The sequence below is a fragment of the Podarcis gaigeae genome, assembly GCF_964106915.1.
Source record: "Podarcis gaigeae genome assembly, chromosome: 13".
In the NCBI taxonomy this organism is placed as follows: Eukaryota; Metazoa; Chordata; class Lepidosauria; order Squamata; family Lacertidae; genus Podarcis; species Podarcis gaigeae.
In genome coordinates, this window is record NC_139689.1 from 11,095,892 (window position 1) to 11,156,847 (window position 60,956).

The 60,956-nt window shown below is 44.3% G+C and overlaps 5 protein-coding genes across 5 annotated transcripts; 4 read left to right on the forward strand and 1 right to left on the reverse strand.

Annotated features, from left to right (window-relative positions):
- Positions 1-11,145: 11,145 nt before the first annotated feature.
- Positions 11,146-28,660, forward strand: LOC310830759 (vomeronasal type-2 receptor 26-like; the record flags this gene model as incomplete). The annotated part of the gene is made up of 9 exons (XM_083710599.1): positions 11,146-11,381; positions 11,886-12,177; positions 15,379-15,588; positions 21,332-21,366; positions 21,853-22,144; positions 24,381-24,629; positions 25,228-25,455; positions 26,156-26,390; positions 27,759-28,660. 9 exons carry the CDS (start codon positions 11,146-11,148, stop codon positions 28,658-28,660), a joined length of 2,679 nt encoding a protein of 892 aa, XP_083566725.1.
- Positions 28,661-37,744: 9,084 nt separating this feature from the next.
- On the forward strand, positions 37,745-38,704 carry LOC310830760 (olfactory receptor 10G6-like; the record flags this gene model as incomplete). Its single annotated transcript, XM_083710600.1, has 1 exon — positions 37,745-38,704. The coding sequence occupies one exon, from the start codon at positions 37,745-37,747 to the stop codon at positions 38,702-38,704; it is 960 nt and encodes a 319-aa protein (XP_083566726.1).
- A 2,586-nt stretch (positions 38,705-41,290) lies between these two features.
- Positions 41,291-42,250, forward strand: LOC310830761 (olfactory receptor 10G6-like; the record flags this gene model as incomplete). The annotated part of the gene is made up of 1 exon (XM_083710601.1): positions 41,291-42,250. One exon carries the CDS (start codon positions 41,291-41,293, stop codon positions 42,248-42,250), a length of 960 nt encoding a protein of 319 aa, XP_083566727.1.
- Positions 42,251-52,802: 10,552 nt separating this feature from the next.
- Positions 52,803-53,747, forward strand: LOC310830762 (olfactory receptor 10G6-like; the record flags this gene model as incomplete). The annotated part of the gene is made up of 1 exon (XM_083710602.1): positions 52,803-53,747. The coding sequence occupies one exon, from the start codon at positions 52,803-52,805 to the stop codon at positions 53,745-53,747; it is 945 nt and encodes a 314-aa protein (XP_083566728.1).
- A 6,041-nt stretch (positions 53,748-59,788) lies between these two features.
- LOC310830892 (olfactory receptor 10G6-like) lies at positions 59,789-60,709 on the reverse strand (the record flags this gene model as incomplete). The annotated part of the gene is made up of 1 exon (XM_083710727.1): positions 59,789-60,709. One exon carries the CDS (start codon positions 60,707-60,709, stop codon positions 59,789-59,791), a length of 921 nt encoding a protein of 306 aa, XP_083566853.1.
- Positions 60,710-60,956: the final 247 nt, after the last annotated feature.

The following is a 60,956-nucleotide window of genomic DNA, read 5'->3' on the forward strand; positions in this document are numbered from 1 at the left end:
AAGCTTGCTGCTAAATGGTGGTGACTTTAAAGAGTTGCCAAGAAACATTCCGGGCTTTCCATCCAGCCCCCCCCAGCCCCCTTTCCTTCTGAATTTGGGGTGTTGGGAGATCTGTGGATGAGCTGCCACTCCCCAGCCTGGGGAATGTAGGGAGGCTGATTACTCCCATCTCAGCCTCTGATTCCAGAACGTACTGGAATTCAGCAATCCTCCATCTCAGCTTGCCGGAAGCTCCTCCCACAAATGCTCCCCTATTCTTGGATACAATCAATATGTACAAGAATGAAGCTGTGATGATGCCATAATAATAATAAATATCAACAGAAAACATTGAGCAAGCATATCTGTGTTTACCAATATAATCTGGGGTTGGTGCTGTCTCTAAACTGGGTAAACTTGGCATACAGATTCAATATATATTCAATATTTAACTGTGTGTGTGCGCATGTGTTTATATCTAAATAAATTGGAATATCAGGAGTTCTTGTTTCCACTTGAAAACATTTGGCTTTTGCTTTTTCCAGATTTCATATGGTTCATTTGAACCAGCCATAAATTATGGAACCAGGTTCCCTTCCTTTTACCGCATGGTCCCCAATGAAGACCTTCAGTATCAGGGAATTATCCAGTTACTTCTGCATTTCAGATGGAAATGGGTTGGGCTCATCACTCCAGCTAATGAAGCTGGAGAACGTTTCTTGCAGAATATTGAGCCAATGCTTTTCAAGAATGGAATCTGTTCAGCATTCACAGAAAGAGTTAAACCCAATATAAATTATAACAATAACTTACTAGAAATGGTGGACGTAAAGATTAAGTTACCAAGCTTCACAACAAGCAAAGCTAATGCAATTCTTCTACATGGAGGAAGTAGATTTAGTATATGGTTGGCAAATGCTTTTATCGTAATGGAGTTTACTCAGCTACTATTTCCTCAAAAGAAGTCACATGAAGGAAAAATATGGATTACAACTACCCAAATTGATTTCATATTATATAGCCTTCAAAAAAAATTTAATTTTAAAATGCGAATTCTCCATGGTGCTATATCCTTTGCAATTCACTCCAAGGAGATTCAAAACTTTAAAGACTTTCTTCGGCGTATATATCCTCATTGGACAGACACAGATGGTTTTATCCAAGATTTCTGGGAAGATGCATTCAGTTGTTCACTTCCGAATTCCACTCTCTCAGCAACTATGTGTACTGGAGAGGAGATGCTGGAGAGCCTCCCTGCACCATTTTTTGAAATGAGCATGACTGGCCACAGCTACAGCATTTATAATGCTGTCTATGCTTTGGCACATGCCTTAAATAGCATGCACTTGCCTGGAGCCATCCGCAACAGAAGAGGTGATAAGGGAAAACTCTCTCCTCGGTATGCAAATCCTTGGCAGGTAATCTTCTCCGTTACAAAGCATTCACTGCATTGGTCCATTTTGTGAGTTGGCATTTAATCATCAGTAAAGAAATAAAAGAATAAAACTTAAGAAATTAAAAATGAACCTTAAGTAAATTTATTGTATGAAAGATGGGAATTAGAATATTTCCTATAATGATACTAAACGGACTTTAGATGACACAGACTTTCAGAAGCAACAGACTACCAACAACTACAGGTAACTGTAGCTGTCCCAACCACCTCCTTCACACTGCAAACATCTCCGTTTTCTCCCCATATCCCTCCCCAAATCTCTCTGTCTCTCTTACCTGTCCAGTTACCCAGTGGTCTAAGGTTGGGGGCCCGGGGTCCATGCCCCCGGGCACATAATTCTGAGGGAACACAACCAGGACCCCAACACCAGGCACTGGTTATTGCAGGGATCCTCATATCCAAGAGAAAAGAGAAGAGCAGCCCATCAGGGAGCAGCCACTACCTGAGCACATCTTGGAAGGCCCCATCGCCAACTCCTCATCTTTCCCTGTCTGCCAATCACCAGGGGTTACTGGCCTCACTGGTAGGTCCCCAGAAGACACTGGCAACTGTTTGATCTCTAGACCCTGCATTTCTCCCTTCTCCTCTTCTGCCTCCGAGTCTGGATTTCAGTCTGCTGAAATTTTCCTGCTCCCTTAACCCTGTTGCCTCTTCTGTTTCTGACACCTCTTCCTCCCAGTCTGCTCCCTTTTCTCCCACTGACAACTCCTTGTCATCCCACCACAAACCCCTGGCTCTGAGCCTCCTTTCCTTGGGATGTCCCTTGGGGGTTCCTCAGCAGCTGCCTCCTGCCACTCCTCTGCATCCACCATCCAACCATGATCAAATCCACTCTATAAATTATGGAAAGGTCCAGTCCGATGTTCTCATGTTGCATTCCCATCCTTCCAGAACATAAGCTCCCATCTCTTCTCTTACACGACTTCTCAAATCCCTTCCCTTTCTTGGATCTTGACAAAGGCTGGTCTCAAGCAAGCAGGTCTATGGTCCCATCTCTCCATAATATCTTGATGCAAGTCTGTTGAAAGTTGAATTGGCACAGATTCATGATTTCCTACTCCTCCTGTATGTGCAACTAAAATATGGGTGTTCTCTATTGTGAACTGAAGTGTTTAACCTCGATTCTCTTTCCACTTAGCTCCACTCATTCCTGCAGAGACTCTCATTCAACAACAGTGCTGGGGATGAAATTGCATTAAATGAATATGGAGAGTTAGCTGCTGGCTTTGATATTACCAACTTGGTCACTTTCCCAAATAATTCCTATGTCAGAGTCAAAGTGGGCAGGTTGGATCCTCAGGCCCCTCCGGGCAAAGAGCTCACCATTAATGAAGACAGAATCAAATGGCACAGACGCTTCACTAAGGTATGGAAATACTGGCACAGTCCCTGGAAACCCAGAATTAGTGGCAAAATGTGGTGTAACAAAAGCACTTCACACATTATTCATTTTGAAATTCACTAGCACTTGAAACCACTTCAGACTAGTGATGAGTTAGAATAGAGGAGTGCTCCCAGACCTCTTGCTTCTAATGTAATGCAACTCCCAGAACAGGTCAGGCATAGGACCCGAAAGCATTTCTCTCTGAGACAGGATGTGGCCTAACAGGAAACCACAACCCAAAAATCATGGAATGATTTCCTATTGCTAGTTTCTTGTAATGACCCTGTAGGTAGGAGCAGAACCACTATAAAGGCTTACCTTTAATTCCTTGTGCCACACCATGTGGACTCCTTGAAGCAAATGCCGTTAGGTGGTGACTCCATCAAAAGGCCAAACCAGGGGTGAAATTACACCGAATGGTTGGATGGTCCAGGCATGAATACTGACATCTTCTTAAGCTTGTATGATGTTTAGAACAGCAGCTTTTTACCCTACTGTATGTGCCACTTGTGTTTTGTTGTTTTGTTTAGTCGTTTAGTCGTTTAGTCGTGTCCGACTTTCATGACCCCATGGACCAGAGCACACCAGGCACTTGTGTCTTCCACTGCCTCCCGCAGTTGAGTCAAACCCATGCTGGTAGCTTCGAGAACACTGTTCAACCATCTCGTCCTCTGTTGTCCCCTTCTCCTTGTGCCCTCCATCTTTCCCAACATCAGGGTCTTTTCCTTTTTTTAAAATATTTTTTATTAACAATTTTTTGTTTAAATCACAGTGCCAATAAAACAATACAATATCACATCTCTTAACATAGATCTTTTCACTTCTTTGGACTCCCTCACATCTCCCGCTCCTGCGTTCCTGGTTATAATTTTATTCAGCAAATTTATCCCCTTATTTTTAATCTTCATAACTAATTTTCCAATGTTATATCTCTAATTTTGACTATCATTTTATTCAAATCTTAAAAAGTTTAGACATAACCAACGTATTCCAAAATTTTTATCATTTCTTAAATTTATCTTATCTTCATAATTCACTTCCTTAAGCTCAATGGTGCCAAGTTGTTTATACTCTAGCATCCTTCTTAACATTCATACAATTTGCAATATTTTTGTAAATAAGTCTTAAATTTCTTCCAATCTTCTTCCACCGTCTCCTCTCCCAGGTCTCGGATTCTGCCGGTCATCTCAGCCAGTTCCATGTAGTCTATCAGTTGCATCTGCCACTCTTCCAGTGTGGATAGATCTTGTGTTTTCCAATGCCTGGCGACAAGTATCCGTGCTGCTGTTGTTGCATACATAAAAAATGTTCGATCCTTCTTTAACACATTCTGGCCGACAATACCCAAAAGAAAGGCCTCTGGTTTCTTAGGGAAGGTATACTTAAATACCTTTTTCAACTCATTATATATCATTTCCCAGAAAGCCTTCACTCTTCCAGGGTCTCTTCCAGGTCTTCTCTTTTCATGAGATGGCCAAAGTATTGGAGCCTCAGCTTCAGGACCGTCCTTCCAGTGAGCACTCAGGGCTGATTTCCTTAAGAATAAGGATAATTTCATGTTATCAGTTCTCCCATTTACTATTAAATCACCTGATAGTGGATATTTGGTCAATTCCCCAAAACAATATCATAATATTATACTCTTCCTATCTCTTTGCATAGGTGCCACCGCTTTCTGTATGTAATGCCAAGTGCTATCCCGGTTACGGGAAGAAAAAGAAGGAGGGGGAGAAGTTTTGCTGCTATGATTGTGATCCATGTCCAGAAGGAATGATTTCAAATGAGAAAGGTTAGAGATGACATCTTAAGATACTGCAGAACCTCTGGGCTCCTGGCAATTTTGTTGACATTAAACTGCTGCAGGAGAGAAGCCTTAAATTAACAGATTTGTTCTTCTCATTGTTTATACATAACATCAATATATTTTACCTTTAAAATCTTGAAGTTTTCTTTTTTAAGTGGAAGCTAATATATTCTGGAGACACGGGTGGCGCTGTGAGTTAAACCACAGCGCCTAGGACTTGCAGATCAGAAGGTCGACAGTTCAAATCCCTGCAACAGGGTGCTCCGCCACTGCTTGGTCCCTGCTCCTGCCAACCTAGCAGTTCGAAAGCACATCAAAGTGCAAGTAGATAAATAGGTACCACTCCTGCAGGAAGGTAAATGGTGTTTCTGTGCGCTGCTCCGGTTCGCCAGAAGTGGCTTAGTCATGCTGGCAGCATAACCCGGAAACTGTATGCCGGCTCCCTCGGCCAATAAAGTGAAAGGAGCGCCGCAACTCCTAATGGTCCCTTTACCTTTACCTTTAATATATTTTACCTCCATCTTCTACAAAATTAGGGTGGAATAGAAGTGGTGTTTTCTCCTCGAATAATTAGGTTTTTGACAATAGGGTGAAAGTCTTATCAAACTCGCTTTCCCGAGATCCAAAGATTTCAGATGTAATGTATTTATTTTGTTGTACTTTTTATGTGGCTCTAAGAAAAAGCAGGGGGACAGTAAAAAAAAGTTGCCACCCATGTAGAAAATTCCAGAATTGATACACAAGTTTTATTTTTGATAAACCTAGTACAAAAGCATTTGGGCTTATACATTCTGACATAGAAAACACTATGCAAAATGGACTAGTGATATGAAATTCTTAAGAATACTTTTGGTTACTTCAAATTGTCACACATTACTTGTGTATTTTCAGACATGGAAACATGTATCAGTTGCCCAGCAGATCAGTATCCAAACAGCGGCCAGGATCTATGCATTCCTAAGATTCCAAACTTCCTAGCCTTTGATGAAACCCTGACCATTGTTTCAACTTCCTCTGTGCTTCTATTCTCTCTGATCACAATTTTAGTGCTAGGCATCTTCATTAAGCATCGCGATACAGCCATAGTCAAAGCCAACAACCGAAGCCTCACCTATGGTCTCCTTATCTCCCTCCTCTTGTGTTTCCTCTCTTCTTTGTTGTTTATCGGAAAACCTAATATGGCGACTTGCCTTCTCCGACAAACTGCTTTTGGCATTATCTTCTCTGTGGCCCTCTCCAGCATCTTAGCCAAAACCATACTGGTGGTTTTGGCATTCATGGCTACCAAACCAGGATCCAATATGAGGAAATGGGTAGGCAAAGAACTGGCTTATTCCATTGTCTTTTCCTGCTCCATTGTCCAAGTAGGGATCTGTGTCCTCTGGCTGGCAACCTCTCCCCCATTCCCAGATGTGGACATGCACTCAATGCCTGAAGAAATCATATTTCTATGTAATGAAGGGTCAGTCTCCATGTTCTATTGTGCTTTGGGCTACATGGGCTTCCTGGCCACTTTCAGCTTCACGGTGGCCTTCTTAGCCAGGAAGTTGCCTGACACTTTCAACGAAGCCAAGTTCATCACCTTCAGCATGCTGGTCTTCTGCAGTGTTTGGCTCTCCTTCATTCCAACCTACCTGAGCACCAGAGGAAAATACATGGTGGCTGTGGAGATCTTCTCCATCTTTGCTTCTGGTGCTGGGTTACTGACTTGCATTTTTTCCCCTAAATGCTACATTATTGTGGTGAGGCCTGACCTGAACAACAAAGAGCAGCTAACACAAATAAAGTATAAATGACAGTAGAATTTGTGGGTCTGTTGAGTCTTATGGACTTGGTGGCGGGTATCACTGGCCGAGTTCCTGCTCTGGCTGGTATCACTTTCTGGGTCCTGTAGAGTTTTCCTCTTAACTGTTTTGTCTGCCAAAGATGTCCCAAAGGCAATGGGTTCAGATTTTTCCTCAGGTTCTACTCCCAAAGCCTTTTTCACAAATGAGTAATGCTGTAAAGCAGTGGAGGTTTAGGTTCAAAATTTCCATCTCCTAGGTGGGCTCCCTTCCTAGGTTTACGAGACCCACCTGCCCCTCATTTCCCTCTACAGCACCTGCAGTAGCCACCTTTTTGAGCACTGGGCCCACTTTTGCTCTCATCTTCTACATCCTGTCTTTGCATGCAGAGAAATTCCCTAACTCACTGAGGATTTGAGGCCCATTGGCTGCCCTCACCTGGTTTAGGCAGTCAGTTGAATCTGTTTCATGGGATGTGGCTGCTGTTGCATGCTGACAACTTCTAGGAGCCACAGGTGAGAACTGAGGGCAGGGTGGGGATCTGAGGTAGACAAACTACCCCAGAAGGAGCACGACTTGTTCCCCGGTAGAGTTACTACCCCTCCCTAACACTCCATACACCCCTGTCATGTATTACTGTATATTTAAAGCAAATGGAATCTTAATAGCAAAACTCTCAGCCTTTTCATTTAGAAATGGTTAAGTTCAGTTGTTCAATGTTGTACATGTACTGTATGAATGATTGTTAATAAAAAGTCTCTTATCAATTACTTCATGGAATCTGCAAATTCATCTTGAAGACAAAAAAAGGGTACCAGAAACAAAAAACATTTGTGAAATAGTTAAGGGCTCTACATTCTTTATCTCTCTCACACAAGGCAGCTGAGGAATAGAAGAAGTTTTAAACAGCCACTTCCCTTGTTTTTTAAATAGTTTTAAGAAAGAAAAGTAGCAGAGATATGCAACAATATCTGGAGGAAAACATTATTTCTGTTATAATTATTTTTATTAATTTACAATTACCATCCAATAATAGCGTCATTAAAACAATACCAAATTATAATACTAATACTAATCACTCAAATACCGAATCATATAATTTAGGTCCCGTCCCCCCCACATGCTAGATGATTTCCTTTATTTCTACATTCAAAAATCTTATTACTTTCTATTATATTCCGGTCAGAATAATAATCCTTTATGCAACAACTGCAATATTAATAACTTCAATTCGTGTTGACACATGAAATGATTCATAGAACTAAAAATGAGGCACTCAGACTATATCCTTGTTCTTCCTGTGTGTGGCAGTTATTCTGTCCATGGTGTTTCTTCCAGTCCCTGTAAAATGTTGTGTCTGTTGTGATGGAAACGTTGGTTCCACAAGTATTTCTTTTTACTTTTTTCTCCTGCCAGTAAATGGTTAAAGAACGGCAGCCTCTAATTGTCTGTGGTTCCAGGAGGGAGAGTTTAAAAGGAACACATTTCGAGGGAGATGGAGTAAGAGTGTGGTTAAGAGAGGAGTTGAGTTGAGGTGGTTGAGGAGGGAGGCTGGAGAGGTTGGGAGTTAGGGAGATAGGATAGGAGTGTGGAGGAGGGAGAGTTGGTTCTGCAATAAAACATCCACTCTGAGTGTACAGTGAAGGACTGAGTGTAATGTCTTGCAGGAGTAATAGGACCAGATCTTGCTGGGAGACTGAGGGTGAGACAGGAGAAGGAGGAGCTGATAGAGATGAGTCTACTTAGGTCTCCAACAAATCTGGAGGGGAGAGACTCTTCTGAGGAAAGAAGAGACTCCCAAATCCCAGTGAAGGCAGATGGGGGGGTGAGCCCTTAAGACTTTTACTGAAAGTACCTCAGAAGCTGCATTTGTTAAAGGGGTGGGTAACTGAAGGAAAGTACCACCTTAGAAAGGAAACAAACTATAAAGCCCAAACCTCTGAAAGCGAATTGAAGTAGTGTATTCTTATTGAAGTAACCTCAGTTTCTCCAGTTGTATTATACTACCTTGTTCTAAAAATAAATCTTTATTCTTTATTTAAAGAACAGCTGCTTGAGACTCTAACTTCTTGGTTATCCCCCTCACAGAAATCCCCCTGGGATAGTGAGGTTTTGTTTTTAAGCCTTCAGGTCAAAGGTTGTTCAGTGAGGTGGGGGCAATATATTTAAGTGAGAGCGGGCACATGGGCATGAGCGGTGACTGAGGTGCCAAATTTGTCGCATCTCTCTTTTCCAAGTTCTTGCTGTTCTCCATCATGCCTTGTGGGGATCTGATATCCCATTGGTGTATTGATGCTATAATCCAGTGCTCCCACTTCTTGATAAGGCAAGGATGCTATCCAGAACTGCTGCCACCATTCAGTTAATGTGATGGCAAACCATGTCTGATCAGTGTTACATAGGTGGGAGACTGAAGGATCCCACAATACTAACGAAATAGGAAGCAGGGAAAGGATGGGACCAGCTCAACTCTAGATATCCTGCTGACCTTGTAGGTTCATTCCTTGCCTATGATTTTGTGATGTTACAAAAATAATTACATTGGCAGGTCCAGCTTCCTGTCTACCAGCTATGGCAATAGATGCTTTTGGATTAACTATCAGGATCACATTCACCCGGAGCTATACCAGCTTCACTGGCTCCCGGTGGAGTACAGGATCACATTTAAGGTGCTGGTTTTAACATTTATAACCCTGTACAGCCTAGGACCCTCGTACCTACGGGACCGCCTCTCCTGGTATATCCCATGAATGACCTTACTCTCTTCAAACAGAAACATCTTGGAGGTCCAGGACTGCAGGGAAGTTAGGCTGGCCTCAAGCAGAGCCAGGGCTTTTTCGGCTTTGGCCTCGATGTGGTGGAAGGCTCTGTCACAAGAGACTAGGGCCATGTGGGACTTGACGTCTTTCCGCAGGGTCTGCAAGACAGAGCTATTCCACCAGGCCTTTGGCCAAGGCACAGTCTGACCCCCTCCTTTGGTAATCCTCATAGAACTCTAGTCCAATGGTTGCCATTAATTTGATTATGAATTGATTTTAGAACGTATTTCTTTTTTTTTAATTTCTTTTTATTGAGTTTCAATTAAATCATCAAAAAAACCCAAAAGAAACGACAAAAAGTGAAATAACAGTTTCAGAAAAAGAAAAAAAGGAACAGGAAAGAAAAATATCCATACATAATACCAAAAAGAAAAGGCATCAATTTCTGTTGCAGTTCTTTATCTTATTCTTTAAATCTTTATATCTTTAGGTATTTAGATCTTTCTTCTATGCACCTATTGACCTCCTTCCCTCCTGATTTTGGGCTTCTTGATAAAAAGAGATTTTCTCTTTTTTTTTTCCTGCAGCTAATAATTATTGATGGTTTACGCATCATAAGATTTATATCAGACCAGCTATAGTTTTTAAATTTCTGTAATTTCCTTCAATATATACCATAAATTTATTCCAATCACTAATAAACTTTGTATTTTTTTGGTTTCTAATTTTTGTGTCATTTTTGCTATTTCAACATATTCAAATAATTTTGTTTGCCAATCTCTGACCGTTGGGATATTCGAACTTTTCGAATTTTGTGCGATTAATATCCTGGCCGCTGCTGTCGAATATTGAAATTTTAGAACGTATTTCAATTAATAGCTTGTGATTTTATGTAAACTGTGTTACTTTTACTGTTATTAGCTCTGAGCCCAGCTTCGGCGGGATATAAATAAAATTTTATTATATTATTATTATTATTATCTGCAGTCTAGATTCAGACCGTTCCTCCTAGGCTGGAAAAAATGGTGAACACTGCTTCTTTACTGGAAGCCAAATCACAGGACAAAGAGATGCAGTGACTTTTGGAACCTGTGAATAACTGCTTCTCCCAGGGCATGATGAGAAATATCAATAGTTGCAGGAATGAAGGATACAGAACCATATATGGACGGGAAAACATCATGGGAGGAATTGTAGGACACAGGAAAGAATAAGGATTAGACTTAGAGTTCCTCACTTGGAACTTTATAAATTACCTAATATACCAACACAAATAGAAATCACAAGACTGTAGTTGTTATCTAAGAGATTATTATATGTGCATGGAATGCAATGGAAATTATTAACATAGTGGAACACAGAATTAATGAAGAAGAATGAAGCCATCAAATCTAGCTTGCAAGGGGAAACGTTTAATTAAATCATATAATTTGACATTTGAATAATTGGCATTCATAATTGTATTAATTAAATAAAATTGGTATGGTTATGATGAGGTCACTATTAGAACAATATTTTTAAATCAATAAAAATATATATTTAAAAAATAATAATAGTAATATTTTGACAGTTTCCCTACTGCTGATGCGCCATAGAATCCAAAAATACTGCACAAGTGATTTTCTCCCCTATCATTACTAAAATTACAGTAATCAATCCACCTGACTGAACCTTCAGTTGTCACAGTGTAAAAAATGAATCAACAAGCAAGGCTGAAATGATTATAAGCTCCTCTTTGCTCCATAGACAACTAGGCTGGGCTCTGTTACTTATCAGTTATCAGTTTTCCTTTTTCATATCAAACCACTGCATCTTATTTGCCATCCAAGGCATTCTGTTGTGACAGTGTTCAAGTTAAGAATAAGGTGGATACGTGTCCCTTACACTGCCAGATTGACAGAGTCAGCTGCCACCCAATTTGTCTTGTTCAGATCAGGTGGAGGAGAGGAATAATACTGTCGAGAGAAGCAGGGGAGTCCATGCAGACAAGGGAATTTGCCATCAGGATGTTGCTCCTGCTGCTTCTGCTGCTCCCCAATATAGTGTCTCAAGTACAAAGTGCTAAATGCACCACAAATAATCCTGTTCATGTTCCACACGAGTGGTATGAGCCAGGTGACCTGGTCATTGGTGCAATGGCATCTCATGTCTATTACATAGTCCGCAAGGTTTCCTTCAAGAAACACCCTTCCCATGACTTCATTGAGGCCCCAATGTAAATAACCATTAATTAATGTTATTTTAATTATTCCATATATGCTATATCTTAAAATAACTTTGATTGATTGGGGGGTTAGGTTTAGAACTTTATCTTTTAAACGTGTGGAGAGATTTTATTAGAAATCTCTGTGCATATAGGCTATGTGCATATTGTAAATGAACAATAAGCTTTTTAAAAACACCAAATCTATAAAGACAGACAGAAAAGAGAGTAGGAGAAAGAGAAAAGAGATGGCATTAAAAATAGGAAAAGTATGGTACTCAACTTTTTTTATGATACCCAAATTTTCAAGGTGGCGAAAACAAATATGGGTTGCTAAAGATAGGGAGAAATGTGCAACAGCTTTTAAAATTACACAGTATTCTTAGATTGCCCAAATAAGTAAATAAACTTTGCTGGCTTCATCTTCTCCTTATAGGGAGGCAGGTGAATCTCTCCTATCTAGATTCTGTGCACTGTTTAATTTTCCCATCAAACAATACCTCACTTTATTTGCAGGGTGTTGACAAAGTTCTACCAGCAAATCCTGGCCTTGGTGTTTGCTGTTGATGAGATCAACCAGAATCCCAGGATGTTGCCCAATGTCTCTCTCGGCTTCCACATCTATGATAGCTATTATGATTCAAAGATGACCTACCGAAACACTCTGGACCTGATCTTTAAATCACGTCACTTTGTTCCCAACTACAGGTGTGGCATCCAGAAAAATGTCATAGGAGTCATTGGGGGACTCAGCTCTGATACCTCCTGGTGCATGGCAAACATCTTAGGTCTTTTCAAGATTCCACAGGTAGAATATGGATTTTGAAAAATAGATATCATGCTTTCCTTGCAGTAGGAAGCTACTGATTCATAAATATGGAGTGGGGAAATAGACAAAGTAAAAGAGCCATAATAAGCATATCCAACAATGTTTATAAGAAAGGCTATTTGTGTTTAATAGATAAAACAGGAGATTTCTGTATAGCTGCCAGATATGTGCATGAGGCACCTAGACTGGTCAATATACATCAATCTTGAAGGCCCTGCACTGGCTTCCTTTGAGCTACTCAGTATAAGACATTGACATTTTTTCATAAGCAAAAATTGCTCAGAAGACATTAACTAAAAATGTTCCTCCCCTTAAGAATCAAGATATTCCTTTCCCAAAGTATGATGTTAATCAACATTGTTCACTTTCAGAGGCTAATTGGCAACACTGTTTTCTTGCTATTGTTCTGGCATTTGTCATCTGTCATTTCAGAGCGTCATTTATATAGTGGTGTCAGCACTGTGCTATTCTGCTACATTGTTGTATTTCACTTTAGTTGTTTTAAGTAGTGCTGGTACATTATTTTGCATTTTGCTGATATTTTTTATGATGTGGTTTATTGTGCTTAGAAAACAGGATTTCCCAGGAGATCTTCCTGAGAGGGTTCTTAGAGGATAGAGTATCAACCTCTCTCTTCAACCGCTATAAAGGTTACAAAGCAAAAATACATGAACCACCTCCATTTAGTATATTAACATGACCGATGATAAATGCTCCTCTCTACTTGGAGACAATCAGTGTATACAAGTATAAAGCTGTGATGATGCCATAATAATAACAATAAATATCTACAGAAACCATGAGCAAAATTATCTCTGTTTTTCTATGTAATTTGGTACATTTGGGATATATATTCAGTGTGTGTGTGTGTGTGTGTGTGTGTGTACAAATATTTTGGGATATCATGATCTCTTGCTTCCACTTGGAAACATTTGGCTTTTGCTTTTTCCAGATTTCATATGGTTCATTTGAACCAGCCATAAATCATGGAATCAAGTTCCCTTCCTTTTACCGCATGGTCCCCAATGAAGACCTTCAGTATCAGGGAATTATCCAGTTACTTCTGCATTTCAGATGGAAATGGGTTGGGCTCATCACTCCAGCTAATGAAGCTGGAGAACGTTTCTTACAGACAATTGAGCCAATGCTTTTCAAGAAAGGAATCTGTTCAGCATTCACAGAAAAACTTAAATTCAATATGAATTATAACAGTAACTTAATAGAAATGATGGACATAAAGATTTTGTTACCAAGTTTCACAACCAGCAGCGCCAATGTCGTTCTTGTATATGGAGAAAGTAGATTTATTATATGGTTGTCAGTTGCTTTAAGCGCAATGGAGTTTTCTCAGCTACTATTTCCTCAAAAGAAGTCACGTGAAGGAACAGTATGGATTATAACAACCCAAATTGAATTCATATTATATAGCCTTCAAAAATTTGTTAATATAAGAAATTTCCATGGTGCTATCTCCTTTGCAATTCACTTCAAGGAGATTCACAACTTTAAAGACTTTCTTCGGAGTATACATCCTCATTGGACAGACACAGATGGTTTTATCCAAGATTTCTGGGAAGATGCATTCAGTTGTTCACTTTCAAATTCCACTCTCTCACCAACCATGTGTACTGGAGAGGAGATGCTGGAGAGCCTCCCGGCACCATTTTTTGAAATGAGCATGACTGGCCACAGCTACAGTATCTATAATGCTGTTTATGCTTTGGCACATGCCTTAAATACCAAGCAGTTGGCTGGAACCATCCGCAAAAGGAGAGATGCTGGTGGACGACTTGCTCCTCAATATGCAGAACCTTGGCAGGTATATTTTCCTACTACCTCATTGTATTCACTGCATTGCTTTATTATGTGAGTTGGCATTTAATGATCAGTAAAGAAATAAAGCAAAAGTTTACCAACAATTATACGTCGATGAAGCTGTGACAACCACCTCCTCACACTGCAAACACCTCTGTTTTCTCTCCAAATCCCTCCGCAATTGTCCCTGTCTCTCTCTTACCTGTCCAGTTACCAGTGGTGTAAGGTTGGGGGCCAGGAATGCATGGCCCCAGGCACATAATTCTGAGGGATCACAACCAGGACCCCACCCCCAGGCATTGGCTTCTGTGGGGATCCTCATCCTGTCCAAGAGAAAACAGAAGAGCAGTCAATCAGGGAGCTGCTGCTGCTTGGACACATCCTGGAAGGCCCTTCCCCAACTCCTCATCCTTCCCTGTCTGCCCACCATCAGGGGTTTCTGGGCCCTCAAGCCAAACCAGGCCTCACCACTTGCTCCCCAGAACACGCTGGCAACTGTTTGATCACTGTCCCTAGACCCTCCTTCTCTCCATCCTCCTCTTCGGCCTTTGTTCCTGGATTGCTGTCTGCCTCTTCCTGCTCCCTTAACCCCATTGCCAGTTCAGTTTCTGACACCTCCTCCTCCTATTCTCGCCCTCTTCTGCCACTGACCACTCCTTGTCATCCCACCACCAATCCCCTGGCTCTAAGCCTTCTTTCCCTGGGGGTCCCTTGGGGGTCCCCAGCTGGTGCCTCTAACCAATCCTCTGCATCCAGCCAGTCCCTAACACCAATGCTCAAATCCACTCTATAAACTAAGGAAAGGTCCAGTTCTCATATTATGTTTCTATGTTTTGAGAACATGAGCTCCCATCTCATCTCTTGCTTGACTTCTCAAAGTCCTTCCATTTCTTGCGTCTTGACAAAGGCTGATCCCAAGCAAACAGGCTTAACTCTCCTTCATATATCTTTATGGAAGGCTCTTTACTGTTGAATTAAGAATGATTCATGGTTTCCCACTCCTCCTGTATGTGCAACTGAAATATTGCTCCCCATTGTGCAACTGAAATATTGCTTGTCAATGTAAGTTGAGTTGTCTATGTTTTTATGTATTACATGTTTCATTTTTCTTTTTTTCCCCCTTTTTTCTTGGCTGTGTAAGTATGTTTGTGATATGTATGATATGTATGTATGTTAAAAAGCAATAAAAAAATATTTTTTTAAAAAATGAAATATTGCTCTCCATTGTGAACTGAAGTGTTTAACTCCTAGAAGAAAAGGATTTGATTCCATCTAGGGATGCTATCCAACAATCTTAATCAAACTATTAGAATGCTTTATAGACTTTTTGATTTTCCTTCCTCTTAGCTCCATTTATTCCTGCAGAGAATCTCATTCAACAACAGTGCTGGCGATGAAATTACATTAAATGAATATGGAGAGTTAGCAGCTGGCTTTGATATTACAAACATGGTCACTTTCCCAAATAGATCATACATCAGAGTCAAAGTGGGAAGGTTGGATCCTCAGGCCCCTCCAGGCACAGAGCTCACCATTAATGAAGATGGAATCAAATGGCACAGACGCTTCACTAAGGTATGGAAAATAAATGCACAGTCCCTGAAATTCCATAATCTGTGGTTATCCAAAATATGGGATGTAACAAAAGAACTTAACATATTATAACTTTGATATTCACTATTGAAAATATTGGCTTAAAATGAATACGCATTTGATAGAGAAATACTCTGTTAGAAAGAGTGACTTTTCCTCTATGTTTGCACCTTCAGCTTCTGAGGCCCTGCCTGTTCGACTGTGTACATGGTAAGATACTGGATGTGAGACTGAAATTCCCTTTATTTTTATTTTATGCCTATAAACCATCTAGGAGAAAATGTTGTCCTATAAGAAATACTGTAAGATCTAACAGTAAATTAAAGAATGAGCCAAAATACAACAAAAAAAAATCAATAGGCACAAAAGACATCTCACACTAAGAAGGAAGAATGGCCATCAGAGAGTCCAGCATTGGCCAACATTCTTGTTTGTGGATTCCTTGATGCAAATCTCCAGTTAGTGGCATTAGACTGAAGACTAAACTAGCTATATCATTGTTTGGGCTGAGAAGGAATATTATAATCTGATTGAGTTTGTATGATGCTAATTTCAGGGTCCGTACATCTAGGAGCGGTTGTAGCTGGTGAACAGGTCTAAGGTGGGTGCAAGCCCTTATAGCCACAGAAGCAACTTAAGACTCTAGTAGTGAGTTAGAATCAAGGAGTACTCCCAGACTTAAGAACTTCTGGCTTCAGAGAGTGTGCAACCACTCCCAGAAGAGGTCAGGCATAGGAAATACCCACCCAAAGCATTTCTTTCTGATAAAGAGTCAGCCCCCATACAATCCATGACTTTCTCCAGACACCTGTCCAGCAACTTCACCACCTCCTCGCTATCCAATGGAATGGAGAGATGGAGCTACAATTCATCAGCATACAGATGACACCATGTGCCAGATCCTAGAATATTATTCTGAAGAGTTTCATACATATGATAAATTAGTAGTAGTAGTAGTACCCTGCCCATCAGGCTGGGTTTCCCAAGCCACTCTGGGCGGCTCCCAACAAAATGTTAATAATGATAATAATAAATTGATAAAACATCAAACATTAAAAACTTCCCTAAACAGGGCTGCCTTCAGATGTCTTCTAAAAGTCAAATAGTTGTTTAAATAGTATAAAAATAAATAAATAGTATAAAAGACAGAATGGGTCCTAATGGGACACCAAAGCCCAAAAGCCATGGAGTGGTTCCCTAGTACTAGTTTCTCAGAGTGACCCTGCAGGTAGGAACAGAACCACTGTAATGGGGTACGTTTAGTTGCTATCTCCTTGAGTCACAACAATAAAAGCCTTAACGAAAATGCAGTTAGGTTGTGAGGTGAGATTAGACTGAATTCTGGTGCAGCTGAAAGGGTGGATGGTCTAGGTATGAATACTGAAGTCTTGTTGAGTTTATATAATGCTTAGAGGAGCAGCTCTTTACCACACCGTATGTGACACCTGTGCACCTATGGATGATATATTTCACAATAGTCCTTCTATTTACTGTTAAATCACCTGATCTTGGATATTAGATAAATCCCCTAAAACATTTATCTCTTCCTACCTCTTTGGATAGGTGCCACCCCCTTCTATATGTAATGACATCTGCCATTCTGGATACGGGAAGAAAAAGAAGGAGGGGAAGAAGTTTTGCTGCTATGATTGTGATCCATGTCCAGAAGGAATGATCTCAAATGAGAAAGGTGGACAATGCCATCATAGACAATACCTAACAATGCAATTTATTTTAGTAAGGTCTGGGCTCACTGGCAATTCCGTGGTTATTAAACCACTGGAGAAGGACAGGTTTAAATCAAATTCATGTGTTGATCTCATTTTTTTATAGATAACGTCAATGTGACCTTATATTTCAAATGACTTGAAGACAAATATTTAAATTGTAGGCAATATATTTCACCTCCAACTTCTGTAAAGTTAGGGGGGAATAGAAGTGGTGTTTTCTCCTCTAAGATTTAGGTTGTTTCATGAGAGGGAGAAAAATAAATCAAACTCACCTTTCTGGGCTTCAAAGATTTCAGCTGTAATGTATTTCTCTTTAGCTGTACAGTATAAGTGGTTCTAAGAAAAAGTAAGGAAGGCAATAAAAACAGATGTCCTCCTTGTAAAAAGTTCAGATTTCATGCATGAGATTTATTGTTGATGCATCAAGAGGGAAGGCATTTGGGCTGGAAGTTTAGAAATATTTTCAGATAGAAAACACTATGCTAGATGGACTAATGATGAGAAAATTCTTAAGATTAGTTATGGTTACTTCAAATTGTCACACATTGTTTGTTTGTTTTCAGACATGGAAACATGTATCAGTTGCCCAGCAGATCAATATTCAAACAGTGGCCAGGATCTATGCATTGCCAAGACTCCAAATTTCCTAGCCTTTGATGAAACCTTGGCCATTGTTTCAACTTCCTCTGTGCTTCTATTCTCTCTGATCACAATTTTGGTGCTAGGCATCTTCATTAAGCATCATGATACAGCCATAGTCAAAGCCAACAACCGAAGCCTCACCTATGGTCTCCTTATCTCCCTCCTCTTGTGTTTCCTCTCTTCTTTGTTGTTTCTTGGAAAGCCTAATAAGGTGACTTGCCTTCTCCGACAAACTGCTTTTGGCATTGTCTTCTCTATAGCCCTCTCCAGCATCTTAGCCAAAACCATACTGGTGGTTTTGGCATTCATGGCTACCAAACCAGGATCCAATATGAGGAAATGGGTAGGCAAAGAACTGGCTTATTCCATTGTCTTTTCCTGCTCCATTGTCCAAGTAGGAATCTGTGTTCTCTGGCTGGCAACCTCTCCCCCATTCCCAGATGTGGACATGGACTCAATGACTGAAGAAATCATATTTCTTTGTAATGAAGGGTCAGTCTCCATGTTCTATTGTGTTTTGGGCTACATGGGATTCCTGGCCACTATCAGCTTCACAGTGGCCTTCTTGGCCAGGAAGTTGCCTGACAGCTTCAACGAAGCCAAGTTCATCACCTTCAGCATGCTGGTCTTCTGCAGTGTTTGGCTCTCCTTCATTCCAACCTACCTGAGCACCAGAGGAAAATACATGGTGGCTGTGGAGATCTTCTCCATCTTTGCTTCCGGTGCTGGGTTGCTGGCTTGCATTTTCCCCCCTAAATGCTACATTATTGTGGTGAGGCCTGACCTGAACAACAGAGAGCAGCTAACACAAAGGAAGTTATAAATGACAGAAAAAATTGTGGTTCTGTTGGATCTGAGGCTACATGGACTTGCTAGAAGGTATAAATTTCCGGGTCCCTACTCTGGATGTGGATAGAGTTTGATTCTTTAGTTTTTTGTCTGCCAAAGTTTCCCAAAGGCAATGGGTACAGATTTTTCTTCAGGGTCTACTCCCAAAGCCTTTTTCACGAATGAGTACAGCTGTAAAGCAGTGGTGGTTTAAGTTCAAAGTTTCCTTCTCCTAGATGAGCTCCCTTCCTATGTTTATGAGACCCATCTGCCCCTCATTTCCTTCTGCGGCCCTTTCAGTAGCCACCTTGTTGAGCATTGGACCTCTTTTGCTCTCATCCACTCAATCTGCTATATCCTGCCTTTGCATGCTGAGAAATTCCCTAACTCACTGAAGGTTTGAGATCCATTGGCTACACTCACCTGGTGTAGGCTGCCAGTGAATCTGTTTCCTGGGGTGTGGCTGCTGTTGCATGCTGACAGTTTTAGGAGCCACAGGGGAGAGCTGAGTGCAGGTGGTAGGGGATCAGAGGTAGACAAACTACACCAGAAGGAGCATGACTTGTTCCCCACTATAGTTACTACCCCTCCCCTAACACTCTATACACCCCTGTCATGTATTACTGTACCTTTGAATCAAATAGATTCTTAATAGCAAAACTGTCAGACTTTCAATTTAGAAAGGGTTACGTTCAGTTGATGGGTGTTGTACATGTATGAGTGCTTGATTATTAATAAAAAGTCTCAATAATTATTTCAAGTAATCTGCAAATTCATGTTGAAGACAACACAGGGTACCAGAAGGAACACACATTGTGAAATAGTTGAAGGCTCTACAATCTTTATCTCTCTCCGCACATTGGATACTACTATCTATAATAGGACAAGACTTTGAGTCTTCTGAACTACACTTCTAACCAGATTGAAAGAGTTGTGACAGAGAATATCTCAAGCATGCCAGATGACTTCAGAGAATACAAATGTGTTGTTTCTAAGGTCTATTGATGCTATTATCCAGGGTCCCCACATCTTGGTAAGGCTTGAATGCTCTCCGGAATTGCTGCCACAATTCAGTTAGGGTGATGGCAAACCATATCTCATCAGTGTTACATAAGTGGGAGAATGAAGGATCTCCCAATTTAGGGAGCAGGGAAAGGATGGAGCCAGCTCAACTCTAGATATTCTGCCATAGCAAAGAGTGAACTAGATGACCTTTTAGGTTCATTCCTTACTTATGATTTTGTGATGTGACAAATATAATTACATTGGCAGATCCGGCTTCCTGTCTACCAGCTGCAGCAATAGAGGCTTTTAGATTAACTATCTGCAGTCTGGGTTCAGATCATTCTTCCTAGGCTGAAAAAAATGGTGAACACTGCTTTTTTACTAGAAGCCGAATCACAGGACAAAACGTTGCATTGACTTTTGGAAACAGTGGGATAACTGCTTCTCCCAGTGCATGATGGGATCCATCAACAGCTGTAGGAATGAAGGATACAGAACCATATATGGATGGGAAAACATCATGGGGAAAACCTGTCACATGCAGGAAAGAATAAGGGATACAGTTAGAGTTCCTCACTTAAAACTTTATATACATTACCTAATATTCCAACACAAATAGAAACACAAGACTGTAACTGTTATATAAGGGATTATTTTATTTGCATGGAATGTAATGAAAATTATTAACACAGTGGAATGCAGAAATAATGTAAAAATATGAAGCCATCAGATCTAGCATGCAAGGGGGCCAGTTTAATTAAATCATATAATTTGGAATTTGAATAATTGGCATTCATAATTGCATTAATTAAATAAATTGGTATTGTTATAATGAAGCTGGTATTGGAACAATATTGGGAAATAAATGAAAAATATATATTTAAAAATAATAATGGTAATATCTTAGCAGTTCCCCTACTGCTGATGAGCCATAGAATCCAAAAATACTGCACAAGTGCTTCTCTCCCCTATCATTATTAAAATTACAATAATCAATCCACCTGGCTGGTCCTCCAGATATCACAGTGGAAAAAAAGAATCAACAACCAAGCCTGAAATGATTATAAGTTCCTCTGTGCTCCATAGACAACTAGGCAGGGCTCTGTTACTTATCAGTTATCAGTTTCCCTCTTTCATATCAAATCACTTCATCTTGTTTGCCATCCAAGGCATTCTGTTGTGACAATGTTCAAGCTAACAATAAGGTGGATACGTGTCCCTTAAAGTGCCAAATTGACAGAGTCAGCTGTCACCCAATTTGCCTTGTTCAGATCAGGTGGAGGAGAGGAATAATACTGTCGGGAGAAGCAGGGGAGTCCATGCAGACAAGGGTATTTGCCATCAGGATGTTCCTCCTGCTGCTTCTGCTGCTCCCCAATATAGTGTCCCAAGGACAAAGTGTTAAATGCGCAACAAATCATCCTGTTCATGTTCCACACGAGTGGTATGAGCCAGGTGACCTGGTCATTGGTGCAATGGCATCTCATATCTTTTACATAGTCCCCAAATTATCCTTCAAGATACACCCTTCCCAGGTCTTCACTGATACCCCACTGTAAGTAACCAGTAATTAAAATTATTTTATCTATTGCTTATAAGCTGTTTCTGACTGAAAATAACTTTTATTGATTGGGGGGGGATCTCTTCCACTTTATTTTTTGAATGTGGAGAGATTTTATTAGAAATCTCTGTGCACATAGGATATGAACATTAAGCTTTTTTAAAAATCCAATTCTGTAAAGAGAGACAGAAAAGAGAGCAGGAGAAAGAGAAAAGAGATGGCATAAAAACACAAGAGAAACATATAGCCAAAAGTCTACTCAACTTTGTTGATGATACCCAAATTTTCAATGTGGTGAAAACAAACATAGGTTGCTGAAGATATGAAGAAATGTGCAACAGCTTTCTTAACGACACATTATTATTCTATTGCCTAAATAAATAAATAAACTATTCTGGCTTTGTCCTCTCATTTTAGGTAGAAGATGAAACTCTCATATCTAGATTATGTTTAATTTTCCCACTCTCACTCCATTTGCAGGGTAGTGACTAAATTCTACCAGCAAATCCTGGCCTTGGTGTTTGCTGTTGATGAGATCAACCAGAATCCCAGGATGTTGCCCAATGTCTCTCTCGGCTTCCACATCTATGATAGCTATTATGATTCTAAGATGACCTACCGAAACACTCTGGACCTGCTCTTTAAATCACGTCACTTTGTTCCCAACTACAGGTGTGGCATCCAGAAAAATGTCATAGGAGTCATTGGGGGACTCAGTTCTGATACCTCCTGGTGCATGGCAAATATCTTAGGTCTTTTCAAGATTCCACAGGTAGAATATGGGTTTTGGAAAACAGAGATTTCATGCTTTCCTTGCAGTAGGAATCTACTGATTCATAAATATGGAGTGGGAAAATGGACAAAGTAAAAGAGCCATAATAACCATATCCAACAATGTTTGTAAGAAGGGCAATAGATAAAATAGGAGATTTCTGTATAGCTTCCAGGTATATATATGAGGCACTTAGACTGGTTCATATACATCAATCCTGAACGCACTGCACTGGCTTCCTGTGAGCTACTCAATATATGACATTGACGTTGGTTCATAAGCAAAAATTACTCAGAAGGCATTAACTAAAAATGTTCCTCCCCTTGAGAATCAATATATTCCTTTCCCAAAGTATGATGTTAATCAACATTGTTCACTTTCAGAGGCTAATTGAAAAGGCTGTTATTGTTCTGTCATCTCTCAGCCGTCACTTCAGAGCATTATATAGTGGTTTCAGTAGTGTGCTGTTTTACTTCATTGTTGGATTGCTATTTTTGTTCTTTTAATCTTTCTTGGAATGCTTAGCATGGTGTTTCTGTATCTTACTGATATTTTATATGATGTGATTTATTCTGCTCAGCGAATAATAACATATGCAGTCTAATAGAGATCTTCAGGATTTCCCAAGATATCTTCCTGAGAGAGTTCTTAGCAGATGCAGAAGCAACCTCTCTCTACAAGGTTACAAAGCAAAAGAGCATGATCAACAATTTCTATTGCTCCACCTCCATCTTGGACTTTTGTTCAATGATCCACTTAGCCTTGTTCCTCTCTAATTGGAGACAATCAATATGTACAAGAATGAAGCTGTGATGATGCCATAATAACAAGAATAAATATCTACAGGAATCATTGAGCAAAATTATCTCTGTTTTCTATGTAAGTTGGGTTTGGTGCTGTCCCTAAACCTGGTAAACTTGGAATATATATTGAATATATATTCTATATATGTGTGGGGCGTGTTTAAATAAATTGGAATATCATGAGTTCTCGTTTCCACTTGGAAACGTTTGGCTTTTGCTTTTTCCAGATTTCATATGGTTTATTTGAACCAGCCATAAATGATGGAACCAAGTTCCCTTCCTTTTACCGCATGGTCCCCAATGAAGACCTTCAATATCAGGGAATTATCCAGTTACTTCTGCATTTCAGATGGAAATGGGTTGGGCTCTTGACTCCAGCTAATGAAGCTGGGGAACAGTTCTTACAGACAATTGAGCAAATGTTTTTAAAGAATGGAATCTGTTCAGCATTTACAGAAAGAGTTAAACCCAGTATACATTATAATGCCAACTTACTGAAAATGCTGGATGACTCAAGGATTTTGTTACCAACTTTTACAACCAGCAAAGCCAATGCAGTTCTTGTATACGGAGAAAGTAGATTTATTATATGGTTGTCAGTTACTTTAAAGGTAATGAAGTTAACTCAGCTGCTATTTCTTAGTAAGAAGTCCCATGAAGGAAAAGTATGGATTACAACTGCCCAAATTGATTTCATATTACATAGCCTTCAAGAAAGTATTGATGTTAATATACAAATGCTCCATGGTGCCATCTCCTTTGCAATTCACTTCAAGGAGATTCACAACTTTAAATACTTTCTTCAAAGTATACATCCTCATTTGACAGAGGCAGATGGTTTTATCCAAGATTTCTGGGAAGATGCATTCGGCTGTTCACTTTCAAATTCCACTTTCTCAACATTCTTTGATAAAATGTGTACTGGAGAGGAAATACTGGAGAACCTGCCAGCACCACTTTTTGAAATGAACATGACTGGCCACAGCTACAGTATTTATAATGCTGTCTATGCTTTGGCACATGCCTTGAATAGCATGCACTTGGCTGGAATCATCCGCAAAATAAGAAATGCTAAAGGAAAACTCTCTCCTCAATATGTAGATCCTTGGCAGGTATTGTTCCCTGTTACAAACCATTCACTGCATTGGTCCATTTTGTGAGTAGGCATTTAATCATCAGTAAAGAAATAAAAGAATAAAAAATAAGAAATTAAAAATAAACCTTAAGTAAATTTATTGTATGAAAGATGGGAATTAGAGTATTTCCTATAACGATACTAAACGGACTTTAGATGACACAGACTTTCAGAAGCAACAGACTACCAACAACTACAGGTAACTGTAGCTGTGCCAACCACCTCCTTCACACTGCAAACCCCTCTGTTTTCTCCCCATACCCCTCCCCAATTGTCCCTGTCTCTCTTACCTGTCCAGTTCCCCAGTGGTGTAAGGTTGGGGGCCCGGGGCCCATGGCCCCGGGTACATAATTCTGAGGGAGAACAACCAGGACCCCAACCCCAGGCACTGGCTTTTGCAGGGATCCTCATATCCAAGAGAAAACAGAAGAGCAGCCCACCAGGGAGCAGCCACTACCTGGGCACCTCCTGGAAGGCCCCGTCCCCAACTCCTCATCTTTCCCTGTATGCCCACCACCAGGGGTTTCTGGGCCCTGAAGCCTCACTGGTAGGTCCCCAGAAGAGGCTAGCAACTGTGTGATCACTGTCTCCAGACCCTGCTTTTCTCCCTTCTCCTCTTCTGCCTCTGAGTCTGGATTTCAGTCTACCATAGCCTCTTCCTGCTCCCTTAACCCTGTTGCCTCTTTTGTTTCTGACACCTCCTCCTCCCAGTCTGCTCCCTCTTCTCCCACTGACCACTTGTTATCCCTAACACCAATGCTCAAGTCTACTCAATAAACTAAGGAAAGGTCCAGTCAGACGTTCTCATGTTGCCTTCCAATGTTTTGAGAGAATGAGCTCCCATCTCTTCTCTTGCTTGGCTTCTCAAATTTCTTCCCTTTCATGGGTTTTGACAAAGGTTGATCCCAAGCAAACAGATCTATAGGCTTAACTGTCCTTCACATATCTTTATGGAAGCCTCTTGACTGTTGAATTGAGACTGATTCATGATTTCCAACTCCTCCTGTATGTGCAACGGAAATATTGTCCCATTGTGAACTGAAGTGTTTAACTGCTAAAGGAAAAGAATTCGATTCCATCTAGGGATGCTATCCAACAATCTTAATCAGAATGCTTTATAGACATTTTTATTCTCTTCCTCTTAGCTCCATTCACTCCTGCAGAGAATCTCATTCAACAACAGTGCTGGGGATGACATTACATTAAATCAGTATGGAGAGTTAGCAGCTGGCTTGGATATTACCAACTTGGTCACTTTCCCAAATCATTCATATGTCAGGGTGAAAGTGGGCAGGTTGGATCCTCAGGCCCCTCCTGGCAAAGAGCTCACCATTAATGAAGACAGAATCAAATGGCACAGACGCTTCACTAAGGTATGGAAAATAAATGCCATAATTTGTGGTTATCCCCAATATGGGACGTAATAGGACATTATTAACTTTGATATTCACTATTGAAAATCTGGTTTAAAATAAGATTTCAATCTACATGAATACTACTTATGGAGAGATACTCTATTAGAAAGAGTGACTTTTCCTCTATGTTTGCACCTTCAGCTTCTGAGGCCCTGCCTGTTCGACTGTGTACATGATAAGATACTGCATGTGAGACTGAAATTCCCTTTATTTTTATTTTATGCCTATAAACCATCTAGCAGAAAATGTTGTCCTATAAGAAATACTGTAAGATCTAACAGTAAACTAAAGAATGAGCCAAAATACCAAAAAATTAAGAGGCACAAAAGACATCTCACACTAAGAAGGAAGAATGGCTATCAGAGAGCCCAGCGTTGGCCAACATTCTTGTTTGTGGATTCCTTGATGCAAATCTCCAGTTAGTGGCATTAGACTGAAGACTAAGCTAGCTATATCGTTGTTTGGGCTGAGAAGGAATATTATAATCTGATTGAGTTTGTATGATGCTAATTTCAGGGTTCGTACATCTAGGAGCAGTTGTAGCTGGTGAACAGGTCTCAGGTGGGTGCAAGCCCTTCTAGCCACAGAAGCAACTTAAGACTCTAGTAGTGAGTTAGAATCAAGGAGTACTCCCAGACTTAAGAACTTCTGGCTTCAGAGAGTGTGCAACCTCTCCCAGAACAGGTCAGGAGTAGGAACCACGTACCCAAAGCATTTCCCTCCTATCAGGATTCAGATCCCATCCAATCCTTCACTCTCTCCAGACACATGTCCAGTACCTTCACCACCTCCTCTCATTCCAATGGAATGGAGAGATAGAGCAGCACATCATCACCATACAGATGACACTGTGTTCCAGATCCTAGGATATGATTCTGAAGAGTTTCATACTGGTGAGAAATGGCAACAAAACACAGAATGGGTCTTAAAGGGACACCAAAGCCCAAAAGCCATGGAGCGGTTTCCTGGTACAGTGGTACCTCGGGTTAAGTACTTAATTCATTCCGGAGGTCCGTACTTAACCTGAAACTGTTCTTAACCTGAAGCACCACTTTAGGTAATGGGGCCTCCTGCTGCGGCTGCGCCGCTGGAGCACGATTTCTGTTCTCATCCTGAAGCAAAGTTCTTAACCTCAAGCACTATTTCTGGGTTAGCAGAGTCTGTAACCTGACGCGTATGTAACCTGAAGCGTATGTAAGCCGAGGTACCACTGTACTAGTTTCTCAGTGTGACCCTGCAGGTAGGAACAGAACCACTGTAATGGGGTACCTTTAATTCCCATCTCCTTGAGTCACAACAAAGAACATATGTGAAATCCTTGAAGAAAATGCAGTTAGGTTCTGAGGTGAAATTAGACTGAATTCTGGCACAGCTGTAAAGGTGGATGATCTAGGTATAAATATTGCAGTTTTATTGAGTTTGTACAATGCTTAGAGGAGCAGCTCTTTACCCCCACTGTATGTGACACCTGTGCACCTATGGATCATATATTTCACACTATTAGTCCTTCTATTTACTGTTAAATCACCTGATATTGGATACTAGATAAATACCCCCCCAAAAAAATTAACTTTTCCTACCTCTTTGGATAGGTGCCACCCCCTTCTGTATGTAATGACATCTGCCATTCTGGATACGGGAAGAAAAAGAAGGAGGGGAAGAAGTTTTGCTGCTATGATTGTGATCCATGTCCAGAAGGAATGATCTCAAATGAGAAAGGTGGACAATGTCATCTTAAGACAATACCAAACAATGCAATTCCATGGTTATTAAACTGCTGAAGGAGGGAAGGTTTAAATTAAATTGATGTGTTGATCTCATTGTTTATAGAAAACATCAACATATTTTTATCTTTAAAATATTTCAAAGAATTTTAAAAAATATATATTTTACCTCCACAAAATTAGGGTGGAATAGAATTGGTGATTTCTCCACTAAGAGTTAGGTTTTTGACAAGAGGGTGAATGTCTCATTAAACTTGCCTTTCTGGACTCCAAAGATTTCAGCTGTAATTTATTACTAAATTTGCTAAATAGTTTGTGTGGTTCTTAGACTGTAAGAGCAGATGTCCTCCATGTAGAAAATTCTGGGTTTGATTCATGAGATTTATTTTTGATGCCTAAAGGTTAAAATCATTTGGGCTTGAAGTTCTTAAACATTTTTAGGTGGAAACCATTGTGCTAGATGGATTATTGATGAGGAAATTCTTAAAAATAGTTTTGGATGCTTCAAACTGTCATGCATTGTTTCTTTGTTTTCAGACATGGAAACATGTGTCAGTTGCCCAGCAGATCAGTATCCAAACAGTGGCCAGTATCTATGCATTCCTAAGATTCCAAACTTCCTAGCCTTTGATGAAACCTTGGCCATTGTTTCAACTTCCTCTGCACTTTTATTCTCTCTCATCACAGTTCTGGTGCTCAGCATCTTCATTAAGCATCGCAATACAGCCATAGTCAAAGCCAACAACCGAAGCCTCACCTATGGTCTCCTTATCACCCTCCTCTTGTGTTTCCTCTCTTCTTTGTTGTTCATTGGAAAACCTAATATGGTGACTTGCCTTCTCCGACAAACTGCTTTTGGCATTGTCTTCTCTGTGGCCCTCTCCAGCATCTTAGCCAAAACCATATTGGTGGTTTTGGCATTCATGGCTACTAAACCAGGATCCAATATGAGGAAATGGGTAGGCAAAGAACTGGCTTATTCCATTGTCTTTTCCTGCTCCATTGTTCAAGTAGGAATCTGTGTCCTCTGGCTGGCAACCTCTCCCCCATTCCCAGATGTGGACATGCACTCAATGCCTGAAGAAATGATATTTCTTTGTAATGAAGGGTCAGTCTCCATGTTCTATTGTGTTTTGGGCTACATGGGCTTCCTGGCCACTATCAGCTTCACGGTGGCCTTCCTAGCCAGGAAGTTGCCTGACACTTTCAACGAAGCCAAGTTCATCACCTTCAGCATGCTGGTCTTCTGCAGTGTTTGGCTCTCCTTCATTCCAACCTACCTGAGCACCAGAGGAAAATACATGGTGGCTGTGGAGATCTTCTCCATCTTTGCTTCTGGTGCTGGGTTACTAGCTTGCATTTTTTCCCCTAAATGCTATATTATTGTGGTAAGGCCTGACCTGAACAACAGAGAGCAGCTAACAAAAAGAAAGGTATAAATTGTTATGTAGTGAAGTTTCACCCTGGGCCAGCAGGGGGATACGGTAGATAGTTTTCACTCAGGTCTGTAGATAGTTTTCACTCAGGTCCACGTCAGTTATTTTAGGCGGGAAACCCTGGGTTGTTGTTGCTGCAATGTTGACAGGCGGCTGCCTATAAAAGCAGGCCGGCTGAGCTGTTTGCTGTTCAGTTCTGTCCAGCTTGCAAGTAAAGAGCTGCTCTGGAGAAATCGCTGTGTCGTTTGCTATGTTCGCCCACAACTTAACACTGGCGATGAGGATGGGATTGATGGACATCAGAGCACAGCCAGATGCAGCCACCTCTGAGCAGAGCTGAATCACTGAGCTGAATCACTGAGCGAAATCACTGAACAGAACCAATTCAGAGCTGACTGTTCTGGCTAGTGCACGGTGTTCCATCCATCGCCCTTCACGCTGGCATCGGAATCATGGCTTCACTTGTGCCTCTACCGCCGTTTGTGCAAGCCTCTGAATCATGGGACTCCTACCTCGCTCGGTTCGACTGCTACCTCCAAGCCAACCAGCTGACGCAAGTATCACAGGAGCGTAAGCGGGGCCTATTCCTCATCCTCTGTGGGCCTGAGGTTTTCGAGACGGCCCAAGCATTGGTTGCGCCTGAAGCAGTCCAGGCAACACTGTGGGACACGATCCAAGAAAAGCTCTGCAACCACTACGCACCAAAGCTGTCCAAGATTGCTGCCCGCCATGCGTTCTACCACTGGAACCAGGCAGAGGGGGAGTCAATCAACAACTACACCACTGCCCTGCGACAGGCTGCAATGCACTGCGAGTTCCGAGACTTAGACGATGCCCTGATGGATCGAATCGTCTGCGGGGTCCGGGACATCCATCTGCAACGGCGTCTCCTCGCCAAGCCAGACCTCACGCTACAGAAAGCCATTGAGGAGGCTGTGGCCTCAGAAGCTGCTGAATGCTCCGCCCAGGAGATCCGCAAGTCCAGCAGCCCGCGTCTTGCTAGGAAGCCAGTTCTGGTGCATCATGAAGAGGCCAGCAGTGATGAGGCATCCTCCAGTGAAGACGATGACATGCACCAGACAAAGCGGGAGCGCAGAAAGTTCCAACAGAAGTCCAAGGGCCAACCGGAATGTGCCGGCTGTGGAGGCAACCATTCCCGTGCCAAGTGTCGATTCAGAGACGCCATCTGTAGGAAGTATTCCAGAAGGGGCCACATCGCTAAGGTCTGCCGATCGGCTCCGTCTGACACCCCCCCCCCCCTTCATTGACTCGCAAGTCCAAGTCTTCACTCCATTCTGCCAAGGAAAGTTGTTTCGCTCTCACCAACTGCCGCTGCCTGTCTGGAACCACGATTGGCCAAACCGACTCGCCTACGCGACGCAAGCTGAACGTCACGGTGCTCATTGAAGGAGCTCCATGTGACATGGAGATCGACACCGGGTCTGCCCTGTCCATCGTGTCTTGGAGCACCATCAAAAGACTGGTACCCAGAGTGTCCAAAAGGCAACTCGAATCTCACCGCGTACACCTGAGAGACTACCAGGGAAACGACATTCCCGTGGTAGGCGTTGGCCGGTTCCGGATCACCTTCAAGGATTTTTCGGGCCTGCTCCGGTTGGTGGTGGTCGAAGGTCAGCGGACAAGCCTCCTAGGGCTAGACTGGTTTGATGCCCTCGGCCTGGAAGTCACCGGCATCAACTGCATCTCTAACGCAGAGACTGAGGGTCTGGTCAAAGACTTTGCCGAGGTTTTTGACGGCACCTTGGGGCAATATACAGGTACGCCCATCTCCTTTAGCCTTGATCCACAAGTCGCCCCAATCAAGCTAAAGCCACGCCGGGTTCCCTTTGCTCTCAAGGCTAAGGTGGACGAACAACTAGACAAACTGATCGCCCAAGGAGTTTTGGAGCCGGTTGACCACGCCAAGTGGGAAACCCCCATCATCACGCCTGTCAAGCCAGATGGGTCGGTGAGAATCAGCACTGACTACAAGTGCACGATCAACAAGGCACTTCAGCAGCACGCTTATCCGGTTCCTGTTGTCCAACACCTGCTGCATTCCCTGGGTGAGGGTAAGGTCTTCGCTAAGCTGGATCTTGCCCAAGCCTATCAACAACTGCCCGTCGATGATGCCACTGCTGAAGCCCAGACGATCATCACCCACCGAGGGGCATTCCCATGCCACCGGTTGCAGTTCGGGGTGAGTGTGGCTCCTGGCATCTTCCAAAGCCTTATGGAGCGTCTCCTGCAAGGGCTTCCGGGCGTGGTACCATATTTTGATGACGTCTTGGTGTCCGCAGACTCACACCAGCAGCTGTTCGAGCGCCTCCGTGCCGTGCTGACCAAGTTCCAAGAGGCCGGGCTCAAGGTAAAGAGGGAGAAGTGCCAGATCGCCGTTCCACAGGTAGATTTCCTGGGCTATCTTATCGACGCCTCCGGCCTCCACCCGACCACATCCAAGATCCGCGCTATCCAGCAGGCCCCCATCCCAAAGAACAAGATGGAGTTGCAGGCATTCCTGGGGCTGCTGAACTTTTATAACATGTTCCTGCCCCACAAAGCCACAGTGGCTGAGCCTCTTCACCGACCCCTTAGCACAAAGACGCCTTGGGCCTGGGGTCATCGGGAGATGGCGGCCTTCAACGCGGTCAAGGCTCTCCTTTCATTGGACCGTGTGCTGGTACAGTACAGTGAATCCAGGCCGCTGGTCCTTGCCTGCGACGCCTCACCTTTTGGCATTGGCGCTGTCCTTAGTCACCATTTTCCAGATGGAAGAGAAGCACCGCTCGCCTACTTTTCCAGGATGCTATCTCCAACGGAACGGAATTACAGCCAGCTTGACAAGGAGGCACTGGCACTTGTGGCTGGAGTGAAGAGGTTCCATGAATACCTCTATGGGAGGACTTTTGACCTCATCACTGACCACAAGCCACTCCTGGGCCTCCTCGCCGGTGATCGTCCAACTCCACCGGTACTCTCGCCACGTATGCTGTGATGGACTGTTTTCCTGGCTGCCTACCACTACTGGCTCGTCCATCGCCCGGGGAAATCGATGGGCCATGCCAACGCCCTCAGCTGTTGCCCTCTTCCAGCATTTGTGGAAGACCCGGCTCCAGCTTCATTACTCCTTCTGATTGAGGATCTTCCGGCAGCACCTTGTATCGGCTGCCACTGTGGCCTCCCCGTCTGCCCAGGATCGCACCATCAGCCAGGTGCTCAACTGGGTGTGGAGGGCGTGGCCACAAGGGCCTTTTGCATCAGAGTTCCAGCCCTTCGCAACCAGACAACATGAACTCTCGGCTCATCGTGGCTGTCTGCTGTGGGGAGACCGCCTCATGATTCCCCAGGGACTTCGTCAGCACCTCCTGGAGGCTCTGCACGTTGGCCACCCGGGAATTGTCAAAATGAAGGCGTTGGCTCGGTGTTACGTCTGGTGGCCTAACATGGACGATGCCATCACTGCCTGGGTGTCCGCCTGTCAAGCGTGCCAAGAGTCGAGGCCTGCACCACCGGCAAGTAAGGGACACACCTGGGAGACGCCAAAGACACCCTGGTCGAGGGTGCACATCAATCTGGTTGGCCCCTTTCACGGCCGGACCTTTATGGTAGTGGTGGATGCCTATTCCAAATGGCTGGAGGTGGCCCTGATGCCCTCCACCACTACCGAGGCCGTTAACCGGGTGCTGTGAGGTCTGTTTGCAACGCATGGGTGTCCTGATGTCCTTGTCTCCGACAACGGACCGCAGTTCACGTCAGGCACATTTGAGCGGTATCTTTTGGGACTGGGCATCCGCCATGCCCTAATGGCACCCTTTCATCCATCCAGCAACGGGCAAGCAGGGAGAATGGTGCGCTCGGCAAAAGAGGCAGTGGCACGCCTGGACCGGGGAGACAGGCACGAGCGGGTCGCCAAATACTTGTTCGTGCAACACATCACCCCTCATACGGCCACAGGGCGGAGTCCTGCAGAACTGCTTATGGGCCGCCGCCTCAGGTCACCGCTCGACCGGCTGCACCCGGACTTTGCTGTGGCCAAACCCCCAGGCTGTGGCAACGCGCCACGGTCATTTGTCCCAGGAGACCAGGTCTTTGCCCGGAACTATGTGGGAGACATTCCTTGGGTGCCAGCCACAGTAGTGGGAGTCACTGGACCTCGCTCGTACCAGGTGGCACTCGAATATGGACGCTTGCGGCGCCGGCACATAGACCAGCTTAGGCGCAGGGTTGGGGACTTGGACACTACCGTGGTGCCCCCAACTGCGCTTGTGGCTCCAGAAGAGACACTTACAGATGGCGAGGCTCCACCTACACCTCCTTGGCAAACTGCCAGCGTGGAGCTGAACCAAGCCGCTTCAGAGGGTCTGCCAGACTTACCACAGACTCAGACCACTCCACTTGCGGAGGCTCCACCCACAGCAGCGGATCCAGGCGATTTGGTTTCAACGCCACCTAGGGTCGCACCACAGCCTCAGCAAGAACTGTGTGGCCCTCCAGACTTGGCTACCAGTCCCCGGCGGTCTGGCAGAGTTTCCAAGCGCCCAACTTATTTAAAGGACTATGTTGTTGGACATGTATCACTGTTGGTCTAAGTATGGGAAATGTAACCGATATGCTTTTGTGTCTAATTGAACCATTACGCGTAGTCCTGTATATAAGGAAACCATTACAATTGTAACTAACGCCTTATCTCGGTGGGAAGGGGTATTATGTAGTGAAGTTTCACCCTGGGCCAGCAGGGGGATACTGTAGATAGTTTTCACTCAGGTCTGTAGATAGTTTTCTTTTTTTTAATAATAATTTTTATTAAGGTTTTCCAAATTAAAACAAATTAAAACAAATTAACTCCAATTTATAAACTTTTTGCCAATAACCAGGACTTCCCCTCCCTACCCCCTCTTGTGTTCCAAATCTTCCAAATAAGCAATTAAATTCAACAAGTTCTTATCCCCAAATTACACTCATCATCAGTAACCCAATTTATCCACATTCCCATCCCCTAAGATCGATCTATTCCCTTCCACGAGTTCCCCCCTTTCAAATATAGTACAGATGGAAATAAAATAAATATGAGTAGTGATTTTACAACCTTTGGATTCCAACTTTCCCTCCCCTCTTTCCCCTTTGCGTTTCACCTATCCCTCTACTTCTAATATCTTCCTGGAGTTCCCACATTACACTATGTCCCTCAGGTTCTTTGCCAGTCTTTAATTACGAGTGTCCAATCATAGAAGGAGTCTATCAAAAAGAGGGGCCCATTTCTTCTATCCAGGTTTTTATATCCAGGAGTAAAAACTCCAATTTTGTTTCCATAAGCTTGTCAAACCTGGATGTCCCAAATGTTCCCTCTCCCAGTTCTGTCTAGTTCTTGTTGTTTCCTTGTTCTTGTCAATCATTCTCCTCCTTTTTGTTTCTCTGTTCTCCCACAGAAATGTTCTTTTTCCAAAAGTTTCTAGTGTCTCTGCAGAGGCTTGTTATTCAGGAGCAAAGCATTGCATCATGTTCCTTTCATTTTCCAACAAATAGTTCCATTGTTTCCTGTAGTGTATAGACCTCTGTAGACAAAATAATGTTCCATTCCTGGAGTTTCCCAGGAGATTAAAAGTTCCATTCAACTGTTCAAGTTTCCTGTCAAAAACACATGCAATATCCCTCAGCTCCTCTAGATGGATTACAGTAGCAAAGTTCCCTTCCAGAATCACATCCACCAGTCCAAGTAGCTTATTAGCCCATATTTGAAACAGTTTATGTTCAATTTATAACAAATGTAACCGGCAAAGTCCTCATAACAAAGTCTCTATTTTAATCTTCCTTTTTGACAGCTCTTTGACAGCTGTCAAAACCTCCATTGCTTTTCTCCAGGCAGTTTCACGAATCGCTCCAGGGATTCCGGGGGGGGGGGGGTTGCTTTTTTAAAAAAATTCCACTTTTCTCCTCCAGCTCAATCTTATAATTTTCCCTCGCGAAGTTGCTAATTCGGCGAAATAAGGTTACACTCGATCTTAGTTGTCCAGTCCTTTGTTTTGGCTCTTCTACAATTTAGGGGTGGGCTGACTTCCTTTTTTCCGCCTCCCCCGTTCGCTCCAAATTTTAAAAATTTATCCCTTTCTTTTTAGTCCATATTCCAATTACTCACGGGTTCTTCTTTAGATCCAAATTTTCAATAGAAGAAGTCAGCGCTCTCCGCCGGATGGCATGCGGCTGCGCTCGGCAGGGATAGCAGAGAACTCAAAGCACCACGCTTCTCCCCAGCACCCGATCCGTAGCCTTTAAAAAGGCTCCTTCACGAGTCGGGAGAGCGCTAATGGTGCCAGCCGAGTCTCCATGTCCACGGCCTCCTCTGGCCGTGGTTTTTAAGGGTCCCCGCATCGCCGGTGCGGTAGGACCCAGCCCCTGCCAAGCAGGCTCCCTCCGGAGCTCGGAGGGAGTCCGCCATTCGGCGATGGCGCTGACCCGGAAGTCCAAGGTCTGTAGATAGTTTTCACTCAGGTCCATGTCAGTTATTTTAGGCGGGAAACTCTGGGTTGTTGTTGCTACAATGTTGACAGCCGGCTGCCTATAAAAGCAGGCTGGCTGAGCTGTTTGTTGTTCAGTTCTGTCCAGCTTGCAAGTAAAGAGCTGCTCTGGAGAAATCGCTGTGTCGTCTGCTATGTTCGCCCACAACTTAACATAAATGACAATGGAATTTGTGGTTCTTTTGGGTCTGAGGCTGCATGGACTTGCTGGCTGGTATCACCTTCTGGGTCCATACTCCAGATATGTGTAGTGTTTGCTCCTTACCTTTTTCTTCTCCTGCATTCCCATGGGTGTCCCCCATTTCTGCACAAAGGGATCTGTTTCTTTGTGCTATGCTCCACTCCTCCTTTCTTCCCACCCAGTGCAGCCCTAACCTCTGCTTGCCCTTCAGAGCCAGTGTGTCACATGGTACTGGGCCTTGGCTGCAGCTGCCTCTCGTCCTTCTTGCCCACTGTCCAGCAGCTGCTACAATCTGCCCAAGGGAGGAGGATGGCAGTAGTGTCCATGAGGCAATGGAATGCTCCCTCACAGTAGCTACAGCAGCTCTTGTTCAGGACAAGCACCAGGTCATTTTCCTCCCAAAGCTTCACAGCAGCAGCCCTGGCAAAGGACATAGAGATATTCTGGGATCAAATCAGAAGCCAGGATGGTGGTTTTTTAAAAAAAAATTCTGGGACTGTCCCTGGAAAATTGGTACACTCAAAGGGTATGCATATGGATGGAACAATATTCCTTCTCCCAATAAGTGCTCAGAAGAACATCATTGCAAAGGGAATAATTGGACACAGGGTGGTTGCATCATGGAATTGATTATTTTGTATACTTCCAAATCACCCATGTTTTAATGAGGGCCTCTGAGTTTGCCATTAGCACCATTAACTCAAAACAACCCAGGTCTCACAGGCATAACTTCCCATCACTTGAGGAGTGCAATTTGACTAGAGAGCAGAGGGGAAAGGAGAAGTAGGAGATACACAGGGTATAAATATGGGGGGTGAGAATGAGAAAGTCAATTTCCTGGTATTTTCCTTGCAAACTAGAGTTGCCATTTCTTTCAGGTGGGTCCTTCCTTTGAACCTGACCAGCTATTTCAGAAGAATACGTTAGTTCTTGATAACATGGTAAAGCTTATTGTTGACAAAGTCGTACCTTCCTTAAAGCTGGGAAAGGGAATTTGGGGAGTGTCAGAGGGTAAAAGAAGAGTATTCAAATGCTAAAGTATATCAAGTAGAAATGTTATACTGATGATGGATAAAATCATGCAGATTGCATTTATAAAAAAACTTTCTAGATTTATTCCCATTGTTGTCTGCACCGAAATCTTCAGCTGATGGCTCTTGCAGCCTTGCTTTTACCCATACTGGGTGTGTACCATCACAGACTGGTTCATCTGTAGCCATAAGAGGAATCACAAATAACACCCATCCTGGGGAGCCACTCTTTCGTTCAATATTGCAGTCATCATTTGCTACTCCCCTGCTGGGGATAAAATTATGTAGTGAACAGTGATAGGATACGTACTGTCTGAGGAGTATTTCAACTAACGGTCACTTCATAGCGTAGTTTTCAAAATTAGGAAGTGTATGCTATTTTGATCTCCAGAATAGAATGAGACATTAGGTGGAAACTGCTATGCATCTTTTGCCTCCTTATGTATTATGGGTTGTATGCAGTGTTCATCATTGCATACAATGTTCATCATAATAATAAATTATTATTATTGGGAACCAGACAGGGGGCCTTCCCGGTAGTGGCACCCATCCTGTGGAATGCCCTCCCATCAGATGTCAAAGAGAAAAACAACTACCTGACATTTAGAAGACATCTGAAGTTCAGGGAAGTTTTTAATGTGTGACATTTTAATGTATTTTTAATCTTTGTTGGAAGCCACCCAGAGTGGCTGGGGAAACCCAGCCAGATGGGCGGGGTACAATTTATTATTATTATTATTATTATTATTATTATTATTATTATTATTAGCCCAGAATAGACCTGTTGTAAGTAATGGGTATGCTAATTTAGCAACATTCAGTGGTTCTATTCTGAGTAGAACTTAGTTGACTACGACCTTACAAATCCTAATTTTGCTGTGTTTTGAAGCATTAAGGCTTCTATGCAAGACCCACCATGGTAGAACAATGGGAGTATTGGAATGTATACAAGGAACTGTTTGTTTGTCTTTTTATCCCAAAGATTTGTGTGATGTATAAAGAACTACAGGTGAATAATTGGTTTCAAGACTTGTGAATTCCCATACCTTAGAGTAGTAGAGAACTGTATAGGTTAGGAAAATGCATTGATTTCAGTCCAGAAACACATTCTCTTCAGAGCAGCATGCAAATCAAGCGTATATAATTGCTGTATTAGAGGGGTTGTTAGACTACAAGTGTCCTAAAATGACATTTCTATATTTTTACCTCTAAACATTACCCAAAATAGTTCACTCTGGGGTAACGTCTCAGGATAAACTGGTCTGAGCTGACACATCCGGCCAAGAGATGCTGACTTGCTTGCCTTTCAATTTGTGACCATCGACGCCATGTATTTTGTTCTCCCATGACACGTACTGCCTGAATGGCGTGTGGAAACGTAACATCGGTCCTTGAACATTTTGAACTTCTAGGATTCCTGTACCCCAAAGACCTGAAGTCCATGTTGCTCATCTTCTTCTTCTTCATGTACATATTGTGTCTTTCCGGAAATGGCTTGATCCTCTTAGTGGTAGGACTGGAACCCCACTTGCACAAGCCTATGTACTGGTTCCTCTGCCACCTGTCCATCATAGACATATTGTTCTCCTCAGTGGTAGTGCCCAAGTTGATTGTTTGGCTGATGGGAGGGAATGGGGCCATCTCCTTTGCAGGGTGTGTAGCCCAGCTCTTTTTCTTCCACTTCCTGGGCTGCACAGAATGCTTCCTGTACACTGTGATGGCCTTTGATCGCTTCCTGGCCATCTGCAAACCACTACACTACAGCACCTTCATGAACCACCGTGTGTGCTTCTACTTTTCTGCTGGCATTGTGTTGGGAGGTGCTCTCCACTCTGCTCTAGAGACTTCTCTCACCTTCCATTTGCCATACGGACGGGGAAACCAGGTGAACTTCATTTTCTGCGACATCCCAGCTGTTCTGAAGCTGGCCTGCGTGGACACATCCCTCAATGAGATGGTGACTTTCATTGACGTGGGGTTGGTTGCCATGGCTTGCTTCCTCCTGATCCTGACATCTTACATTTATATCATTTGTGCCATCCTGAGAATTCCCACTGCCAAGGGGAGACACCGTGCCTTTTCCACTTGCACAGCCCATATCACCTTGGTGGTTATCTATTATGTGCCTACTGTTTACAACTACCTGAGGCCGGCGTCTCAGGAATCCTTTGACGGCATCATTGCCATGTTTTATGTAGCAGTGACCCCCTTTTTAAACCCTCTCATATACACACTGAGGAACAATGAGATGAAAGTGGGATTGAAGAAATTGTGCAGTACAAAATGGCAGGGTTCTAACAAGTTGGTTCGAGCGTGGTGCTGATAATGTCAAGGTTGCAGGTTCAATCCTCATAAGGGACAGTTGCATACTGCTGTGTTGCAGAGTATTGGACAAGATCAGGGTTTCCCAAGCTTGCATCTCCAGCTGTTTTTGAACTTGCTGATCCATGTCTGGGAAACCCTGAACAAGAATCATAGAATCATAGAATCATAGAGTTGGAAGAGACTACAAGGGCCATCGAGTCCAACCCCCTGACAAGCAGGAAACACCATCAGAGCACTCCTGACATATGGTTGTCAAGCCTCTGCTTAAAGACCTCCAAAGAAGGAGACTCCACCACACCTCTTGGCAGCAAATTCCACTGTCGAACATTCTTACTGTCGAACAATTCTTACTGTCAGGAAGTTCTTCCTAATGTTTAGGTGGAATCTTCTTTCTTGTAGTTTGGAACCATTGCTCCGTGTCCGCTTCTCTGGAGCAGCAGAAAACAACCTTTCTCCCTCCTCTATGTGACATCTTTTTATATATTTGAACATGGCTATCATATCACCCCTTAACCTCCTCTTCTCCAGGCTAAACATGCCCAGCTCCCTTAGCCGTTCCTCATAAGGCATCGTTTCCAGGCCTTTGACCATTTTGGTTGCCCTCCTCTGGACAATGAATTGGTTGTGGGAGCTGAAACAATGATGGAATAGGCTGGAACTTAGCCAACCAGTTCTGTGGGACCTGGGGTGACTGCCAGTGTTGTCTATGCTCAGTTTAAGGTGTGGGGTCATGTATTGGTTAGGGTGTTGGACTAACACTTGGGAAACCAGGTTCAAGTTCCCAGTCAGCTATGAAGCTCACTGGGTGACCTTGGCTCAGTCACCATCTCTCAGCCTAAGCAACCTCACAGGGTTGTTGAGAGGATAAAAGGGGGAGAAGAAGAGAATGTACTTCACCTTGAACTCCTTGGTTGAAAGGTAGGATTGAAAAGCAAAAATAATTAAATGATATATTTAAAAAACTATGTGGCTGTACTTTGAAGAATCCCCCTTGCATTCCCTTCTGAATTTCTCAGGATGTCTCCCATGTTCTAGGGTGTTTTGTAGTTGAAATAACTTTTGCTTTTCTGCACAATTCCTTACCTGCCCCTAAGAAAGAAGTTTGGTCCTCCTGAAATATGTTTTAGTTTAATATACATGTGTATAATTTTACTTACCTTTATTGTATAAGCATCTCCCTGATGACTATTCACATTCTTGGGTTGAAAAACTATTTTATTTTATTTTATTTTAAAAGATTTTGCTTTTCTGTTACATTAATACTAACAAATAAAAAATAAATTTATATTTTTAGTAAATATTTTGAGTCACACTTCTTCAGTAAAAAAATAAAGATTCATTCATCATAAATCATAGTTCTCAGGATTAGACATATTTGCATTGATGCCAATGTTATATTCATAGTGTATTGCTGAAGTGCACTATGTAATGTTTTCAGATACTAATTTTCTCTAATAAACTGTTTTGAAAAAATATAAAGGGTTAAAATAAAGCATGGACTGGAAATGGGGTAGATAAAACACGAACATAAGAACATGTGGCTAACACCTCAAAATCCAACTTTCTCCAATTTACTCCAAAATTGGGCCAAAGTTTTACAGCATTTTGCAGCTATTCAGTTTTGGGGGCTCTGCAAAACATGAAGTTTGCACTGCTAATTCTGCAAAACAGTTGCAAAACTTTGGCCCAGATTAGGAGTAAATTGAACAAGGTTGGATTTCAAGCACTGTTAATAAGGTACCCGAGTTTGATGTATCATTTACTCTGTTCTTTGGGAGGTTTGGAGGAAATTCCAAATTTGGGGGGTTCATAATTAACACAGCTTGTTCTCAGGCTTCTGGTGAAATATATTTGAGTAATGTACTGGCTGGATTGGCCACATCTAGCATAAATATCAAAATCCTGGCCATGTGCATTTGCCTGATCAATGGGACAGTTCTTCTGCTTGCTGAACATCAGGTGCTAGGTCAAGTCATTGAACTCAGGAATTTAGGATTAGGGGACATAGTGGGAAGTGGGGTAAAGAGTGGTTTCACACACACACAAACACACACATGCCCCATCACACCTTACATATACCAACCACATAATGTATCCACCATCACCACTTATGCTGCCTAGTAAGTCACATAACTAAACACAAGGTTCCATTATGGAATGATTCCCATGGTTCCCACAAATGAATCAACATTTTAATGAGGCCCTCTGGAGTTTCAGCTTTTATTAACTCAAGAGCACTCCAATGGCCAGGGCTTGGTAACCTAAGAGACACAAAATAAGAAGAGAGCAGAGAGGGAACAAAAAGAAGATTATAAAGATGGGTAATCAGAACAAGAGGGGTAGATGCATAATACAAGAACATATTAGGACTCTCTTGCCATTTATATCATGTGGCAATAAAAGACTGGCACATTAAAGGAGTTGTTAGACATAACTGAAATTTGCATCCACCCACTGATGGAAGATCTAGGTGAAAACTAGCCTGAGCTGACACATCCCACCAAGAGATGCTGACTTTGGTTTTCCTTCAATTTGTGACCATTATCACCATCCGTTCTGTTCTGCTAAGATGAGTGCTGCCTAAATGGAGTGTGGAAATGTAACATCAGTGTTTGAACATTTTGAACTTGTGGGATTCATATATCCCAAAGAGCTAAAGTTCCCGTTGCTCACCTTCTTTTCCCTCATGTATATATTATCTCTTTCTGGAAATGGCTTGATCCTTCTAGTGGTAGCCCTGGAACCTCATTTGCACAAGCCTATGTACTGGTTCCTCTGCCATCTGTCTGTGTTGGATATGATGATCTGCTCAGTGGTGGTGCCCAAGATGATTTTTTGGCTGATAGAGGGCAATGGGGTCATCTCCATCACAGGTTGTGTGTCCCAGCTCTTCCTCTTTCACTTCCTGGGCTGCACAGAATGCTTCTTGTACACCGTGATGGCCTTTGATCGCTTCCTAGCCATCTGCAAACCACTCCACTATGGCACCATCATGAACCATCAGGTTTGCTTCAACTTATCTCTTGGCATCTGGTTTGGAGGCTGCCTGCACTCTATGGTACATACCTACCTCACCTTCCATTTGCCATATGGACGGGGGAACCAGGTGAACTACGTCTTCTGTGACATCCCAGCTGTGCTGAAGCTGGCCTGTGGAGACACATCCTTCCATGAGCTGGTGACTTTTGTTGACATTGGGATTGTGTCTTTGGTTTCCTTCCTCCTGATCCTCACATCCTACATGTATATCATTTCTGCCATCCTGAGGATTCCCACTGCTACAGGGAGACACCGTGCCTTCTCCACCTGCACAGCCCATATCACTTTGGTGGTGATATTCTATGTCCCTGTGGTTTACAACTACCTGCGTCCACCATCTCAGGAATCCCTTGATGGGACCATTGCTGTGTTCTACACAGCGGTGACACCATTCTTAAACCCTCTCATATACACTCTGAGGAACAATGAGATGAAAGTTGGTGTGAAGAAATTGTGCAGTAGGAAACCACAGCACTCCCTTAACCATGTGAGATCATCTTCTTGAAAACATTATATATTGAGAAATCCTTGCAGTCCAATTGTTAAGTAGATATGGGTATTTTAGGAATAACTAGAGACAACAAATAATCTGAACATGGAACATTTCCCTGATCTCTACTCTCTCCTTTTACCTGTTGTAAATAGAAATCTCAAACCTAAAAATATTCTTTGTCTAAACTATTCATCTGTTGGCTTTTTGTATTGTGAGAAGATGGAACTGGGGGAAATCTAATATGAGCTAAGCAACTTCTGGTTCAGGATGAATCATTCCTAAGTGATTAGGAGGAAAATATTTCTGACTGGTCCAAAGGTGGCTGGATAGAACTAAGCAATCAAAGTGCAATAGCACATAATAGCCCTGAGATCTATGGATGATGGGCAGTATATAAATTTAATTTTGTTGTGGTGGTGGTTGTTAACAACAACAACAACAACAGCTATTGAAAGAGACCAATGAAATTTGAAGGGGAAACATACATGCCAGAGCCATTAAGAGAGAGAGAGAATCTGTTGGTCTTTATAAGTTAATGTTAAAAGCTTTTGAGCCAAAATGGGTCAGCTGGAGTGCCTGGTTGTCATTGAGAGCATAGATGCAGTGGAACTAATGGAAACCTGCTACAGTGGAGTAAACCACTGGGACCTGGTTATTTTCAAATACTAACTGTGAAGCAGGGGTAACCAATGGGGCATTCTCCATAAGTTGTTGGACTACAATTCCCACTCCATTGTCTTTTGAGACAACAACTCAAAACCACCACAACAGAAAATGTAGTGATAGACACCATCATAGAGTTTAAGGTTGTTCGTGGCTACTAGTCATGATGGTTTCATTTCCTCCAGTATCACAGGCAGAATGCCTTTGCAAGCAACTCAGTAGGGAATCTCAGCTGGAGAGGCTGATGTTGTTTCTCAGCTGGTAACTGGAGGATTCAATTGTACAAGATGCAGGGTGCTCGTTCCTAAGTATCTTCTGCCCTTGAAGTGAAAGGAATCACAGCATCTATTTCTTCCCCAGCATATTTCATGATTGAATGTTTCATTTTAATGGCACTTGTCTTCATTTTAGTCTCCTCAAATGAATTGCCCTGGAGTGTTGTCATGTTGAAATGTTTGTGTCAATCATTCCAATATAACACTCCTGGATCCAACCACAGTGGCATCCATGTCCCAAAGATTTCAGTGGAATATGTTTAACTCTCTTATGTTGAAACTAATTGGGTTGAAATGTTTGATTGACCGGGCCCAGTCTGGAGAGTCGCTTTAACAGATGTATGTAAATGTATATTTATATTTACTTATTTGGGGAATATCTAACTTGCTCTCTATTCAAGAGACTCATAAAGAGATGAGAGAAAATAGAAAGCAAGTGCAATTTCAGTCCAAAGTCTGGCCAAATATCATACAATAGAATATCAAAACCTTGTACAAAATGCATATCAAACACAATACAAATAAAACCTCAAATTAATATACAATATTAAAATCAAATACAGCATAAAGGAATCTTAAATAAATATACAAAGTGTATAGAAAATAAATAAAAACGGGGCACCAAACAGAACTCAAAGATGACGACAACCACCTCAAAACAGTATACAGAATAAAAATCAAATACAATACAAAATATTACTAACCAAATTTTTTAAAAAGTGGTAAATCAGTGTGTGTGTGTGAGAGAGAGAGAGAGAGAGAGAGAGAGAGAGAGAGATTTGTTCCTATATAGAGAAAAATGCAAAGCTATCATCACATTTTAGTTTATGTGGCTGCATATAGGTACCTGTGGTGGGATAATGAGCTGCTTGTGCTTAAAAGGCTTGGTCCCTCAGAGTTTGCTCAGCGTAGCAAAGCTCTGCCTTGAGCGGAGCCCTTTGGCATGGCTCCGTCAGTCGCTGGTAGAATCCGACAGTGGGCGTCTGCGGAAACGTTTCCAACATAAAAGCTGTTTAACGGAAACGCGTTTCCTGGATTCTCTGCGTGACAGTTTCCGGCGCGGGGTGGGGGTTCCTAAAGGGGGTCTTGATACCTCCTCACTGTTCTCACTGGAAGTATCCCAGAGCCTCCCCTCCGACTCCCTTTCCTTTGGAGCTCCTGCTCCCCCCCCCCTACTGGTTCCCTCTTCTGCTGCAGAGTCTCTCCTATTCTCCTGGAGCCTTTCCGCCACCTGCTCTTCCGATGGCAGTTCCCTGACATCCACCTCCCCCCCAGGACCCCCTTCACCCCCTCCCGCCTCCTCTCCTACTGGCGGTGAGGATGGAAAGCCCCGGAAGGAACTCTCCTCGTCATCAGAGGATTCAAACACTTCTAGCCACAGCCTTCCGTCTCTTTCCCCGTCTTCCTCTTCTTCGTCGGAGTCTGCTTCCTCCTCCACCCCTGACTCTGGGAACCCTTCAAACTCCCCTTCCTCATCGGTGGTCCCGAAGTGTTCCCTCCTAAATCGTGCCACGGGCTGCGGTTTTCTCGGGAAACGCCGATGAAACGTTTCTATTAAAACCTCGTCATTGACTTCCTCTGCCGGTACCCACGTGTTTTCTGACTCTTCCTCCCACTCCCATTCTACCAAGTATTCCACCTGATTCCCCTTCCACCTGGAATCAATGATTCCTGCCACTTCCATGTTGCGCTCTCTCTCTTCTATGACGGGTGTTTGGGTGACCTCCCTCTCACGTCCCCCCCACTCACGTCTCTCTCGGTACGGCGACAGTAATGACCTGTGAAATACTGGGTGCAATTTCATGTGACTGGGCAATCTGAGTTTGAATGCTACTGGGTTGACCTGTTGTATGACCTCAAAGGGTCCCAACCGTTTGGGTCTCAATTTCTTACACCCTCCCTTGAACGGCAGTCCTTGGGTGGATAGCCACACCCGGTTTCCCACCCTTATGGTTTCACCTTCCCTCCTATTTCTGTCTGCTTGCTTCTTATATTCTTCTTTGGCTTTCTCCAAGTTGAGTTGGAGCTGACGGTGGATCGCTTCCATCTCTTCAACAAAATGTTCCGCCGCCGGTACACTCCACCTCTCCCCTACTTCTCCTGGAAATGCCCTGGGATGACACCCATAATTTGCCAGAAAGGGACTCATCCCTGTGGACACGTTCTCCGCGTTGTTGTAGGCAAATTCTGCCAGAGGTAACTTATCTACCCAATCATTTTCTCTGTCCTTTACATAACACCTCAGGTATTGTTGCAAAACCCCGTTTGCCCTTTCTGCCTGCCCATTTGTTTCTGGGTGTCTGGTGGTGGAAAAATTTACCTCCACGTGCAGCAAGCTCATTAGCTTGCTCCAGAACCTGGAAGTAAATTGTTTCCCTCTGTCGCTGACCACCCTCAAGGGGGCGCCATGCAACCTGAAAATATGCTTTACAAACAACTTTGCGGTTTCTTCCGCTGTGACTGCATGTGAACAGGCTATAAAATGGCACATCTTAGTTAATAGATCTACCACCACCATGACAGCTGTTTTTCCTTTGGATTTTGGTAGATCTGTCATAAAATCTATGGATACCATCTCCCATGGTCTTTCTGGTGTGGGTAAGGGTTCTAATAGCCCCGCTGGTGCCAGCCTCTCTCCGTTTGCTCTGTGGCACCTGTCGCATCCCCGGACATACTCCCGCACGTCTTCCCTCACCTTGGGCCACCAAAACTCCCTGGTAACCAACCACATGGTTTTGTGCTGCCCGAAGTGCCCCGCCATGGGGCTGTCGTGTAACTGTTTGAGCACTCGCCCTCTTAGTTCCCCATCTGGTATGTAGAGTGCCCCTTTGTAATACAGCTTTCCGTTCTTTTCCTCAAAACCTGTGTTCTCCCCTGTTCCCCTGAGTTCCCTGAGCTTTTCTTGGGCGTATTCATCGTTCTCGGTACCCTCCACCAGTTCTCTTTGCCCCACCAATGCCGCCCCACAAACCCAGTGGTCCTCGGGGATGATATGTCTTTCCTCCGCCGCTCCCTCCCCCTCCAAGTACTCAGGTTTTCGGGAGAGAGCGTCCGCCCTGACGTTCTCTGGCCCTGGCACGTAGCGAAATTCAAAATTGAACTTGGAGAACTCTTGCGCCCATCTTACTTGTCTCTGGTTCAGTACTTGGGCCGTTCTCCAGTATTCTAAATTTTTGTGGTCTGTCCGCACTTGGACCTTGTGTTGCGCCCCAATCAGCAGGTGTCGCCATCTCCAGAACGCTTCATGGATGGCGAGTAATTCTCTGTCGTACACGGTATAGTTCCTCTCGGACTTGTTCAACTTCCGCGAGAAGAAGGCACACGGTCTCCATTCTGACGTATCCTTTCCCGGCTGTAGGAGCACGGCACCCACCGCTCTGTCTGACGCGTCAGTCTCCACTCTCATCGGCTGCTGCAGATCCATGTGTAAGAGTTGTTCTTCCGAAGCAAACGCCTTCTTTAAACTTTCGAATGCTCGCTGCGCTTCTTCTGTCCAGACAAATTTCTTCTTACTGCTGAGACAATCCGTGATGGGGGCCGTTAAGTGGGCAAAGTTCTTGATGAACTTCCGATAGAAGTTTCCGAAACCCAAGAACCTTTGCACGTCTTTCTTAGTTTTCGGTGGTTTCCATTCCAGTACCGCTTGAACCTTGCTAGGATCCATGGCCAACCCCTTGTCTGACAACCGGTACCCCAGGAATTCCACCTCTCTGGTGTGAAACTGACACTTCTCCAGTTTCACCCACTGCTGGTTTTCTTGCAGTTTGCTCAGTACCTCTCGTACATCTCGCACATGCTGCTCCTCATTCTCTGAGTACACTAGTACGTCATCTAAGAACGCTGCGCAGTTCTTGTAAAGCAATGGTCCTAGGACGTGATTCATGAACGATTGAAAAACGGCTGACCCCCCTGGAGGCCGAAGGGCATAACGAGGTATTCAAAGGCCCCTAAAGGGGTGAACATAGTGGTTTTCCACTCGTCTCCCTTTCTCATACGTATCAGATTGTACGCCCCCCTTAGGTCCAGTTTGGTAAAAATTTTTCCCTTTCCTCACCCGGGTCAGAATGTCATCGATTCTGGGCATGGGGAAAGCCACTGGTTCGGACACGGCATTTAGGGCCCTGAAGTCTACGACCAATCTCGGTTTATCTGTATTTTTTTTGTCCACAAAGAACACTGGGCTACCCCCCACCACTCGTGACTCTCTGATGAACCCACGCTTGAGGTTCTTGTCTATAAACTCCCTTAACTCCTGCATCTCCCTGTCTGACATTGCATACAGCTTGCCCACTGGCAATTGTGCTCCTGGGAGTAAGTTGATTTGACAGTCAAAGGGTCTGTGTGGGGGTAGTTTATCTGCTTCCCTTTCGCTGAAGACGTTAGCCAAGTCGGCGTATTGTCGTGGTACCCTCCCTTGGTCTGTTACTTCCATCCTTGCTAGCGTGGCCTGGGTGCCTACTTGGCTTTCCCTTTCCGTGCAATGTGCCAGGCAATGCGCTGACCCAAAGGAAACCACTCTCTGGTGCCATCCCACTAGCGGATCATGCAGCGCTAGCCAGCTCATCCCCAAAGTAATGGGCGCTCCTCCCAAGGTGGCTATATTAAACGCTATCAGTTCTGTGTGCCTTGCCACCCTCATCATCATGGGGACAGTCTGCTGGTTAACTTCTCCTCCCAACAGCACCCTCCCATCAATCGTGGTCACCTGCAGAGGGTTATTTAAGGGGATAGTCTGTATCTGGTGTGCGGCTGCAAACTCCTTACTCATAAAGTTGCAGGAGCTGCCTGAGTCCAATAGCGCCTTAACCTTTAGTGGGTGTCCGTTTGCCAGCTCTATCAACACCTCTATTACAAAAGCTGGTCTCGGTGGTTCCGGCGTGGGCACATTCACTGTTCCTTGGCCTGGCTGCTGTGCCCCGATGGAGGCAGCCAGGCGTTGGCTTTTACTTGCTCCTTAGCTCCCTCCACCTCCTCCCCAACAGCTCCCACCATCCCTTGCCATTCCTTTCTTTGCGGACAAACTCTGGCAAAGTGACCTGGCTGTTGGCAGAGAAAACACTTCTTGGCGCCTTTTCCCTCCTTCTTCCGCCCTTCACTGGGGTTTGAAACTGCGCGCGCGCGCGCTGTTCCAATTTCCATCGGCTCTGCTGGCGGGGAAGGCTGCTCTGGAATCTCTGGAATGCGGAAATCCCTCCAACGCTCCCCTTTCCCTTCCCGCTTCTCCAAGGCTCTGGCCTCCTGGCGTGCTCCTATGGCCAGCGCGGATTTAGTCAGCTGGTCCATAGACTCCGCCCTGGGCGCCCGGGAAAGTTCGTCTTTCACTGCCGAAGATAGTCCTTCTTCGAACAGCATTTGTATCGGTTCCGCTGACAAATCCCAACTTAATTTATGGATCAACATGGTGAACTCAGTCCAGTACTCACGGACAGATCGGCTCCCTTGTTTACACGCCATTAACTGTCTGCGCGCCACTCCCTGCTCAATCTCGCTGGAGAACATCAGATCCATGGCGCGAAAAAACTTCCTTGTGTCCTTTAGGACCTCATTATTGGCTGCCATTAGGGGTCTCACCCAGTCTTTCACCCCCCCTTCGAGATGGCCAATCACAAACGCTACCCTCGATTCCTCATCAGGAAAATCATCAAACTGCAGATTGAGGGCATATTGCATTTCTGTCCTAAAGGCTTGATAGTTCCTGGGATCACCCCCAAACTTCTGCACCAGTCCTGGCACCTTCCTTGAGAGTTGGGTGGCTTTTCCCTTTTCTGCATCGTGAGCCCTCCTCTCCTCAAGCCTAGCCGTTTGCAGAGCTAACTGAACCTCCAACATCCTGTACCTTTCTTCCAGGCTTGGACCGGCTGCAGCTGCTCCCCCTTCTCCGGCTCCAGCTGGGTTGCTCATGATGCCTCTCCTTGCACAAGCTGCTTTCAGAGACTGTCGGATTGCTGTGGTGGGATAATGAGCTGCTTGTGCTTAAAAGGCTTGGTCCCTCAGAGTTTGCTCAGCATAGCAAAGCTCTGCCTTGAGCGGAGCCCTTTGGCATGGCTCTGTCAGTCGCTGGTAGAATCCGACAGTGGGCGTCTGCGGAAACGTTTCCAACATAAAAGCTGTTTAACGGAAACGCGTTTCCTGGATTCTCTGCGTGACAGTTTCCGGCGCGGGGTGGGGGTTCCTAAAGGGGGTCTTGATACCTCCTCACTGTTCTCACTGGAAGTATCCCAGAGCCTCCCCTCCGACTCCCTTTCCTTTGGAGCTCCTGCTCCCCCCCTACTGGTTCCCTCTTCTGCTGCAGAGTCTCTCCTATTCTCCTGGAGCCTTTCCGCCACCTGCTCTTCCGATGGCAGTTCCCTGACAGTACCTATTCCAACCAAATAACAACAGGGTGGCAGTCACCCAGGTGACCCATTTAATGGAGGAAAGTAGGGGCTAAGTACCCCTCCCCACTGTGAAACATGGCTACAGCAAGGATTAATAGAGGGGAGAAGTGTTTCATGAGTCACTCTGTGCAGTGCCTCTCCCAATTATATTAAACATGGCTGCAGCAACATCTAATGGAGGGAGGAGCTGCTTCAAAAAACCATTCCATGAAGCCCCTTCCTATTTTTTTTTAAAGAGTGGGTGTTGTGGCAAGCTGTTAGGGGAGCTGTTAGGGGGTGAGCCGAGAGGAGAGGGGGAGGCATTTGGGGTAAGCTGGGAGGAGATAGGTGATGGGGTGGGTGAGTTGTAGAGGGAGGAGGTTCAGTCAGCTGTAAAGGGACAAGGGGGGAAGCGGGATGGCAAAAGGGTTGGGGGGTAGGTGAGCAAAGTAGGTGTGATGGCCTGGGAATCCGATTCAGAGGCTGAACCAGAGGAATCCCAGCCTGCACAGGAGTCCCCGCCTCCAGGGCCGGCTGAACTGAGGCAGGGCCTTGATTCTGAAGTGCCTGCACCTGTGCCAGATCCTCAGGAGCAGGCACCACGTGAATCCACTCTGGCTCCAGAGGTGGTTGAGGACTCAGTGCCTACAGGTGAGTCTCCCCCTGGGCCCAGTAACCCTTCGGCCTCTCCTGAACTGCAGAGAGGCGAAGGGAACTGGTTTCTCCCAGGAGGAGTGCTCGCCTTAAGGCCAGGAGAGGCGGGTCTCCTGGGGGCCGGGACCGCCCCTGGCCTCAGAGAAGATAAAGGCCAGTCAGCCCGGTCCCAGGTTGTGGGAGCAACGTTGTTGTTGAGTACCTGTTCCTGCCCGGACCCAGACCTGACCCTCCAGTGTTCCTGTCCCCGCCCGGCTTCCGGCTTCGGACCTCGCCCTGCTCCTTGTGAACTGTTTCCAGGCTAGTGACCCAGGACCGGACTTTGACTACGCCAACGGTAACCTTCCCCCCGGGACCAGTAAGCAAGGCCAGTGGCCCCTAGTGAGTAAAGACATTAAGTGCCAGTCAACAAAGAAGAGTGGGGTCCCTCCTCCAGCTGTGTGCTAGTGGGCAGAGACCAAAAAAAGGGTTTAGGATTTCAGTCTGCCTGATGTGGGTGGAAGAGGAAATCCCTTACAGTCTTTTAGTGGAGACAAGGAAGAGGAAGGGGGGAAAGAGCACCCTGTGGGCTGACTGAGACAGGCTGAAACAAAGAGACTGAGAGCAGGGCTGGTTTCTCGGTTCTGAGACCAATGGGAGAAGCAAGAAACCCTCTTACAATGTGAATGCTCCACACTCTCTCCATCTAGACTCAGGTTGTTTATATGTGTAAATAAACCAAATATCACAAAGACACTACAGTCTCCACTGTGCCTCATTGTCCAGTCGGAAACACAGATTCTGGGTCAAGCGCACCTGGAACAACTGGAATCTCGCACTGCTCATGGAGATTAGGGTGGTGTGTCACAATATATATGCCCAGTATAATGACAATGCAATGCTATACTAGGGCCGACTGTGAGTCAATTCAAAGAGGACACAGCAGTGGAAGGGAGAAGGGGGAGAGAAGAAAGGGAAGAACAGCAGAGATGGTTGCCTGAGGATCCTTCAGATTTGAAGCCAACCCTGTCTTTGACTGTGTCAAACTCCAATATCATAAACTGGTACTTAGTTATAAGTTATTTAATTTTGATTAATTCAATCACTGCTGAGGGAAGGGGTTCATTTTATGCCCTAATCATCTCTGCTTTGGTCAACAAGGTTGGAAAATAAATGGGAATGGAACAGTACTGTGGACTGAACTATGTATTTTGCTACTGAAGTTGACAATGTTTACTGTGGGTTGAATGATGTAGTTCTCTACTGCTCTTGGCAGCACTTGCCATGGCAGCTGGAGCTACAGTGGAGTGTTCAGATGGCTGCCTTGTTGCCTCCACTTTCTGCTGAGCAATAATGTGGAAAGTCAAATATGGATGGAAAAAGAACCTTCTCTCCCAAGAAGTGTTCAAATGAATATAATTGTGATGTGCATAAATATTCAAAGGGTTGCATCATGGAATGGTTCCTTGACGTTCCCCCAAAGGAAGTAACACTTTAATAAGGACTTCTGGGGTTTCAGCTCCTATCATCATTAACTCAAGATCATGCCATGCCTCACAAGCTTATGTCCCACAACATGCAAAATGAGACGACAGTGTGGGGATAAGGAAAAGAAAGCAATGCAGGTAGGAGATAAATATGAGTACCAGAGGGCAGGTGTTCAAGAGGAAGCCAATTGCCTAGGCTCCTCTTGCCACTTATTTCAGGTGGGTGCTTGCTTTGAGCCCAGAACACTATATCAGAAGAATATGCCCAATATTTTTGATAACTCATTGCCAACAAAGCTATCTCTTACCCAAAAGCTGATGAAGGGAATTTGAAGAAACCTTTATTTTCAGGAGGAGGGGGATGAGTAGGATGGGATATCTTGTATGCCAACTGGGTACTAATGACTGATAAAATATTACAGGTTGTATTTTGTTACAAGCTTTCTAGATTCATGCATATGATGGTTATCACCAAAGATCTTCAGCTAACTGACCTTCTTTCCACTCCACTGAAACCCACATATCTGTTTTTCTATATGTTAGGTGAGATCTGGATAGACTGATTTGTTTCATTTGTAGGAGTAAGAAGAGTAAAAGGCAGCACTTCTCCTGAAGATCCTCTGCTCTGTTCAATAGATCAGCCATCATTTGCTGCTCCAGAGGAAGGGGGATAAAATGATGTAATGACCAGTGATAGGTAAACTACCATCACAGCAGCATTCCAGATAACAACAGCCCGTTCATAGCCTATGTTTCAAAATCAGGATGTTTCTGCTAATTTTGCTCTCAAGGACAAAATGAAAAAAATGTGTTGGGGGTCTGCCATATAGCTGTCTCCTCCCTATATACCAGAGGTTTTATCCAATGTTAGTCATGTTCAAAGCAGATATACTGAAAATAATGTAAATGGATTTCAAGAGGTATAGTATGAGTAGAACTTAATTGGGTACATCCATGTGTGTCTGAAATCGTAATGTCTTACTGAGCATTTTGGTTCTTTCGGTTTCTGTTCAAGGACTACTGGAGTGGGGGGAAAGGGTTTTATAGGGAGCTAGGATAGTGGCGTCTGAAGCAGAAGCAGGCAGAAGTTAGCTCTCTGGGTGATTGGCAGTAGATTGGCAAAGGTTTCAGAATAATAAGTATTGCCTGAATGGAGTGTGGAAATGTAACATCAGTGCTTGAACATTTTGAACTTATGGGGTTTACATATCCCAAAGAGCTAAAGATCCTGTTGCTCACCTTCTTCTTCCTCATGTATATATTGTCTCTTTTTGGAAACGGCTTGATCCTCTTGGTGGTTGCACTGGAACCTAGTTTGCACAAGCCTATGTACTGGTTCCTCTGCCATCTGTCCATCATAGATATGATGATCTGCTCAGTGGTGGTGCCCAAGATGATTTCCTGGATGCTCAAGGGCAATGGGGACATTTCCTTTACAGAATGTGCAACCCAGCTCTTCTTCTTCCACACTCTGGGCTGTTCAGAGTGCTTGCTGTACACTGTGATGGCTTTTGATCGCTTTCTGGCCATCTGCAAGCCACTCCACTACGGCACCATCATGAACCATCGTCTGGGCACCTGTCTTTCTGTTGGCGCTTGGTTTGGAGGCTGCCTGCACTCTGTGGTAGAGACCTACCTCACCTTCCGTTTGCCATATGGACGAGGAAGTCAGGTGAACTACATCTTCTGTGACATCCCAGCTGTTCTGAAGCTGGCCTGTACTGACACATCCATCAATGAGATGGTGATTTCGGTTGACGTTGAAGTAGTGGCTGTTACCTGCTCCCTCCTGATCCTGACATCCTATGTGTATATCATTTCTGCCATCCTGAGGATTCCCACTGCCACAGGGAGACAACGTGCCTTCTCCACCTGTACAGCCCATATCACCTTGGTGGTTATCTATTATGTCCCTGTGGTTTACAACTACCTGCGTCCACCATCTCAGGACTCCCTTGATGGTATTGTTGCTGTGTTCTACACAGCATTGACCCCTCTCTTAAACCCTCTCATATACACTCTGAGGAACAATGAGATGAAAGTTGGCGTGAAGAAATTGTGCAATAGAAAACACAGCGCTCACTTAACTAACTGAGTTCTTGTTATTGCAATTAGTTTTATTGAAAATCAGAGAAAATAAACGAGCTTTTCTAAAACCTACTCTTGCATTCCAACGGTTAAGAATATCTCCACTGTTTGCAAGCAGATCTTGAGCATGGAATACTCACCTGAGCTCTACTGTCTTTTTTTCTGTCATTTGCAACCTGGGTGCCTGCAAGATGAAGAATAACAATCTGTAACCACAAATTCTCATTTGTTTGCACCACTCATCTGTTTCCATGCATGCATTTAAAGCTCAATTTATACAGTCCTTCTCCAGGCGACTGCTGCTTATCCATGGCTGCCTTCCAGACTGCAACATAACTGTCTGAGGCTGCAGATCTAAACTCATTTACTACAGAGTACAGATGGGGAAGAATTTTTATTCACTTTGCATTTGAAGGCCAACTGAAGTTGTGCTTTCCTATACAATAAACAGCAGTGTTAGGGGAGTGGTAGTACCTCTGGTGGGGTACATGTCATGCTCATAATAATAATAATAATAATAATAATAATAATAATAATAATTTATTTATACCGTGCCCATCTGGCTGCCCCCACCCCAGCCACTCTGGGCAGCTTCCAAAAAAAATATTAAAATACTGTAATACATCAAACATTAAAAGCCTCCCTAAACAGGGCCGCATTCAGATGTCTTCCAAAAATCTGGTAGTTGTTGTTGTCTTTGACATCTGGTGGGAGGGCGTTCCACAGGGAGGGTGCCACTACCAAGAAGGCCCTCTGCCTGTTTCCCTGTAACTTGGCTTCTCGCATTGAGGGAACCTCCAGAAGGCCCTCGGTGCTGGACCTCAGTGTCCGGGTAGAACGATGAGGGTGGAGACGCTCCTTCAGATATACTGGACCAAGGCCATTTAGGGCTTTAAAGGTCAGCACCAACACTTTGCAATGTGCTCGGAAATGTACTGGGAGCCAACGTAGGTCTTTCAAGACCAGTGTTATGTGGTCTTGGCGGCTGCTCCCAGTCACCAGTCTAGCTGCTGCGTTCTGGATTAGTTGTAGTTTCCGGGTCACCTTCAAAGGTTGCCCCACGTAGAGAGCATTGCAGTAGTCCAAGCAGGAGATGACCAGAGCATGCACCATTCTGGCAAGGCAGTCCGTGGGCAGATAAGGTCTCAGCCTGTGTACCAGATGGAGGTGATAGACAGCTGCCCTGGACACAGATTTGACCTGTGTCTCCATGGACAGCTGCGAGTCCAAAATTACTCCCAGACTGTGCACCTGGGGCACAGTTACCCCATTCAGGACCAGGGAATCCTCCACACCTGCCCACCTCCTGTCCCCCAAAAACAGTACTTCTGTCTTGTCAGGATTCAACCTCAATCTGTTAACTGCCATCCAACCTCCAACCACCTCCTTCAAGGTAGTTTCTCCACTTTTGGCCCCCACCTTGCACTCAGCTTTCACCTGTGGTTCCTAGAAGCTGTCAGAATGCAACAGAGTCCACACCCCGGGAAACGGCTTCAACTGGTTGGCTAAACCAGGTGAGGAGAGCCAATGGGTCTCAAACCCTCATTGAGTTGTGATTCTTGTTAAGAACTCTCTGGGGGAACAATTATTTGCAAACAATGTTGTTTGTGGAAAGACTGAGTTTCGGGTAGGGATCTGGCAGGCCTCAGCAGCCAGATACCAGGAGCTATGAAACGGGCTATTGGCCAGAACTGAAAACCTAGCAGGACTGAAGGAGAGACACATCAGAGCTGAAGAAGAACAGGTTCAAAATGATTCAATGAGCAGCCAGTCCAGAAAGTTATTTGCTGCCCCCTGCAGCTCATTGGTTGAATACATGGAGTAGACATATATACTCACAAAATACAGCAGCTCCTGACAGTTGGTTTATATCTAGTCTAAGCTCAGTCCCACTGAAATCAATCTGACACCGTTACTCATGAGTTACTATCTCGTTGATTTCAACAGGAACTAAGTGCCACTCATTTAATCTAAGCAGGACTGAGTGGAATTGTGTCTGCTAGAATTTATTTCTGCAACACCTTTCAGCCAATCCCCCCACCTACCCCCACCTTCATATAATCCATAGTTCTCCGGAAAGGTGGGCTGAAGGAGTTGTTGTTGTTGTTGTTAGTCTAACCTGTCACTCAAGGAACATAAGCCTTGCTGGATCAGAACAAAGACTCATCTAAGTTCAGCATCCTATTCTTACAGTAGCCAATCAGATGCCTTTGGGGTATACACAGAACATTTGCCTTGCCTACAGAAGGTCCAAGGTTCAGCCGCCGCCACCCCTTTTTCTCCTAGTAGGATAGACTGCCTGAAACTCCAGGGAGCAGCTGCCAGTCAGTGTTGACAATACTTACCAGAGGGGCCAATGGTCTGATACAGTATATGGCAGCTCCCTGTTTTCCTGTGGATCATGGTCTCAGCATGTGTTGACATAGATTTTGGCTCAAACATTTATGACGAGACATTCAGGCTGAAATAATTCTCAATCACATAGAGATATGTTAGATGTTCTTTCTCTAATCACTATGTGAAATAAACGGGCAGGTGATCCTGCCACCATGGAGAACTGTCAGGAGAGCTAGGGCTTTTATTTTATTTTCACCAGTGAGGCACCACTGACTCACGGCAATTGGACAGTTCCACCTACTTCCCATGATGGCATAGCATTGCGGCATGGCCCTGCCCCACCTCTGTGGCCTTTACTACAGCCACATTTTCCCAGCTGATGAGAGATGCAGCAGCCTCTCCCAGCAGTTGGATAATTTGAATTCAGGCCACCTGTGGATTGGCCAATGGCAGGTGGGCTTAAGGGCGGGCACACCCAGGGGTGGAGCTGACTGAGTCTTCATGAGGACTTCCCTCAGGTCAGCTCCTTGGGGATAAAAAGAGTGTTCGTCCCTCATTCAGCACCATTGTACCTTTGGACTGGGGACTGCTGCTAATGGTGGATGGAGTCAGGTCAAATGGTGGGTGGAGCCTGGGAGGGCAGGACTCTGATAGACTCCAGCTACAAAAGCGGAGGCTGCTGAAGAGGCTGGAGACCATTTTGACTGCATACCCAGGACATCAATCTCAGTTTCTTATTTTTCCAAATATGAGTTCTATGTTCCCACATCAGTTTCCAATTATTATTTTTAAATAAATAAAAACAGCAGAAAAATCACCAGCATCTTAATGTGGATTTATTGTAACATTGTGCTTTCAGTTTTCCTCAATTTACACCTCTCTACAAAGCATATCACCCCTAATATGATGCATTTTGCATGTTATTTTCACCAATCTGTGCATTATGTGAAAGCCAAGGTAAAGAGAGATGTCTTTAGCATTTGCTACCAGCTGCATAGTGAAGAAGCCAGGTGCACCTCTGTTGGGATGGAATCCCACAACTTAGGGGCTGTCACAATGTGAGAGTGAGAGAATCTGTTAAGAGGAGTCAGTCAAACAGTTGATATAATCAGTCAGAAGGTATTAGGAAGGTATAGGCCGGTAAAGAAACTAAAGTTAAGAAACTGACAATAATTTTATCTGAGAAACCATAAACTTTTTACACTTATAAAATAAACTTGTTTATTTGGTTCAATTTTAATAACTGTCTGGACTCAGTGTGTACCCGAGAGTAACGGGTTGGTGGCAGCGGGGAAGTGAGCACAGTGGTGGCACAGGGATCAATAGACCGTCAAATGTCCAGGGACCCTGTGTGATCGCCACAGGCCCCCTCTGTTGATCTTCACATACAGTAGGGTATGTGGAGATAAAGTCAGTGTGTCCCATATTTAGAGCCTAAGTCATTTAGGTTGTTAAACACTAACATGGGCATCCATAAACATACTGACAGCCAATGAAGCTGTTTTAGAACAGGGGATGTATGAGTTCTAAAGGTAACCCCAGCCAATGGCAGCTGCATTTTGGACCAATTATGAGTCATCTTCAAGGGCAGCTCCAGATAGTAATCCAACCTGGAAGTTACCAGAGTATGGAGTACTATAGCTAAGTCATCTCTGTCCAAATTGGGCTGTAGCTGATGAAACAGCCATAACTGGAAAGAGGCACTCTTGGTCACCAAGACTACCTGAGTTCCAAATGTCAATGTTGGATCTTGGAACATTCCCAAGCTAAGAATCAGCTCCTTTCAGGGTATCCAGAAGAGGCTTCAATTTGTTGACCCAAATACAGCCCAGCACTGCCTCCAAACACCTGTCTAGCAAGTCAGCTTTCTCTCCAAATTCAGATAGAGCTGAGTATCACCTACATATTGATGGCACTTCATTCCAAAACCCCTAATCACAACTCCCAGCAGCTGCATGTAGATGTTCAATAGCATAGGGGACAAAATGGAACGTCTGAGGGTGTTGAAAAATGACCTCTCGTAACTACTTTCTGGAAACAGTCCTGGAGGTAGGAGCAGTTCAAAAGAATTAAAATGCCCCCAACATTCATCTCTGTGAGCTGTTCCAGAAAGATACAATTGTCAATGGCATCAAAACAACTATGAAAGATCAAGAAGAATGAGCAGGGTCACACTCCCTGCATCTCTCTCCTAGCAAATGTCATCAACCAGGATGACCAGAGCAGTTTCAGTACCATAACTGGGCCTTAAACTAGGCTGACATTCAATCTCCTCCAACCATGCTTGAAGGTGGACTGCTACAACCCTCTAAAGTGCCATACCCAAAAGGGGAAAATGAGCCACTTGGCAATAGCTGTTTAGCACCTCCAGGTCCAGGGAGGTCTTCTTAAGGAGGGGGTGGACGACAGCCTCTTTCAAGACAGGTGGGTATCCTGCCTCCTCCAGTGAAGCATTGATCACTCCCTAGGCCCACATGATGAAGTCAATCAGACTTGACTTGATCAGGGTTTGAGACTCCCATTGTTCCAGGCACATTTTACGACAGGGAATTTCATCAGTTGTCAGGGGTTCAGAAGGAGAGACACAGGAGGGGGAGCAAATGGAGAGTGAGGAGGAGGAGTACGAGGGGGGCGCAGGCAGTGACAGTGGCCAGAGTTATTCCACAAGCCTCTCTAGCGAATCGGAGGACTCACAGAAGGGAGCGCCGGTGGCCAGAGCAAGGGAGATTCCAAGGGAGAAACCTCAAGAGGGAGGGGCCAGCGGGGAGTCCCTGAACAGCAGCTGGAGATCAGGGCCAGCGTCTCCACCAGAGCGCAGTGGGGAGGGGGAGTCCCAGGAGTCGGGACCAGTGTCCTCACCACCAGAGGGAGGAGAGGAGTCAGGTTTGGCAACACCCACATCAGGAAGCGGGGAAACGGTCAGAAGGAAAGTCACCGGCTGGGCGCGCGCGCCAAGTTCAAATGTACAGGAGCGCGGCACAGCGGGGAGCCCGGGAAGGGAGCCAGGTCCTAAAGCCCGCCGGAGGGAGGGGCAAGACTCAGGAGGCTCTGCGTCAGAGGAGTCCAGGAAGGAGGGAACCCCAGAGGGCAGAAGGACCCAACGCAGGAAAGAGCAGCGCAAGAGGTGGAGCCGGGCTAGAATCTTAAACTGGTGTGGGTGGAGCAGTGAGTCAGAGGGGACTTAGCCGGTCTAGCGTTAAGACGTGGGCCTGCGCGCCCAGAGCTTGGAAATGGAAACTAAACTTCAATAAAGACTTTTGTATATAATATCCACTGGGCGTTGGTCCTCTGTGAGCTGGGACCTAGCGGCAGTCCTGACATCAGTGCAAGCAGTTTCTTAGCTCTGGGCACTGTACAGCACCTAAGATTTCAGATTAAAACTGTAGAGTGGAAGGAAAGGAGGACCTTTTTCTGCCTCCCCACTTCCAGCCACTCTCTGAAGACTGGAGAAGAGACCCTCTTAAGAATATTAGGGGAGTGGGCAGGGGAAGGACTAGACTATGTGAAAAATGAACATAATATTTTAGCTGCATTCATTCATTTTCAACTTTGTATCCTTGTTATAAAAAAAGCGAGCCTAGACATGAAGTTGTTCCACCAATAACGTAGGTTTAAGGTACCATTTAGCTCCTAGCTTTCATATCTCGGTTTCTAACACTGGACTTGATGTGTCAAAAGGAACAGAAAACAGAATTGCACATGGGGGGTTCTTTACATGGCAATCCCACCCCACCTTTTCACCACAGCAGTCTTCATTTCCTTATTTCTAAGTGTGTAAATGAGCGGGTTCAAAAATGGGGTTATTGTGGTGTAGAACACACAAACCACAGGATCCATGGAGTCCTGAGAAGCTGGCCTCAGGTAGTGATAAACCACAGGGAGGTAATATATTCCCACCACAGTAAGATGGGCTGTGCACGTTGAGAAGGCCCGTCGACGCCCTTCCCTGCTGCTGATCCTCAAAATAGCTGAGATGATGTAGACATAGGAGGTCAAGATAAGGAGGAAGCAAGTCATTGCCACACTGCCAATATCTATCAACACCATCATCTGATTGAACTCTGTATCAGCACAAGCCAGCTTCAACATTGCAGGGATGTCACATAAGATATAGTCAACATCATTTCTTTGCCCGTATGGCAAACGGAAGGTGAGGGTTGTCTGTATAATTGAGTTCAGGCAGCCTCCAATCACCGTCCCCAAGGAGAGGCCAAGGCAGGCTTTCCAGTTCATGATGTTGCTGTAATGGAGAGGCTTACAAATGGCCAAGAAGCGATCATAAGCCATCAAGGTGTAAAGGAGACTTTCTGCACATCCGAGGAAGTTGAAGAAAAATAACTGAGAGACGCAACTTGTGAAGGAGATGACCTTTCCACCAGGAATGAATCCTGCAATCACTTTGGGGACGACGACAGAAGAGAAAGCCATGTCCAGGATGGACAGATGGCAGAGAAACCAGTACATGGGCTTGTGCAACTGGAGGTCAGAAGCCACCACCCAGAGAATGAGGGAATTTCCAGACAGGGTCAGCAGGAACATGAGCAAGAAGAAGAGAAACAATGGGACCTTCATTTCTGGTGGGTATTGGAACCCTGAGAGGACGAACTCTGTTGTTTCATTTGCACACTCCATTGGTAAGATATTAATATCAGTTAGATAAGTTTGATTAACATTTTGGAAGTGAATGAGAAGGTGAGCTATCACCACTGATGACAATGTTTTCCAAAAGTAGGTGAAACCGATACAGTTCTAGGGAAGGACATGATCTATCGAAGCAGTTGTTGGCCTCCTCCCAGCACCATGGAAACAAGTCCATTAAGGTGAATGGAGAACTGCCAAACCTATCTCAGCCAACGCCCACCTGCCTGCCTTCCTAGTC